The 58,671-nt window shown below is 35.1% G+C and overlaps 1 protein-coding gene and 1 pseudogene across 1 annotated transcript; both read right to left on the bottom strand.

The window, feature by feature from the left end:
- Nucleotides 1-10,259: 10,259 nt before the first annotated feature.
- LOC135275240 (uncharacterized protein C12orf50 homolog) lies at nucleotides 10,260-27,485 on the bottom strand. The gene is made up of 10 exons (XM_064376677.1): nucleotides 27,332-27,485; nucleotides 26,245-26,322; nucleotides 26,049-26,162; nucleotides 23,693-23,803; nucleotides 18,311-18,418; nucleotides 16,875-16,991; nucleotides 15,341-15,442; nucleotides 14,891-15,094; nucleotides 12,965-13,057; nucleotides 10,260-10,315 (listed from the first exon to the last, which is right to left on the bottom strand). The coding sequence occupies exons 1-10, from the start codon at nucleotides 27,483-27,485 to the stop codon at nucleotides 10,260-10,262; spliced, it is 1,137 nt and encodes a 378-aa protein (XP_064232747.1).
- Nucleotides 27,486-37,316: 9,831 nt separating this feature from the next.
- On the bottom strand, nucleotides 37,317-55,070 carry LOC135275239 (uncharacterized protein C12orf50 homolog; annotated as a pseudogene).
- Nucleotides 55,071-58,671: the final 3,601 nt, after the last annotated feature.

Here is a 58,671-nt window from a genome sequence, read left to right as displayed (position 1 = left end):
TCTTGTATTCAGTGAATACTTATTAAGTTCACTAAGCATTTTCAAGAAATATACCTTGATTGAATATATTTCTAGCTCTATATGACAGTTTAAAAGAGAATGAAGCTGAAGCAGTACTTGGGGAAATAGTTTCTCTCTCTCTCTGCCACTCTCTCTCTCTCTTTCACACACACACACACACACACACACACACACACACACACACACACTCCTTTTCAAATTGCTAAAATAACTACATTTCTCCAGTACGTAATCCTCCTCATCTCAAATTTAAAACTAGTTTGTTAGCTCCTGATAGTTTATTTACCCATGTCAGCCGCTACCTATTCTTTTTAACAAAGATCAATATATCACCAGCTTTACCCAACTCTATGTGTCTCTTTCACTCATATTCAGATATGTAAACTCTTTTAGATAGCATATTTCTGGATGTAAAAACATTTATTGATTAGAATTTGCCCCAGTTACATGATGGTTACTAAGACATTTTATTTTTGGTACCTCACTTTGGTTTTTTTACACAACTTTTTCTTTATTTTTTATTTCTTTTTTCATTTCATTTTATTCTTTCTACCAATTTAGCAGCAATATGACTTGCAGTTATCCTATAAATCGTGGCATGCAATGGTTAATTTAACACCATCAAGATTATATCTTACCCCTTTAGGCTCACTGTGTATAACTACACAGACAGCATATTGTGTTTGGATTATGGTCTATTTCCCCTCGAATACGTACAGTAAAATCCACACAACCTTGCATGTTCAACTATACAAAGAACTCAGAGTGACTTAACTCTGGTCACCCGTTTTTATAACTTCTATGTAAATGTTCTGAGCTTTTAATTCTACCTTGGTTTTTTTAAAAAAAACTGACAAGTTAGAAAGTATTATTGTTGTTTGATGCAATTATTGTTTTGCTACATTAAACCACATGTTATGTCCATTGGTAACCATTCTCCATGCCTCTCAGATTATTTTTGTAAATCATTTTTCTTTATCCAGAAGAATATTATTCAGAAGTAATGTGAGATTTCGATTTAGGGAAAAACTCTCGGTTTCGATTTTGCTAACGGGTTCTAATTTTTATCAAAGTTTTGAAAAATGACTGGACATTTTTCCAGATTGCCAATTATTTTCTTTAAGTGCATTGATTATTCCATTATTTTCTGGCTGTGTTGCTCTTGGGAGTTTAAATATCAGCATAATATTTCTTTCTTTGTAGTCAAATTCTTTTCTTTCTGCTTAAGATATTTTTGATTTACTGCAGTTTAAAGATGGAGAGTACAGTTGAGCGTTTCTTTTTGTTTCTTTTTTATTTTTTGATCCAGTGGGGATTCTATGTCTGAGGATGCTGTTTTTCAACAATTTTTACAGCTATTTTCTTTATCATAGCGCTCACATTTTCTCTAATTGTCTTACTTCATTCTCCATCTCTCTTTACCTTTCTTTTATATTTTCCATTTTTAGTCTGTGATACGTGATGCCAAATTTATTCAAATACATTCTTCAATATGTACTCTGCTCAGCAGCTTATCTAATCTTTTTACCCAATCTTTTATTATTACGCCTATGTAGTTTCTACTATGTTATTTTCACTTTGAAATGTTTTGTAGGGTTTCTTTTCAAATATTTCTGGTCAATGTTAATAGCCTTTTATCAGTTCTTCATGTTTTCAATGCATTCTTTACCCTTTAATTACTTTTCATAGGTCTCATTCTGGCATTTGCTGCTACTCTTGACTCAATGGCTACTTCTATATGTTTAATATTGGGGAGTGGGTTATACATTTATGTCACTTGGAATTTTAGCTTTGGTGATTCCTTGAGGCCTAAGTTTAAAAGCCAGAGACTACAAATTATTTACCTTTGCTTCATCCACATGCCTGGAGGCACAACCAATTTTAGAATACTTTATATTACATTTTAGGCTTGAAGTTTGTTAGGACATCCTGATCATGTGAATTAAGCTCAAAATTCACCTGAAAAAGTTAAGGTCTTTTGAAATGCTAGGAGAAGAAGACATACACTAATACTGTCTCTGTCTGCAAAGTAATGATTCATTTTCTAGTTCCCTCCTTTGTAGTTCACCCTTAATGGGTCCTGGCATTTTATGGGGTTTGCAATCCTACCCCCAACTCTGGTCATGCCCTAGACTTTGTCTCTTATTCCCCTATTCTTGACAATTGAAGTTCCAAATCTATGGCAGGGATATGCAAATACCTGAGGACAAACACCAGCTCTAATTTTTTCTTACTCTTCTGGAGTCTCTTTTTGTCATTCTAGCCTCTGAGGCAATCGTTTTTTTTCCCCCACCTGTTCTGATATATACTGAAAAAAATGCTTTTGTTTCATTTTGTTTTGTTTCTAAATATGACATATGTGGGTGTGTTGTTACAGAAAATATAAACCTCTGAATATATAGTTTACCATACTACTGGAAACTGAAGCCTCTAATTTTCGTTCTTTACAACTATTTGTTTCATAACAGCTACAAGTTGTGACATGTTACTGGATAGCTTGTTACTATGTGCCAGGCACTAAGTTCTATCTATCTATCTTTATCTCTCTGTCTCTGTCTCTCTCTCTCTCTCTCTCTCTCTCTCTCTCTCTCCCCCTCCCCCCCGTGTGTGTGTGCATGTGTCTGTTTGTGTGTGTGTGAAACAGAGAGAGAGAGAGAGAGAGAGAGACCTTACTATTATTTTTTAGATGGAGTCTTGCTCTGTCGCCAGGCTGGAGTGCAGCGGCATGATCTTGGCTCACTGCAACCTCTGCTTCCTGAGTTCAAGCGATTCTCTTTCCTCACCCTCCTGAGTAGCTGGGACTACAGGCACGTGCCACCACACCCAACTAATTTTTGTATTTTTGGCATAGATGGGGTTTCACCATATTGGCCAGGATGGTTTTGATCTCTTGACTTCGTGATCTGCCCGCCTTGGCCTTCCAAAGTACTGGGATTACAGGCGAGACCTTATTTTCACAATAAATAGTAATGTGATAAGAGGAAAGTAGCATGGAAATTATTGAGGAAAAAAAATCACTTCAGAAAATCTTATACCATCTCTAGATATAAATTATGAATCTATTCTAGATCTTAGGCTTTTTTTCTACAGATTTTCAATATTAGAGATTATAGACTAAACATGTGTGATTTACTTGTCCAAATAACTCTCTAGTTAGTAGCAAAGAACAATGGTATGCATTGCTTTTCACAGAATGGTACACAGACCTGATGGTTTTGCCCAAGGCTTCCTTGATAACCACCACAGTTTCATATAACAATAACCCCATAAATTACCTAGGATGTATAGAATAAAAACAATTAAAAATTATACTTTTGTGTGGTCCATTCTCCATGTGAAATACTCTAGAAATGTAATTAACACTGCCTTGCTCTTCAGCCTCGCTCCTTTGCTATGATGACAAATCCCTGGCAAAAAGCCAGACTCTTGTCACAGCCAGTCTTTCTCCTTCTGTCCATGGTTTGCATAATAAAGGAAACCAGAAGCAATCTATGTGAAAATCACAAGGGTTACAGAATTGATAGGAAAAAAATGATAATTAGACAGAAAATATTGCTATTTTGCCTGTGTGTGCTAAGCAGATTATTTGCAGAGCCTCAGGCAAGAGTGGATATGAAGACTTATATGCCATATACCTCAATATTTTAAAATCATAAATCAAGCTATCAAATATATCCATATAATGATATCAAAAACCAGGTTTATATTTAAAATCCTGGGACAATTCAGAGTTCTACTCTAGGAACTAGAAGCATGAAAAGCTTCAGGCTCATGGAATGAATTGCATCCTGTTTGTCTTCCCATTCCCTGCTATAATATGTCGCAAACCTCAAGAGACCCTATGCACATGTATGGACAGAACAGCCCACATTCTCCACCTCCTTCAACATCCTGCAAACAGCTTCTCCTTCCCCACCCATGTGATAGCAAGGTTTACCCTTTGAAGCACTATTTTAGGAGAGAGGCTTATATAGCATTCCATGATTTCAGGGTGTTTACTACAGAGAAATCCAGCATTCCTGGTTCCAGAGCATGCCCTAGAAGGAGGAGCACGTCTCCACGGCCCTGTGGAGTCCTTAGCCAGTGCGAGTCCCTCAGAACGCACAGCTCATGGCAATTATCCAGATTTCTAATGACTGCTCTGGTTGACTCAAGGAAAACAAACTTCAGTGACAGGTATTAGATCACTCAATAAATATTAAGCATCAATTATATGTCAGGTGCAAGGAATATAAGGAGGGAAAGATGGTGCAAGGAATATAAGGAAGGAAAGACATTGTTCTTTTCTTGAAAACACTCATAACCTAATGGGAGAATAAATAAGCTAATCCTATGCAAAGTATAATCACAAAATGGAATGCGGGTGCGTGTCCAAGTAGAAATGTTCACTCTAAAACGAATATTCTTGGTGACACTTCTCTGAGGAGCACATGTGCCCAAGTTCTCTGTTTCAAAACAGAAAGGAAGTGCTCCTCAAAATTTAACAATTCCTCCTTTATCCCACAGTAGTTCCAGTGTCCAGACAGGCCACCACCACATGCAGTACTGTAAGTCAACACAACTCCTCATATAGAGGAATGCTAGCAGCAAGAAAATGTTTAAGAAATCTTGCAAACTGTACAATGTCAAGCAAGACTGTCAGCTACAATATCTATGAAACATGCCTTTTCTTATAGCCTCATTGCACCTACTCTGTACTTCCACTATGGCACACATTACATCACAGAAATGCTTAAATCACTTGTTTGTATCGCTCATTATATTAGAAGCATTTAGAAAGACTTGATTTATCTTTGTATCTATAATATGTAGCAGAAGGCTTAATCTCAAAGGGGCTCTTTTAACATTTATTGAATGAATTTCAGTTAGGTTTACATAAAATGTATTTCACCTCAAAAGCAGTACTATAAAAAAGTCTTTTGTGGAGCATTAGTATAATTTTCTGATATAATTATATTTTCTTTCTTGTCTTGGTTGCCAGAAAACTCAAAATTAAATGTAATATTCACAAATTGCATATTTTGATATGTGCTTGAGGAACAGAAGTGGAAAGGGAAGGTAACGGGGAAGAAACCTTGATTAGGAGACTTACCACGATGGCTTCAAGACTGACATCTCTAGCCCAGGGTGACCCAGGGTGGCTTCTTCCTAGCTCATTGTTTGTTTAGGTAAAGAGAAGATTTAATTTTTTAGTGAGTTATTTTATGTAGTATCGTTTCTGCTACATAGTAACAACTATTTTTTACTATGCACATGAAAGGTAGTCATGTTAGGTGGAAAAAAGTGGCTCCCCAAAGATGTCCACGTCCTGATCCCCAGAACCTGTGGGTATGTTAAGTTATTTGGCAAAGGGTAAGTTTGCTAACCACCTGCCTACTTATAGTGGAAATATCCTGGATTATCCAGGTCCAATGTGATGGTGAATTTTATGTGCCAACTTGCCTGAGCCATGATGCCCATATATTTAGTCAAACATTATTCTGGATGTTTCTGTGAGGGTGATTTTGGATGAGATTTACATTGGGCAGTTCACCTTCCATAATGTGGGTAGGCCTCAACCAGTCAGTTGAAGACCTGATTATAATAAAAAACTTGACTTCTCCCCAGCAAGAAGGACATTTCCAGCAGACTGCCTTCAGACCTCAACTGCAACTACCCGCTAAGTCTCCAGCCTGTTGGCCTTCCCCATTGGATTTTAGATTCACGAAGCCTCCACAATTCCACAGGCCAATTTCTTAAAGTAAATCTCTTCCTATACATAGACATGCATCCTATTGGTTGCATTTCTCTGGATAATGCTGACTAATACAGATTTTCATACCATGTGTAGTTCTAGAGGAGTAAAATCCTAAGGATGGGTTTTTTGAATTGGTTCTAAGGTGTCTGGAATTGGCTCTATAATCTGATTAAACACAATAATAACTCTATTTCCAACTCTAGAGAGAAGATGAATAGTTCATGGCATAATGTGGCAATAGAAATAGGCAAAATGGAAACTCCTAATCAACCACTTACAAAAGGCAAAGATCTGTTGACACATTTATGAGACCTTTGAACAGTTTTGTCAAACTAACAAGTATAACGAGCTTTGCTGCTTGCTTCTAATACCCCTGAAGAAAGTGGAGAAAAAAAATTATGAGCCCAAGGATTTGAATTTTCAGTTCCAGTGCTGCATAAATGACCTGAAAGTTGCATACCTGCCCTGAAAGGACAGAGTTATTTCCTGTAGCCACAAGACTGAAATTGCTGAAAACCAAACTCTAGATTTCATCTTGCAAGTGTATAACTTAACAATGCAAATAGAATTCCCAGGCTTGTAAGGGGTGTCAACTAGCGAGGACATTGACTGGGAAGGAACATGATCCTGAAAGTTGGAATGGGGATATTTAGCAAGACTCTGATAAAAATGGGGACATTAAGCCCCTAAATTCTGAGTTTTCCTCACCACTAAAAATAGTAGCTCCACTCTCAGTAGAAGCAACCACTCCACCCCAACTGAGATTACTCCTAATGCTTGTCTTAAAAGATACTAATGGCCCTCAAGACCCCACTATCCTTCTTTGATATTAGACCCATAACTAGACTCAGCCCCCTAAAGATGAGGTCCAAAGTGTGATCCATGAGGAGGTACGTTACACTCCAAAAGAACTACTTAAGTTTTCTAATTTATACAGATTGGAATACAGGGAATATGTCTGGGAATGGATACTAAAGGTGTGGAATAGTGGTGGAAAGAAAATAAAATTGGATCAGACCAAATTTATTGACATAGACTCATTGTGCAAAGATTCCACATTTTATGTGGTGGCTTGGGGAGTTAGAAGGCACTCTAATTGGCTTGGCAGTGGCTCACACCTGTAATCTGAGCAGTCTGGGAGAACAAGGTGGGTAGACCTCTTGAGCCCAGAAGTTCAAGACCAGCCTGTGCAACATGTTTAAAATTTGTCTCTACAGAAAATATACAAATTAACCAGGTGTGGTGGCACATGTCTGTAGTCCCAGCTACTCAGGAGGTGGAGGTGGGAGGATCACTTGAGTCCAGAAGGTCAAGGCTGCAATGAACCGTGATCATGGCACTGCACTCCAGCCTGAGTGACAGAACAAGATGCTGTCTCAAATTTAAACCAAAAAAAAAGAAAGAAGAAAGAAGGAAGAAAGAAAGAAAGAAGAAAGAAAGAAGGAAAGAAAGAAAAGAAAGAAAGAGAAAGAAAGAAGGAAGAAAGAAAGAAAAAAGAAAGAAAAAGAAAGAAAGAGAAAGAAAGAGAGAAAGACGAAAGAGCTCTGTTTGGTTTATTGTCTTCAACATGGGCTGAAAACATGGCCAAGAGTGAATTAGCTAGAAATGCCAGATCTGCCCTTGTTTACTGTAGATGAAAGGATTTAAAGGTATAGGGAGACTGGAATGTTAAAAGTGAACTTGTCTAAGACCCTCTCTAAACTATGTCCCCCTCAAAACTCATATGTTGAAGTTCTAATCCTTGCTACCTAAGAATGTGAACTTATTTGGAGACAGGGTCTTTAAAGAGATAAGATCAAATGAAGTCATTAGGATGGCCTCTAATACAATAAAACTGGTATCTTTATGAAAAGGGGAAATTTGAACATGGGGACATATATAGGCGGCAATCATGTGAAGAGACACAAGGAAAAGACAACAATCTGCAAGCCAAGGAGAGAGACCTGGAACAAATCCTTCCCTTACAGCCCTCAGAAAAGGCCAACCCTGCTGACACCTTGATTTCAGACTTCTAGCCTCCAGAACTATGAGACAAAAAAATGTCTGTTGCTTAAGACGTTCAATTTGTTGTACTTTGTTACAGCAGTCTTAGCAAATTAATAGACTAAGCATTTAATACATGCTACTTTTATTATCATTTTTATCAATGCTGCATGTTAAAGAGTAGAGTCATGGAACTCCAGTGAAGGATATCAAAAGCTTTTAGATGTGACACAAAAGCAATTACGCACCCGCTGGCCTTGTGAAACTTAAGTTTACACGTACTATTTGCACATTCAGGAAGCAGCAAGCATAGGTTTTTGCTAGCTTACTAATTTTTTTGTTGTTCACTTATTTTGTTGTCTCCTGTATTTTCTTATTTGGGATTTGCTACCTTCTTCTTCCCTGGTTTGTAGTTTACCCCATTTAAACCAATTGCCTTTTTCCTAAATCACACATATAGAAACAGAGTTGGCTAATGCTGTCATATATGTGGTCCTTTAGACAAAACTTATCCCAAGAAAAATTTCCATTTATTCAGGAACAACATTTACAAAATCACATTCAGGCCTTCCTTCAGATTTTATTCCTCATTGATTCTTCAGCATTTAATATATAATAAACACACACGGAGAATCTGTATTTCAGGAAGGTCTTTTGAATTTTCTTCCTAGAACCTTTCCCTCTTCATAACTAGTTGAAGTTTTAGAAGGACACAGATCTGTTCATTAAATGGAATTATGTCTCCCATCAGCTTCAATCTAGACAGCCTGTCAACTCAGCTATTTTCTTACATCCCTCTCAACTCTAACTCACCAAGATATTTTTCTGGCATGGTTTTCATTTTAATTCTTGTTTGTTTGTTTGTTTTTTGGTTTTTGAGGCAGGGTCTCACTCTGTCACACAGGCTGGAGTGTAGTGGTACAATCTCGGCTCACTGCAACTTCTGCCTCCCAGACTCAAGTGATCCTCCCGCTCCAGCCTCCCAGGTAGCTAGGACCACAGGCGTGCACCAACAAGCCCAGCTAATTTTTGTATTTTTGGTAGAGACAGTGTTTCACCATGTTGCCAAAGCTGGTCTCAAACTCCTGAGCCCAAGCAATCCACCTGCCTTGGCCTCCCAAAGTGCTATGATTACAGGCATGAGCCACCGCACCCAGCCCACAGTTTTCATTTATATCTTCTCCCTTGTTAAAAAATAAATTACTATATCCCCATGTGCTTGAAAGTGTGTACACAGAGCACCATTAGAAGCCAAAAACTAGGGCTTTTTACTCCACATCATAAAAAGATGCTTTAAAATAAAATATTTCTAAGAACCTTGATTCTTTCCCCCAATAAATATTGAAAAAGATGATATCAATAACCACAAAATCCATGCAAATATAAGTATGAGATATCCTAAAATCTCAGTGATTTTCTAAGCTTTAATAAACTCAGAAGTATAAATGCTACAAACTTACAAAAACAGCATTTTAAATGTTAATGACTTATATTGCTTTCAAACGTGTTTTTAAGTTTAAAGGATGAATTTTTATGTTTTTGTTTCAGTCACTGCAGGTGGTTAATTTTGATGAAAATTTTAAAAATTCAATTAAGAAGTATTATTCAAAACACAATTCTAAAAAGGCTAAAAAGAAATCAAAATTAGTTTCTAAATGATGTCTCTCTTCACTTGTAAATATTTATGCTTCTGGAGTTACGCCTTAAAATATCACTAAGACATTTTGGGCACCAGGTTATTTATTCACTTTTTTTCTTAAATACATCCTTTTCTCCAATATAACCATATGATTTTTATTTTCATGGTAGGAAAATGTTTATTTTTTGGCTTGAATCTAGCACACCTCAGCAGATTCTGTAGTTGCCAATTAAAGCACATTGTTTAACAACTGTCTTGAATAATAAACCAATCTTCGTCTCTTTCTATCACACATTAAAGTGTATTTCTATTGGAATTCCTCTAATATATTCATCACCAAACTGTAAGCTGGGACTTCATTCAATTTATTTATACTTTATGTGTTATCATTGCTGAGGGCCCAGCTTAAAATCCAGGTAAAGAAATAAAAAGTGAGTTTCTTCCATAAGGAATATTGCAAAATAGATACCAAAGGCACAATTTTACTTCTCAATCTCTGCAATCTAGCTTGGTTTACAATTAAGGAGTGATTTTAATTGTCAAACTTTTAAATTTTATTAAAATGTTTGTAGTAATGCACCGAATGAATTCCAGACCTACATAAATACACTGGCAGCTGTTTGTAATTTGCATTTTCATCAGTTTTGAAAGAGCACAATGTACTTCCTGCATCTTATTTTCAGAATTTTTATTTTTATCATCTTTAGCTATCCAATATACAGCAGAGAGTACTTGAGTATCTCATTCTTTGAATTTTCATTTTTGATTGTAAATCAGATGATGTCTGGCACTTTTTTTTCTCATTTTTCTCTTCTCTCAACCTCCAGGTTACTTGCTCCCATTTCTTCTTAGCTTTAATAATAAAATATACAAAATATTTCAATTATTTTCTTGTTTAATGCACTGGTATTTTGTTCCTCTTTTGCTAACTAAATCTAAAGGAAAAGCAAAAGCTAATCTTATTGTTTTAATTTATACAATTTGAAGATGCTATTCAAATAGCCCACTTCTTTTCAATGCTTACTGTGTTTTTGCATTTGGATGGAGGGGTGGAAAAGGATGGAAGTGACACCATATATAAGGCTGTGCTATGGGACATGCAGAATGAACAGAACGAAGGCTCCATCATATGAAGACAAGCACCTCCACTCACACCAGCAATATCCCTATTACAAAGAACATGTGGCCTCAAGGGAAGCTTGCTGATGAGAATGACATCTCTAGTCGCCCTCAGTTTCTGCCCCTAATTCCCACAGACACGTGCATTTTCCTCTATTATTGCATTATCCCCACAGTATCCAACACATTTTCCCAAAAGGCTTCTCCTGTCCATTTACACTTCTATGGCCCTGGCTGCCAGCCCCCTAGAGGAACAGACTCATGGCAGCTTGTGTTTTCTGCCTCCTTTCCTCCAGCAGTCCATCTGTCCCCTGGGAAAGGTTGAAATTGCTGCTCTGTGACCTAGCAAGAATATGTGCAGGAAGAAACCCAAGGTAATCTCTCTCTTCCTATTCTGGTGATGACAGCAATTGGGAAGGATAACCATTTTGAGGTTATGCAGTTCCTAATCAAAAGAAAATAAGAAAACAAATGGTTTCATTATAAAATCTATTTAATTTCTGAAGTCCTCATTCTTCCTTTGCGTGTAAATTCAGTCCAATTCACTGATTTATTAGGCACCTCACTTTTAAATTTCAGTCACATTCAGATTTAAAATTCTTTCTCAGGGTTTTCTCTGTACTCCACCTCCCTGCTACTGATCCCAATTTCTGGAAGTGGAACAGGAGAGAATGGTGGTGGTTGTGAGAGAGCTAGTAAGAGAATATAATTTCAACAGTCTTGACATGGGTGGGCCCTGTGCTGAGCTCTTATTTTTCTTTAATGGTGGCCTAGATAGCCAGTCTAAGGTTTCTTGGAATTTAATGTGTATCCTAATCACCTGGGACTGTTGTTAGAATGCAAATTCTCATTCATCAGATCTGAGATGGAGATTCTACATTTCTAAAATGCTTCCAGGTGATGTCATTGCAGCTAGTCCTCAGACCATACTTTAATTAACAAAGTTTGGGTCAGTGGATGCTGGCTCAGTTTCTCCTTGACTCTCTGGCAGAAGCAATCTGTTGAGATTACAGCTAAATACCACCCCACCCCAATATGGCTCAACAAGAGCCTCTTTCTGGTGCTTATCCTTTTAATCCCAGCCAGAAGACTTCATTTCCCTCCCACAAACTCTCTCCTACTTGAGGCTCACAGGAAAGTGAGGTGACCTCCCATGCAAACTTGCACTTGAAAATCTCAAGAAGCTGTCTCCAGTCCTCTCCTATTAGACATGACTTGCCTTCCCCCTAGCCCAGATAACATTGCAAAATTTTTCCTCAAAGCTTTTCTCCCTCGATTGTATCTGGGAACTGCAATGCAGCCATACCTGGATGCATAGATTCACAGCTAGACATAGATGGTACATATATTATGTGCTGAAGTTACCCTTCCTTTCCCAAATAGCCTTCTGTAATTCTTGTTTAACTATCTGGAATGGGAGGGGAGAAGGCTACTGAAAGACAAGAGAAGTCATTAAGATGGGGATAAGGAAGGAGCACATCCTTTAATACTCCAAATATCACCTTGCCCATAAGAGGACCATGGGAGAAAAGGCTGTAGAGCTCAACAAGTTTCACTCAGGATATCCATCAACCCCTCACCTCTTTCCCCACCCCCCAAATTCAGTGCAATAACCTGTGAAAATTCACACAAAGTTAAGGGAAAGTAGAATCAATTAAATAGCACTGCAACAGAGTTCTCTTGCGCATTGTATGATTTGGGAAAGATGGGGGATACAAGGAAAACAGTTGTCCCAGTATATGAACATAGAACACAGATCCATGCCTTAAGTCACAGTTGGAGTCAGTAGGACTTCCCTAACTGGAACTTTTTTTGAAATGTTCAGTTGTCTGAGATGTAATTGAACGCATTATATCCAGTATGGATTTTCAAACCTACTGAACCAGCCCAGGACAGTCTGGAAGAAAACACCAAGCTGTTTAGCAAAAGAACAACTTGAGGTCAGGGTTACTACAAACCTCTACCCTGAGGAGGTTCCAAGGATCCCCAGTTTCCCAGAGGACAGGGTTCAACAAGGGGGAGACCACAGTCCCTCAGAAGCTACTGGCTGAGAAATTTCATCTTGGATGTCCTGTCAGCCTGTACCAGCCAATTTGTCTATGGTAGATATAGCAGAGCCTTAATGTCTTGTGTTAAGACACAGTTTAATGTATTTGCTTTGTAGCACAGCCAAAAATTCATCTAACATATTACATACTTGCTGCAATTGCTGTTTGTTGCCCAGGAGAGAACTGTATAAAAACCTTTTCTGGTAACAACGTAAAAATAGGCAAAGAGGAACACAGCAAAACAGTCGAATTAAATTACTAGTAGACATGATAACTACTAAACTCCAAGTAATTAAATGTGCATATATATCTTGACATTTTTATTTATCTTCATGTTTTCTAAAATATTCCTTGCACTTAAAAACTTATTCATTTTCAGAACTGCATAATACATTAAAACCACTTATAAATAGTTACCTGTATATATCTTCTCACGTTTTGAATAAGTTTTTGAAGAAGGAATTCGTTTTGGCCAGGCTGAACCATTATATGATGTTGATATATATTTGTCTGAGGGAAAAGAATCCAGGATTAAATATTTTAGAACTTTAAAATCATATTCCAAGGATGTTTCAAAGTTATAAACATCTCGGGGTGAAGCTATTCTCTAAGGAATTTATTTTACCATTTCAAAGCTAAGGCATCAGGGATACAAGTGAGTTTATTAAGACAATTTAAGTTATAAGTGAACATGGTTACAGATTATTAATTGGCTGTTCAGTGCTTCAAATAAAGATAAGATACAAGAGAGTATGATATCTAAACGTAATAAAAATGTTCACTGCATGGCTTAATCATAGTTTTACATAAGTTCTGCTAGTGTCTGTTTGAGCTTTTATTTAAAAACTGTGAAACTTTGAAGGTACAGCCCAAGTCCTGTGTCCTTCCATGAAGTGACTTCCATGGTTGCACTAAGTAGCATGATGAAGTAGTGAACTCACTATCCCAGACAGCCAAAGCATTTATATCCTGACCTGGTCCTTCAATACTTATTTTTCTCTGACATAGCTACATTTCTAATACTATCTAACAATGTTATATTTGTGTTTTCAAATATTACTATGCAGCTGTATTCTCAAACATGATCCACAATACCAATAATTTGCTTTTCTCTTGTGTTGACATTTGCGCTAATGGTGCAAAAGAAATACAGAGTATAAACTCTGGCACCTTCATACAAATCTAGACATCGACAACTGTTCTAGTACTCATTGTATTCTTCACAGCCATCCACTTGCTGTTTAGCAATAATAACAATAAATAAAATAATAATAATAAATAAAATTAAAAGCCAGTTTCACCTAAGAATATCCTGATTTACATATACACATTCCTATATCGTTCTAAAGAAAAGAGAAAAATAATTCAAATAATGCAAATGTCTATTTAAATTGTATAGGAAACACCTACTATGTACCCATAAACAACATGTTTATATACACCTACTATGTACCCACAAACACAAAATGTTTATGGGTACATAGTAAGTGTATATAAACATTTTGTGTGGGTACATAGTAGGTGTATATAAACATTTTGTTTGTGGGTACATAGTAGGTGTATATATTTCTTAAATTATAAAAGAAACTAAGAAAGATATAGTCTTATGCTTCCAAAAGTACAATATATTCAGAACTCCACTAATCAGACCATGAACAAGGAAAAATACAAACATGAAATCATACAGAATTGAGCAGCAGTTTGTTAAGTTGAAAGAAATGAAACTCAACTTCAAAAGAGCAAAATCCATCTGAGAAACAGGAAGAAAAAGAGATTTGGTTCTCTTCTCCCTGGTAGCCTTGTACTTCCAGACATATACTATGACTCTGCCTATTACATGATGAAATGACATAGAAGCAATCTATACATGGTGAGAGGGATGAGAGGTTGTCAAAAATATGGCAGTTAATCCCCAAACTAACCCTTTCAGAAAATAATCATGACGGCCTACAGAAATGGCAAGGCACTAGTCTGACGGTGATAACTGAACAATGTAGTTAATGGAACAAGAAAATGTCAGCCATTTAAAAACAGTCCTCCAGAGTGACATGAAGCTGTCCAGGGGGAACAAAGTGCAGTGCTCTGATAAAAGAAGAAGAAAAACCCTCTAGGGAGGTGCAATGTGAAGTCATTGCACTCACAACGTGAGTTTTCTTCCACATCCCTTAAATCACGTGCAGGAGTGCACGTGGAAGAAATCTTCTCACTAGTTTCTATGGTGGTGATGGCCAGGAAAAAGAAGAGGGGAGTAGGTAGCAGTGAAGATTAGCCAAGCCATCAGAAAATTCCATGGGAATGCCAACCACAGACAAAAGTAAACCACATCAAGAAAGGACCTCTCACCTGGACTGACGTTGGGTTTGGGTTCCTTGTTAACATGGACTTCATTGTAGGACCCCTGTGTGGGCCTGCTGCGGGGAGGTGCATTCAACGAGACACTCCTGACGGCATCTCTTTCAACGTGAACATAAGATGCGTTCTCAGTATTTCGATTTTTATTATTGCGATGGTAACTCATTTTATTTTGGGGACCTGGGGTCTGTACTGCTGTAACGAAAGGCAGGAGGGAGTGAGGAATAAAACACAGGCTGGTTTCACACCCATAAATAACATATTGCACTGTAAGTGCTTGATGGCATAATGGAAGCCAAAATAATGAAGTTTAGAGTTGAGTTGACACCTAAAGTAACATCTATGTCACATGACACTAATTTGTTTTTCAGGTAGAAGATATCTGACATTACTCTCTTTTAAAATTACAATTTAGAAATATCAAATGTATGGACACTTTACCTCTCTGCATTCCAGAGCCAGGAAAGTTCTTTGGTTCGTCATAAATCCATTTTCTTTTTTTCACACCTTTAAAATGAGGCTTCCTTGGCTGGACACCATTCACTTAGAAAAGATACAAATTTTACAGTTTCTTTAAGAGATGCTTTTATCTTTGAAATTATTGTGGGTGATAATTACATATCTGTGCATTCACATGTCAAGCAAGAGTAAAAGATAAATGTACTACCCTAATACTTTACTTTTTAGAAAAAAAGGTGATTTATTTTTAAGGGCCAAAAAAATCTATCTTGGAAGTAGACTGATGAGATGACCTTCAATAAGTAGCTTTCCTCAAAGAAAAATACTTTTCTCCAAACGAATGTGTGGATTCTTTTAACGGAACATAAAATTGCATTCAAAATATAATTATAAATATTATTATAATGCTATTATTAAGTAGTTTTAGAATCATTATTTTCAACATGAATCTTTTTGTACTTTTTAGCCAAAACTACTACTTGTTAAGAAGTTGGATTAACGTAAAATACTTTCAGTGAATTTTACCTTTTTCTTTTAAGGACTTAAGTTGGGTGTACAGAGAGTTTAGTCAAGACTAAGTAATCAGAATTTGTGAGTTCTAAGAATATTAAATTTTCACTTTTTATTTGCATATTTTCACATCAAAAATTTTATAGATATTCTCAATTTTTCAGGAATTTCTATGGTACATATCTCCAGAGAATTCTCAAACAATTTTGTAGAGGGGGCATTCTGTCGCTTCACTGTGCGGGGCTTCTGAAAATCACAAGTGACCACTGCACAGAGAAACTGATCACCAAATGTGCAGTGTAGATTATACTAGTTTTCTACAGTAGACTAATACATCTTTCTGTGCTCTCTCAGTTTAAGCTTTAAGCCCTCAATAAAGATCTGATTCACTGTCCCTTCCTCAAACATCATGGCACTGCCCTACTCCCAGGCTGCCAGTCCAATGATTTGGAATCCATATTTTTAACAAGAGCTACTAAACTGGGCTTCTTGGAGGCAAATCACAATTATTCCTATCAGTGTCAGGCTGCGATCCAAGAATATTTTAGGTGTTCAATACATAAAATAAGGAACAAAAGAGAGAAGGGAAGGGATCAGGAAGATTCACAAGTCTTAACTGTATCAAGAGAAGTAGTTCATTGAACTGAATGTCAAGGAGAAGCCAAACTAATAAAAAACAATCCAAAACATAATAAAAAGCTGTCAATGCATTATTCCACCATGGGTGAAATTTAAAATGTTATGCTAGTGAATCTTCCAAAAAGGTAGTATATTATTAATTTTAAGACCCAAATTTAAACTAGTGGGAAAGCATATAATGCACTAGGAACTACATCACAGTTCATTGTCAGTTAGTAGAGGATATTGTATCTTTAATTCTTAGTACTGAATAATTTTGAAACCTTTTTTTCCTTTCTTTTTAAAAATTCTGTTTCAAATAACCAATACAAATCCATGGCAAGACAAATATACCTAAGGCCAAAAAGTGATAGAGCTAATGTCTTACTTGAAGAGGGATCCTCTCTGCACTTCATATTGATATTCTCAGTAGCATTTAATACATGCGTTGTAAGTACTAGTCGGGTAGTTAGGGAATGCTTTGGATGAGCACTGTCCTTGTTATCTTTTAAAGGAAATTAAGAAAATAAAACGTCAATATTAGTTTTAAAAACAATTTCAGTTAGTATTTCACTATTCAAACATTACATGATGGGAACAGTTCTTAAAAATGATATATATGTTTATTAATTGTGAGGAAAGCATCATTAACATTCCCTAGTTGCCACATGGATTTCCAAATGTCATCAGTAACAAAATAAAACTCTGAAAGTATAGCCATTATTTTCAATATGTAAATAAAAAAATGTGGCAATATTTTTAATATCTCCATACAAAAGTTTTAAAAGGTTTTAAATTTTTATGTTGAATGGTCCCATTTAAGTTGGGGTTCTGAACATATTTTAAATGTAACAACTTTAACTTGTCATATGCTTTGAAGCAGAACTAACTTCTTGTTACATGCTTTGGAGCAGAACTCCTTGGTAGGGCTTTCCACAATGATGAAAATGTTCTAAATCTGTGCTGTTCAATATGGCAGCCATTAGCCTCCTGTGACTACTGAGTACATGGAATGTGGCTAGTGCCAATGAAAAACTGATTTTTTATTTTATTCAACTTTAACTTAAACAGTCATACCTAGCTGGCAGCTACTGTATTAGTATAGCTTTAAGAGTTTCTTTGATGGATTGGGCAAAACCTTTCCATCTTTATGTGATAAAATGAGAGAAAGATTTACAATTTTCCGCAGAAATAATTGGATCACTAGTTCCCTTTCTTATGCTTGAGAATATTTAATGGTAGAGATAGTAGATAAAATGGGTTTGCATTTTGATTGAGGGTATGCGAAGCTCCCTAATTACAGGACAGCTGTATTTTTAGTCTGTGACTGAGGGGCACTCAGCAGAGAGACACCACATGGTGGATTCTAAGCACAGTTAAAGGTAGTGTAAAACTATAGTGGATATATTTTATCACATGTCTTGATTATTCACAGACTAGGGTTAGCAACAAGTATAAAATATACAAGTCTTTTCAAGATTAAACTCTTTAAAATTTTCAAAATATTTTCTAAGAAAATTCATTTACACTGATATTATATATTAAAGGACTTGGTATTACCATTTAAGAGAGCCAGTAACTTTAGAACTAGCAATACTCCTAGAAATGATACAGTTCAACAGGCTATTTTTCAGATAAGGAAAAATTGTCATGGTCATACAATTATGGACAGAGCCAGGACTGGAACCTTAGAGCTCTTGATTCCTATTCAGTGTATATGTGGATTTATTACCATTCCTCTTATACTGGTTTTTATAACAAGCAACCTTATCTTTAACTCGTCTAGCCAAATTACAAATGAATCAAAATTATAGAATTCATTACCTTTAGCATTTGAACATTTTGATATGGTGATTTCTTTGTCTTTCATGAAAGCTTCCTTTTTCTTCCTTCCAAGAAACATGTTCCTCTGTGGAACGTAACAGTCACCTCCTATGACAAAACCTTTCTGTCAGTGGCAATGATGGCAGAAAGTGATACAAACTACCTTTCAATACAGGAATATTTTCTACAACACCCCGTTTGTCCACCTTTGTTTGGACACTTCTCTGTGATACCATACCTGTCTCCATACATTTATATGTTTAGATTAATATATGTGGATCTATATATATGTATATGAATACACAGTATGTAAACTTACATATAAATAATTGCAAGAAAATTCACAGAGTCAACAAAGTTTTCCTTAATTTATAATCATCTTTAGTCCCACCCTTTAGAGATACTCAAAGTAAATGTAATTTATCTTCCATATAAAATCTTCAGAACTCTTAAAGCAGTTTTCATGTTTCCCCAAGGTCTTCTATTTTCCAGGATAAATATTCATAGTTGCTTTAAATATTACATACAAAATTCCAAATTCCTTTACCGTACAAGTGACCTTTTCTTAGCATAAAATTTTATGTCAGCCAGACGCGGTGGCTCACGCCAGTAATCCCAGCACTTTGGGAAGTCGAGGAGGGTGGATCATGAGGTCAAGAGATTGAGACCATCCTGGTCAACATGGTGAAACCCCGTCTCTACTATAAATACAAAAAATTAGCTGGGCATGGTGGCGCGTGCCTGTAATCCCAGCTACTCAGGAGGCTGAGGCAGGAGAATTGCCTGAACCCAGGAGGCGGAGGTTGCGGTGAGCCGAGATCGTGCCATTGCACTCCAGCCTGGGTAACAAGAGCGAAACTCCATCTCAAAAGGAAAAAAAAAAAAAAAAAAGTGTATATATATATATGTGTGTGTGTGTGTGTGTGTGTGTGTGTGTGTGTCAAATAACCTTATTTAAAAATGACACCCAAATGTGAACTAAGTTGTGGAGAAATCAGCGAAACTAGTATAATAATAGTTGCCATTCATGGAGTAATTTTCTAGGTATCAGACCCGCTACTGAGAACTTTAAATCTCATTTAATTATCTTTCCATACTACTTCTAATAATCCAATGTGAGTTTACCGTCTAGTGAAAACTCCTAAATTGTTGTGAAACATTTGGCCAAAACACCCACTATATCTTCCCCTCACAAACTCCATCATGTTGGGTTTCCCCAACTCAAAGAAAAGCCACCATTTAATGTTGTGTAACTAAATGTAAGAAGGTATGCTTCTTATTGTTTGAGATTACACTGTAAGATATGGTTAATTGTTCCAAGAAATTAACTTTCAATTAACTGTAAATTTTATAAATATGTCTACATTCACCCAGTCATTCAATGCATTTAAACATATCATCATTTATTCTGCAAGTATTTACTGAGTACACATAATGTGCCAGGCATTCTACTACAGATATTTATCTATAGCGATTGATTATACACAGTTCCTGGCCTCAAGGAGCTTACACAAAACCAGTGATGAAAACGTTAAAAAAAAAAATTTGGTTTCTGCCATGACAAAAATGGCTTTTATCAGAATAACTTTCATCCCAAAATCAATTATGAATTGCCAAAACACATTGATTGGAAAACAACCCAACGCATGCTCGTGTCATCCCTGAGAGCAATGGAGGGACACAGAGTCAATTGTACGTTCACATTCACCCTGGTTTTCTTCCCTGAAGGCGTTACACTCCACACTCACTACAGATTTCTCACTGAAAGCATGTCTAGTTCATCATGTAAGGAAAGAACAAGCAGAAAGTGACACCAAGGAGGTAAGAAAGAGCCAAAAGTCTGGGACTGACTAATTGGCTTGAACTTGAGGGGGGAAATGAAAAAGGAAGAACAACAAAGAAGTTCCCCTGAAATAGGCATAAAACTAAAACTCCCTTTAGGTCATTACCCGACTCCCACATTTTTCATGCACAGAATGGAACCCTAGGAATTAAGCAAAACAGCATCTGGGAGGTTAAAAACTGGTCAGAGATTTCAGCATCTACATACAGCTCGGGAGGTAAAATTTGGCACAGAAGCCTCACCAGAGTAGAGATATCTTGGTGAACACCCCATGTCTCAGTTGATAACCCAGTAAAGCAATGCTGTAGGGGTGAGGGTCATATCCTAGGAATGAGGACTATACCTTCAAAGAAATGAAAATTAATGTATCACCCCTAATAAGGCCCAAAACCAGTCCTTCACAGAATTAAGGTGGCCAGCTGATAGTCTAGCTGCCTGCCAGAAGGAAAGTTTCTTTCTTAAAAAACAACATCATTCATACACCATGTAATTTTTATCTATAATGTTCAGTAGCAAAAAAAATATCAGAAGGGCATAGTAAGACAGAACAAATGAGCAAAAACCTGAGGAAAATGAGAGATATCCCAGTGTTATCAAACAAGAAGTTGGAAAAAATAACAGACACATTATCAAAATAGAGAACTGATAGAGAATTTAAGTAGAAAATCAATAAAAAGGTCAAACAAATTTAGAATTTAAAATATGGATTGAAGAGTAGAGAGGAAGAGAATTAGTGAACAGGACAGTAGGTTGGCAGAAAGTATCCAGATTTACCTAGAGAAATCAATAAGAGAAAAAACACATTTAAGATGGACTAGAGACTTAAAAACGCACCAGACAAAAGAGAAAGTCAAAATGGCCAATGAGTTTATGAAAAGGTGCTCAACATTATGAGTCATCAGGGAAATACAAATTAAAACTACAAAGATGTGCCACTAGCCCCCCACCAGAAAGGCTAAAGTTAAAGGACTGAAAATTCTCATTGTGGGTTAGGATACAGAGCAAGCTTATCTCAAAGAAAAGGAGGGCTTATGGCCTTTAGAAGACATGTGCAAGAAAGAATGTTAACAATAGTTCCACACTGGAAATATTGTTCATCATAATCTCAGTATCGATACTCATGGTGCTTTCGTGTGTTGTTTTTTGTTTGTTTATTTGTTTACAAACGTATAAAGAGTGGTGAAAACTTTGAGTTGTTAGACCCACACATTTCTAGCTGAGGTCTAACAATGCTCATTTCAGTTCATACAGAGATGACCAGAGAATGGCTGGAGACAGGAGAGGGCAGCACAGCACAGTGCAAGAAGCTCTGACTCTGGGGAGAGGTGGAAGGGATCTGAATCCAAGTTCTGAGGCTTGTCGGTGGGGTAACCTCAGGAGAGTCACTTAACACTTCTTAACTTTGTTTTCTCTTTTGTAATATAAAGAAAACAATATACCAGGATGAGTAATTTCTACGATTTAAGATTATAATCTCTGTGAGATGTATGTATATGTGTGTGTGTACGTATTTCCCCAAGGAGCAATGATTCAGTGTTTGCTAATTCAGGGTTCATGTCAGCTTTATGGAACGTAGCTACCAGGAATAACAAGAATCAATCGTGTGTGGGTTTTTGTGTGTATCAACTGTGTGTATATGTATAGACTATATACAGAGAAGAAATGCCCATGTTTTCATATATACATACATATATATAGTATACATCTTATATATAGATATGTGTGTATATATGTGGCATATATCTATCTGTCTGTAGATATTTACAGCAATATAAAAAGGCTACTGCTACAATCAACAGCATGGTCAGTCTCATAAAAAGAGCATTAAGTAAAAGAATCCAAACTAAAAGAGTTCAAACTGCATAATTCCAGTTATATAAATGCCAAAAAGTGCAAAATTAGCCTATAGTAAGAGTGAGCAGAGTAGTGGTTACCATTGGGAGAAGACTACTGACTTGGAGGGAAGGAGCCATCTGGAGTACCATAAATGTGGTTATATTGATACATACACACGTAAAATTTTAACAAGCTATTCACTCCAGATCTGTGAACTTTATTAAAGTGTATAACACATTAAAATAATACTAAGACAATACCTCAAGTATTTTTCTTGAAATTGAACACTAACTCATTAATTATAATTTCAATTTTTGATCACCTTCATTTCAAAGATGTCTTATGAATACAGGGGTCTGAATATGTTTAGATATATCTATCATATACATATACCCAGAAGATTCTTTTATCTAGTGACACAGAGAACATTATGATGCCTGGAAAATCAATAAGCCTAACTATGCCAGAATCGAGAATGCCAGATGATGGAATTCTTGTAACATCCTTTTGGTATGGTTGTTCAACCAGTTTATGATAGTAATTTATAACAATATTACAGTAATAAACTGGTTGAACAACCACACCAAAAGGATGGTAGATAGACTAATGACTGTATAATGACATGCTCACATTTTCTAACACCCAACAAAGTAGGGAATATATTACTAATGTCACAATGTGAAGGAAAGTTTACTTTTATATGAAGTCATTAGTTTATCAATGGTTGAAAATAACTTTTGATTAACCAGAAGGCAATTGGATTTAATAATATTTCAACAAAATGTTCAATTAGAATTGCTCAGGTTAAGTGGATCCCACTTATACAGGTTATATAGACAGTGGGAACTCCGATGGGAGAAACTAGCAGTGTTTCTAATTTGCAGCTAAACTGATTACTTCAAGGCAACTAAACAATGCCAGCTAGACTAAAATGCTGCAGATATAAGAAGAAAGAATCAAATTACTTTAGCACCAGAAGAAAAAAGAAAAAAGCATACACAGAAGAAAATGGCTGACACCAGGACAGCAGAAAGTATCACCAATATGCCTAAGATATACTGGTCCTTACTGACACCTGCTCTCAACTCCCTTCCTGATCTTCATGCACATTGTTCCCACCAGCCACACCTTTCAATCTCCCCACAAACTCTCTCTATATTTTTAAAACAAATGCCTGGAATTTTCAGTCAAAGGATTGATTTTCCAACATGTTTATGCTAAAAAGCAGTTCCAAAATATTTAAGCTATAATACACAGTTAGAATGTGATGTGTTGGCACACATGATATATATTTGAATACAGCTGCTTTAAAGCAGACTTACTCAAATGACTTATTAAGTGCCTCTTTCATTTACAGCTCTGTTATAGTATATTACAGCACATACATGACACCTAAATTCATTACAGTCTGGAGTCGAGCCTACACACACACACACACACACACACACACACACACAGGCACACACACATCAGGTTTCTCATTAAAATATGGAAAATGGAATGTCTTACACACTGAACACAAATTCACGCAAGGTATTTGGTAGACATTTTAGTCTCTGAAAGCATCTGATTTTGTAATGTACCTCCAACTCCCTGTGTTAACCATGACATGGTCAAAAAAAGAAAAATTAGTTGTAAAAGATAAAATTCAGACATTTATTATGTGGTGATAGATTCAGTCAATCAGTAATAAATTAACTCACCTCCATTTTCAGAAGCAGCAATGTCAGTCCCTGGTTTCCTTTGCAATGATGTTTTTATTTCATCTTGTCTTTCATATTGGCTAAATTTTGTCGGAACTGTAAGACTATCTCCTAGAAATAAGAAGAAGAAAAAGTCACTCCAGAAATTATTAGATGCTTAAATAAGAAATTTATGGTAGAATTCATGATGAAAGTAAAAAAGCTTTCAAGTTAATGCGAGTGTTGTTTGAACAGTGATCTAATAAACAATAAATTAATAAATATATGAGTTTTAAATTCTGTAATTGTCAACAAAGAAGTGAGTATAGGCCGGGCGCGGTGGCTCAAGCCTGTAATCCCAGCACTTTGGGAGGCCGAGGCGGGTGGATCACGAGGTCAAGAGATCAAGACCATCCTGGTCAACATGGTGAAACCCCGTCTCTACTAAAAATACAAAAATTAGCTGGGCACGGTGGCGCGTGCCTGTAATCCCAGCTACTCAGGAGGCTGAGGCAGGAGAATTCCCTGAACCCAGGAGGCGGAGGTTGCGGTGAGCCGAGATCGCGCCATTGCACTCCAGCCTGGGTAACAAGAGCGAAACTCCGTCTCAAAAAAAAAAAAAAAAAAAAAAAAAAAAAAAAAAAAGAAGTGAGTATATTCTCCTATTTGGATTATTTATTCAATGGCAATTAAAAAATTTAAGCTATCTAACACTATTGTATGTATTTAGTCAACACTAAACATATGGATATGTTTCTCATATACTGAATTTTGTAATATTCCTTTTGATTTTATCTGTTCACCATGAACAATCAGATAAAATGTATTAACACTACAAAATGCTAATTACACTGATAAATAATACTCTCGGCTTTCCTCATGCACTTCTAGATAATTTTATTCTAAAATAAACAGAAGCAGAATAAAAGAGACATGACAACCTAATGCAATGTGTGATTATGGATTGAATCCTAGACCAGGGGATAACATTAATTTTACTATAAAGAACATTAATGGTATAATTGGTAAAATTTATGGGAAAAGAAGGTTGTGAATGATATTGTTTTCAGTGGTAATTTTCTGATTTTTATATTTATACTACAGTTATGTAAAAGCAAAGCGATATCATTTCTATAACTTATTCTCTTAAACAGTTCAGAAAATTATAATTGTATATTTAGAGAGAGTGAAAATTGAAATATGGTAAAATGCTAATATTTGAAGGAAATCTAGGTGAAGGGTATATAGGAATTAACTGAAGCTATTTAAAAATAAAAGCCTTGAAAGCATAATACAAAGCAAAAGTACATACAATAGTCTTCATAATATGCCATCTTTTTTTTTTTTTTTTTTTTTGAGACAGAGTTTCGCTCTTGTTACCCAGGCTGGAGTGCAATGGCGGGATCTCGGCTCACCGCAACCTCCGCCTCCTGGGTTCAGGCAATTCTCCTGCCTCAGCCTCCTGAGTAGCTGGGATTACAGGCACGGGCCACTATGCCCAGCTAATTTTTTGTATTTTTAGTAGAGACGGGGTTTCACCATGTTGACCAGGATGGTCTTGATCTCTTGACCTCGTGGTCCACCCGCCTCGGCCTCCCAAAGTGCTGGGATTACAGGCTTGAGCCACTGCGCCCGGTCAATATGCCATCTTTAATGTTCATTGTTAACTTATTTTTTTCTTTTGTTTTTATTTCCTTCTGTTTTTTCTCCTCTGAGTAGTGCAGCCTTGCAATCTGTCCTTCCCTATATGGCTCCCAAGTCTTGCAGACTCTTCTCCAACTGATGGTGTGTTGCTGCCACCTACCGCCGCACGTTTGAATAGTTCGCTACAAACAGACTTGCACAGCATCTTGTGGATGTTCATCCACAATAAATCAGATTCTCCAAAAGTAAGCGCCATAAAACACAGAGACGTTGATTTTTCCTCCAGCACGGACCCTGAAATAGCCTTGTCCACAGAAGACTCTCATTCAATGACCAAATAATCTTTGTCCTGCCGCTAGCGTCATTCTGTGATCTCTTCTTCTTGGGCTAGGCTTACTTTTCTATTCAGAAAAAAAAATCTAGACCTCTTTCACAGGGGTGATTTATCTCAAAGACAAATAAAATGGTAAAAGCAAATTATTTACAGGATTACCCCATGGAGTGTGTAGTGTCATTGTGTGTTATGAAGTCTATTCATTCTGTCATTTCTCTAGGATAACATAACCCCATTAATAGCAGCTTTGGGTCATCCAATACAAACACTTTTTTCTAGCTCTCAATTACAATGTATTATTTATCACTTTATTCTTCTGTACATCATACTAAATAATTCAGTCTATCACACCAAGTATCTCTTATATATCACTATGAATGCTGCGTTTTCATTTCTTACCGTTTTGCAATTCACTGCCACTTTCCAACGTCTTTTCTGACTCTTTCTCTGATATACGGGCCACACTTTTCGAGGATGAAATACCTGGAGGAGTATGAAATCCGTAGTCTTCTCCTAATCGACCATAAGAAAAGTAATAGTTACTATATTGATCACATCAAGTATTATAAAATACAAAAAATGTTTGATTTCTTACCAGATTTATGACACATCTCCACAATTGCTCTTTTTTCTTCAATTTCTTCAGGAGTCCTTGTCCATATACTAGAAGCATCTATAGGATACATTTTTAAAATTAAATTTTCCCAAAGCCAAATAATCTGAAAATTTATAAACTAGAAAGAAAAACCCCAAATACTGTTTTCATGGATAGATTATGTTTTTATATGTTTAAAGTCAATAATTTTACATACTAGTAATAGTTTCAAGTTGCTACATTTTAAGTATTAAAGAGGATCAGTCAAGAGAAAAGAAAGGACTATGTATTATGTACTTTGAAATGAGATGCTGAATGTATAGACTCAATGTTGAGATGGTGTATGTTTATTTGGAGGTTGATGTAGGCATGAGAGACATGGAGCTGCAGCACACAGAAACAGTAATAAGTAGCTCTGTGTATTCCTAAGCACAGAAACTATGGTGGCCTGTGACCCACAGAAGGACACATTCCAGCACAAAGACAGAGTGAGAGTTTATTTTTCTTCATGTTTATCTTGTATATACATACCTTCTGGCACCACTGTGCTGGGTGGACATGGGAGGCAGAGGATGAACAAAACTGCAAAAACCTGGATTCTAAACTTGTTCATACTCTTGTGAGGATGACCTAGAATAATGCAGATGACAGTGCTTTATAGATTATTAACTATTACATAGACCTCTGCAACTCAAGGATTAAATGTGAAGCTAATATATTATTAATACATATGTATATAAATAGAAACATGTGCATCAATGTGGTTTAGAAACAATTTATATAAAAAATGGAACTTATTAGTATCTCTCTATATATACTAATATATACATCTGTATATATTTAAGCATCAGATATGTCTCCCAACCATCACACAACAAAAATTTCCAATCCAAATGAACATAAATATGTTAGACATAGAACAAATTAGAACATAACGAATTAAATTTGTTTAATACAATTCAAGTAATGTTCTCAGCAAAATCTGCCTTACATATTTCATCATAAACCTCTATACTTAAACATATATGTAGAAAATGTCGCGAGGTTTCTGAATGCGCATTATAAACCTGAGAAAAGGTCTACTAACCATTTTGTTTATCTATTTCCTCTTCTTCCTCAAAATTGGTTTTTAAAACTAAAGGACCGTGGATGGGTCGTGATATATTGTCCTGAGGTTTCAAAGGTTTCTGATTCTGGGTCTGGAGTGGAATTCCTTCCAGACTTTCTTTCTGTAGTGTCATATCTGCAGAGAAAATGCAACATTTTAGTCCATTAAAGATAAATGTGATGATAAGTATATTCAATAATCAATCATTGCCCTCCTAATTAACTATATATTATTTTACAACATGTATAATAATAATGCATTAATAGATTGTGTTTCTACGCATTAGCAATGAACAAACTGAAAATGAAATGAAAAATAATCCCACTTACAATAGCATCAAAGAGGAAAAATATTTAGGAATTAATTTTAAGATGTGCAAAATTTATATTCTGAAAAGATTGTTGAAAGAAGAAAAAAATGTTGTTGAAGGAAGTTCCAGAAATGTTGAAATGGAAAAATATCCTTGTGTATGGATTGATTTGTTGTTGGTATGGCAATATTTTCCAAATTAATCTATGGGTTCAATACAACCCTTATCAAAATCCCAACAGACTTCTTTGCAAAAATTGACAAGCTGATTCTAAAATTTATATGGACATTACTACAAAACTAAAGTAATCAAGACTATCCGAACTAGCATAAAAACAAAAATAGATCTACGTATCATTGGAATAGAATTGCAAGACCAGCAATAAACCTTTATATGAATCAATTTATGCTCAATTGGTTTTCATCAAGGGTACATAGACCATTCAATGGAGAAAGAATAGTATTTTCAACAAATGGTGCTGGGACAACTACATAGCCACATGCAAAGTAATTAAGGTGCACAACTTCATCACATTATAAACAAAAATTAATGCAAAGTAGATCTAAGAACAAAATCCAGGAGCTGAAGCTATAAAACTCTTGGAAGAATCCTTAGGTTATACAAAGCTTTCTTAGATATGACATCAAAAGGATAAGCAATCATTGAAAAATAGCCAGCCCCCTGGCACATGGAGGTGAGCCACGAGAGCACCTGTCAACAAGGCCTAGATTTTGCTGAAAAGCAGAAAAGCAGTTCCCAGCCCTCTCAGCCAGAGAGTGAAGAGACACTCAGAACCCCAAGGTGATGCAGAAAGAATGAGTAAGATCCAGCCTGGGCAACATGGCAAAACCCTATCTCTACAAAAAATACAAAAGTTAGTCAGGTGTGATGGTGCACACCTGTAGTCCCAACCACTCAGAAGGCTGAGGTGGAAGCATCACTTGAACCCCAGAGGTTGAAGTTGCACTTAGCCAAGATCATCCCACTGCACTCTAGCCTGAGCAACAGAGCAAGACTCTGTTTCAAAACAAAACCAAAACCAAATGAGATATCACTTCATACTACAGTGATTGCAATTATTACTTTTTTTTAATTAAAAAGACAATAACAAGTGTTGACAAGGATGTGAAGAAACTGGAATCTTCATACATTGCAGTTGGGAATGTAAAATGTTGCAACTACGTTAGAAAACAATTTGACAGTTCCTCAAAAGGCTGAACATGGAGTCATCATAAGTCCCATCTATTCCATTTTCAGCTACATACAAAGGGGTGTAAAAATATATGTCCATATTGTACAAATGTTCATTTGTACACAAATGTTTATATCAACGTTATTTATAACAGTCAAAAAGTGGAAACAACCTAAATTTCCATTCTCTGATAAATGGATAGATAAAATGTGGCATATTCAGACAATGGAGTGCTATTAGGCTATAAAAAGTAATAGAGTACTGCTGCATGTGAGAGCATGGATGAATTTTGAAAACACACTAAGTGAAAGAAGTAATTCACAAAACAATAATGTATGATTCCATTTATATAACATAACAAAAATCTATTTGTAGAAACAAGAAGGAAATTAGTGACCGTGTAGGTTTCAGGAGTTGGGAAGAAATGAGGAGTAACTCTTAACGGGTGTGGATTTCTTTTTTGGAGTGATCCAATGTTCCAAAATGGAATATTGTTCTCTGATCCATTTTGAGTTAATTTTTGTAATGTGATGCAGTTGTGCTACTTAATTACTTTGCATGTAGCTATCTAGTTGTCTTCGCACCATTTGTTGAAAATACTATTATTTTCCCCATTGAATGGCCTATGTACTCCTGTTGGAAATCAATTGAACATAAACTGATTCATATAAAAGTTTATTTCTTGTCTTATAATCCTGTCCCAATGGCATATAGATCCATTTTTATGCCAGTGAAAATAGTCTTGATTACTTCAGTTTTGTGGTAACTTGTAGATTTTGAAATCAGGAAGTGTAAGTCCTCCAAATTTGGTTTCCATTTTCATCATTTTTTTCACTATTCTGGACCCCTTAAATTTCCATATAAATTTTAGAATCAGCTTCTCAGTTTCTGAAAATAAGTCCATTGGGATTTTGATAAGGTCTGCATTGAACCTATGGATCAATTTGGAGAACACTGGCATATCGACTACAAAGTCAATCTATGAACAAGCATAGCTCCATTTTTCAAGGTTTTCTTTAATTTCTTTCAACAATCTTTTGTAGTTTTCAGAATACGAACTTTGCACATCTTATGTTAAGTTAATTTATCAGTATTTTTTCCTTTTCGAAGCTATTATAAGTGGGATTTTTTCATTTTATTTTCAGTTTGTCCATTGCTACTGTAAAGAGACACAATCCATTATTGTATATTATTATTGCACCCTGCAAAGTTGCTAAACTTATTTTTAATAATTTTTAGATTTGCAGAATTTTTAAATAAAAGATCATGCTGTATCCAAATAGAGACAATGTTGCATCTTTCTTTCCAATCCGGAAGCCTTTTAACTGATTATATTGCAACAATTCCCTGTCTTGACTATAAATGATAATGATGAGCATCCTTGTCTTTTTCCCGATCTTAGGGGTAAGCTTTCAGTATTTCAGCGAGTACGAAGTCAGCTGTGGATTTTAAGTTTTTTTCTGTTTCTAGTTTGTGGAATATTTTGTGTAATGTATGTGTGTCAACTTTTATCAACTGCTTTTTATTCATCTGTTAAGATGATCGTGTGTCTTTTACTCTTTATTATATTATCATGGTTTATTATTATTATTATTATTAAGGAAATTTATTTTGGGAAGTTAAATTAACCTTGTTTCTGGGTTAATCTCACTTGGTTATGGAATATAATCCCATTTTAAAGCTGTCAGATTTAGTGTAATTGAATTTTGTTGAGTATTTTTCAGTGACTGTATTCATAGAAAAAGCTGGGTCGGTAGTTTTCTTGTAATGTCTACGAATATCTCGTAGACATGAGTTGGAAAGCATTCCTTCATCTTTTGCATTTTTGAAAGAATTTGTGACAAATTGGTACTAATTCTTCTTTAAATTTTTGTTATAATTCAATATTGAAGCCATCTGAGCCCGATTTTAATTGTGGCAATGTTTTTAAATACTTAATCAATCTCTTTATTCCTATAGAGGTATTCAAATATTTTCCTTTTTTCTAGAGTCAGTGTTGGTAGTTTGTGTCTTCTAGAAAGGTTTCTATTTTATCTAAGTTATCTAATTTGTTGAAATATAGTTGTCCACAGTATTGCCTTTTAATTCTTTTTATTTTCATAGTATTAGGAGTGATGTCTCATCTTTCATTCCTGATTTTAGTCATTTCAGCCTATCTCTCCTTTTCTTGGTCAGTCAAGTTAAAGATTTTTAATTTTCCTGATTTTATCAAAGAACCAACTTTTGCTTTCCCTGACTTTCTCTATTGGTTTTCTTTATTTATATTCTCTAGTTCATTAATTTCTGCTTTAGTTTTTATTATATGCTTCATTCTATTTGCTTTGGGTTTAATTTGCTCTTCTTTTCCAGTGTCTTAAGGTATAAGGCTAGGTTATCGATTTGAGATTTTTTTTAAATATATAGGAATTTACAACTTATAAATATTCTCCTAAGCACTGCTTTACTTACCTGCCATGAGTTTTGGTATGCTTTGTTTTACTTTTATTAAACACAAAGTATTGACTAATTGCCCTTGTAATTTTTTTGTGATATCTTGGTTATTTACATGTGTATTATTTAATTTCCACATATTGATGATTTTCGCAATTTTTTTCTCTCTACATTTGAAACCATTATATTCAGAAAACATACACTGCACAATTTCCATCATTTTAAATTTATCTGGGTTTCTCTTATCACCTAGACTGTGATCTATACTGGAAAATATTTCTAGTGCACTAGAGAAAAACATCTATTTCACAACTGTTAAATGGAATGTTTTGCTGAAGTATCTTAGGTCTAGTTCCTTTACAGTTGTCCAAATCTTTTATTTTCTTGTTTACAATTGTTTGCATGGTATATATTTTCTATTCTTTTAGTTTCAGCTAATTGTTTCTGTTGAATTTAAAAGAGTGTTTTCTGTAGACAGCATATAGTTTTATCTTCATTTTTATTCTCACAATCTCTGCCTTTTGATTACATTTTTTAATCCATTCACAATTAATGTTATTGATATAGTTGGATTCAGGTACACGATTTTACCTTGTTTTCTATATGTCTAATGTCTTTGTTGTTCTGCTGTTTCTCTTTCTTTTACACTGATGAATATTTTCTAGTATAATATTTACTTCCTTTAATCATTCCTCATTTTTCATAGTATTTTTTCATTTGCTCTATGGCTTACTAAATATTTCTGAACATCAAAATCTATTTCATATTTATACTAATTGAATTCCAGTGATATATAAGAGGTTTCTCCTATATAGGTCTATTCCCACTTCCTCCTTTCTGTGCTATTATTGTTACATACGTCACATTTCTATGCATGACAAACCCAATAACACATTGTTATATTTATTAATTAAGATAATTGTATGTCTTTAAGGAGATGAGAGGGAAAAAGGTAAAGTATGTTTCTATAGTTTGTTCTATAAATAGAGACTAATCATATTTTTATTTATAATTTCTAATTCTTTTCACCTGTTCCTATGGATTTGTGTTACTATCTGGTGTCATTTCTTTGCCATCATACAGTTTTGCTTCCATCTGCCTCCTTTGTGTGACTATTGTTGAATATATTACATTTCTAAGTATTACTGGCTTAAAAAATATAATTTTATATATTGTTTTACAAACTTTTAAAACAGAGTATAGAAGGAAGAGAAATAGGCCCTTATGATAGTTTTATAGTTACACAACTACCTTGATCAGCATACTTTGTTTCTTCATGTGGATTTGAAATACTGACTCAGGTCACTTGCTTTCCACCTGAAAATTCTACTTTAGTATTTAAGGTATGCATACTGGCAACAACAAATTCTCTGTTTTTGTTTTCTGGAAATGTTTTCATTTTGCCTTTAATTTTGAAATACAGCATTTAAAACTAGTTTTCTGGACAAAGATTCTTGGTTGACCCTTTTTTTTCTTTTGGCCTACAGTGAAAACTGCCTATATTGTTTCTGACGATAAGGTAGCTGTTAATCATACTGTGGTTCTATTTTATGTAACAAAACATTTTTATCTTGTTGTTTTCCAGAATTTGCCTTTATCACTGGTATTTATCATATTTAACATGATGTGTCTGGATGCAGATATATTTGTGTATATCCAACTTAGAGTTTGTTGAGCTTCTTGTATATGCACATTAACTTTTAACCAAATTTGAGGAATTTCAGCCATTAGTTTTTCCTTCCTTACATTTTGGTAAAATGCCTCATATTTCTCTTAGGCTCTGTTCATCTTTCTTTCATTTTCTCTTGGTTTTTCGGATTGCATAATTTCTGTTAATTTATATTCAAATTTACTGGTTCTTTCTCTTGCAGTTCTCAAATCTACCCTTGAGCCCTTATACTATATTTTTCCATTTCAGTTATTGTGTGCTCAACGCCAAAATTTCAGTTCGTTAGGGTTTTTTCATGGTTTTTACCCATTGATAGTCTCTACTTGTTAAAATGTTCAATGAGCATTGTCTGCTCATGAACGCTTTTCAAAGAAGACATATACACAGGCAACAAGCATATGAAAACATGCTCAACATCACTAATCATTAGAGAAATGCAACGCAAAGCCACAATGAGATACTATCTCACACTAATCAGAATGGCTACTATTAAAAACCAAAAAATAACAGATGCTGGCAAGGCTGCAGAAAAAAGGCAATGTTTATACACTACTGGTCAGAATGTAAATCAGTTCAGCCATTGTGGAGAGCAGTTTGGCAATTTCTCGAAGAACTTAAAACAGAAATACAATTTGACCCAGCAATTCCATTATTGGGTATATACAGTCTACTGTGAAGACACATGCATGCGTATGTTCATCAAAGTGCTATTCACAATAGCAAAGACACAGAGTCAACCTAAAGGCCCATCGATGGTAGGCCGGATAAAGAAAATGAGGCATATATCCACTATGAAATACTACACAACCATAAAAAAGAATGAGATCATGTCCTTGGCAGCAACACGAATGGAGCTGGAGGCCATTTTCCTAAGGGAACTGACACAGGAATCGAAAACCAACATTGCACCTTCTCACTTACAAGTAGGAGCTAAACATTGAGTACACATGGACACAAAGAAGGGAAGAACGGCCACTGGAGCCTACTCAAGTGCGGAAGATGAGAGGAGGGTAAAGATTGAAAACTACCTATCAAGTACTATGCTTATGACCTAGGTGACAAAATAATACATACATCAAACCCCAGGACATGCAGTTTATCTTTGGAACAAACCTGTATAAACAAACCTGTACCCCTGAAGCCAATATAAATGTTGAAAAAAAAATCGATGCACAGTTGAACATCACATTCCTCTCACAGGAGGCATTCTATTGCCTTCTGTGTTTCTATAAGTGAATTATACATTTCTGTTTTTTTGCATGTATCATAATCTTTTACTGAAAACTCAACATTTGTGACAATGATCTCTCGCCTTAACCTGAAGCTTGTTGCTGTTTGCTTTTTAATTTTTGAGTGACTTTGTTGAAATACTTGAGTAAAATCTATTTTCTCCCACAATATGCAGCCTCTGTTGTCATTCCTCAGAGGATGTAGCCTTGGCATGTCCACAGTAAACAGGGATAACAAGGGCTTTAGCAGGGTTCATTTTGCCCCTTTCCCTATTTTCTCCGCTAAGTTGTCCACCTCTACTGGTATCACACTGAGATATTAGCTTCCATACATTGCTAGCTTAATGCTCTGTTGTGTCATCAATGTATAGGGCATAAATTGCTCCACGGTTTAACCTGAGCAAATTCTGACTCCTTCAGAGAGCTAAGCTTGGAGGCCAATCTTCCAAGTTTGTTCCGATCCCAAAAGAGCTATTTTTAATTGTCTCTTTACCAGGTTGTCTTTGGTAAACTTCTAGCTGGTTTGCAGTTTAGTTTGCTCCTCTCTCAGAGAGACTAGCCTCCTCTTAATTACTTATCTCGAATCACCACTGTTTTCAGAGCATCCATAATTTTAAACTTCCCCACACTATGTTCTATTTCAAATAAATTTGGTTTTTCTTTGGAGCGCTTCAGAGTTTTCTACTCTCTACCTGCACAAAATCTCAGTGCTAATGCTAAGAGCAGGGATAGTCACTAAATTCTTTTGGAGTGACACCCCTGTTTTACAATTGGGGCGTGAAGCAGAGGTGCTAATTTCTGGTCTTTATGACTTGTGCCTCCTGGCATGGGACCTCCACCCATGCTCCATCTGAGGCAAAGGTAATTGGGGTCCAATGATTCCTAGTCTGCTGCATGTGAGATAGAACTTTTGCTTTATGCATGGGGCTGGTGAAAACAAGATTCAAATCTCTTGGAACTTTTGCTTTATCAAGGGGCTTAATGAAAACAAGATTCAGGCCTGAAAAATAGAGCTCTAGCAACATGGAGTTGGGAACTGGGGAGGATAAGAAACGTTAGCAGCTTTCTTCCCCCCCAGACACATACTATAGTTCTTGACTAGAATCTAGACATAGAAAGAGCTCTATGTTCTTGGCTCCATCCATTCAGAGTAGAGCTTCTGTCACACTAAACTGAGAGGTGGTGAAAGGAGTGGGTCGTGGTTCCAATACAACAGACTTATCATTTCTACTGGCTTTAATTAAGATTATCGTTCTTGTATTTTTAAAGTAGATGATAAGTATCAAATAATTATAAGATGTCATTAGACAAATTCATAATAAGAATGAGAAAACTTTTACCTTTAACGTCAGTATTGAAACAATGTTGAAAATTACACCCTTTGCAACTATTTAAACTTATCATTTGAAAGTTTAATGAAAAACGTCTTAGTGGATATTTCCTCACAAATAAAGACCATTGTTCATCACACCTTTCTATTACATGTGTTTAAATACACATCAGAGAGAGAAAGAGATACGATGGGAAAGAGCACATTTAGTTAACAGAAACTACACAATTAGAAATATGGAATAAATCATTCAAGTAACCAAGTAATGCAGTAAAACTTCAGACACTGGTAAGTTTACCTCTCTGCAATGATTAAAACAAAAGTGTGCTGAATTTGACAGATAATATTATATCTTTGTTAATTAGAGTAAATTTCCTATGAGATCACAAATACCAATGGTCTTTGCATTTTAAGAAACTACTATAATGCACTTTCCATGAATTTATACATAGATAATTTTTGTCACCTTGATTTTTCTACCCAAAGCATAGCTTCATGTCACTAAGATCAACTTTGATGTGATCACATGTATTTCACATAACTCTTTTGAAAACTATATTTTTAAAAAATATTGTATAGTAATTATTATTTTGGCTTGTTCTTTAACATATATTTTTTGCTCTCATTTTAGGTCAAGTATATCAGGGCATTTTTTAGGGAATCACCTTTTTCCCATTTTCAATCTACTTAATGTGAGTAACGATGACCCCCGGGACCCAAAGATTAGCTAATCCCCTAGCTTGAACAACTATTAAGGATGAGCATGTTTTCTACATCGTTAGATGAGATTCAATACTCAGGCTTTAGCTGAATGAGAAAGACTTATTTCTTCTGATGTTAATTGAGAATGATGATGCTAATGAAAAGACTGATTACTCACTCTTTGCCAAGAATTCTAAACTATTGAGTATTTATCTGTTAAACGTCTAAAACCCAGTGACAGATACTATTACTATCTCTACCATACAGATGAAGAAATTGGCCCACAGAGATATTAAGTTGTCCATGTTTGCAGTGGCAAACATGTGGTAGGTTGATGTTTCAAGCTAATCTGAGCTAGAGCTACTATTCTTAATCTAAGCCAATTCTGCTCCAAAACCTAGGTCTGGAGCTTCTGGAGTAACTGCAGTATATAGAGAGGGAGAGAGGGACAACTGGCTAAGAGCCAAGAGTTGGTGAAGGAAATATGGATCCAGCCAGGTCTGGGGTCAGCTCTGTCCCTAATCTCTTCAATTATATTAGCCAAGAATTCCAGTTTTCCCATGAATAAAATTGAGTTGGGTTTCTCTCCTTAAAACCAGTAATGTACTGGAGTGGGCTCAGATAAGCATGTGAGAACTGAGAAATTTTCAGGAATTTTGCAAGTGTACTGATGTCACATTTATAGCTTGAAATTGGCTGTAGAGAAACTATTTGCTTTACGCTAATTGTCAAATGTGAAAAACCAGAGCGATTTTGTTTTGGATTTTTTCCAGTTGGTTTTTCTGGGGGAGGGGAGCGAGGTGGGGAAAAGAGCCAGTTGCTAAAACATTTAGCACTACTCCATCGTTTATGACCAAGACAGTCTCTACAAGTACTTACAATAGACTATCATATCACATCATATCATGCCAGGGCATTTCATTCATGAACATCTACTTTACATGCTTTCTCAATTTTCAAAACAATTTCTGTTTTTTAAAAACAGATGTCATAAACATTATCATCATAATGCAGTATTTCCTACTCCTATAAATACTTCCATAGCTAGAACACACATGCAATACAAAACAAGTAGGTTAAAAGAAACTTTTGTATAAACAAATTATTTATAACCAAACAAGTTGTTTTTATTTAGATTCACTCGGAATTGGGCACTGTCCTTCTCTTGTCCTTCAAAGAGTACAAGAAATGCTAACTTTTGTAAAATTCACAGAGCGGAGGTTCTTCACAAAGCATTTTTCTTCCCCTTTCACTAGTTCTTTAAGGGCACCCGCATGGAATTGTTTGCTTAGGGCATTAGGGCAAATCTATACAATGCTTGTGTAGATTTTAAAATAACTAATTGATCTTTGTAGTATTTTTGCAAAAAAAAAATATTTTAATCTAAACGTAATTAGGAGGAAACAAATGAACAAATCACCTTAGAAGATATCCTACAAAACAACTGGCTTGAACTCTTAAAGTTTATATGACATGGGGCATGTGCAGTGGTTCATGCCTGTAATCCTAGCACTTTAGGAGGCCAAGGTGAGAGAATTGCTTGATCCCAGGAGTTTGAGACCAGCCTAGATAACATGGTGAGATCCCATCTCTACCAAAAATTACAAAATTAGTTGGTCATTGTGGCATGAGCCTGTGGTCCCAGTTACTCAGGAGGCTGAGGTGAGAGGGTCACCTGGGCCCAGGATGTCAAGGATGCAGTAAGCTGTGTTCACACCACTGCACTCCAGCCTGGGCAACAGAGCAAGATTCTGTCTCTAAAAAGACACATGTATAGGACAAGGAAGGAAAAAAAATCCTGGGAAATTTTTAAAGAGATATAAGATTTTTAAAAAGAGATTAAATAGAGACATGACAACCAATTGCAATGAATGATGCTTAATTGGAAATTGGATGAGAAAAAAAACCAACAATTTTACGGCTGTTGTACCCAACGTTTGGTCCCAAGAACCTACGAGCTTATTTTAAATTCAGAACCTCAGCCTCCAACCCATATATACCGAATTAGACTACAATTTAAACAACATTGTCAGGTGATTTTTGTGCATACTACATTTTGTGGAAACATTGCTATTACAAGCATTATCAGACAAGTAGAAAATTTTGATACAGATTGAATATTAGACATGGTTGATTCTATCAATTCTATCAACATTGATAGAATTCTCTATATATGATAGTCTTGTGTGATTATATCGGAGAATGCCCTTGAACTTAGAAGGTACATGCTGAAGTATTTAGCAATGAAGTGTGAGAATATTGGCAACTAACTCCCAAATGGTTCCAAAAAACAAAAATAAAGAAATACGTATTTTTACATTTTATGCAGATATATAAATACAATCAAGGAAAAAGAGAAAGTAAACGTGACAAAATGTTAATTGGTGAATATAGGTGAAGAACGCATGGCTGTTCACTGAACTATTCTTGTAAATTAAAGAATAGTAAACTATCTTGTAAGTTAAAAAATGTCTCAGAAAGTTGGGGAGGAAACAAAAGTATAATGAAGCATCAGTTTCACTGGTGGTCTAAGTGGTGACTGAGAACTGTTTTGGTTTTTGGTGGTTGTTGTTTTAAGCTCACCAGTTAATTCTAATGTGGAGCCAGAATCGAGAGCATGGGGGTGAGACAAACATCAGATGGGGTACCTGGGCTTCTGAGCTTCATGTAATGTAAGGGAACATGTTTCAGAAAAGAGGGAAATATATATTGAGAAAGAGAAAAGAAACCTTATTTAATGGAAGTACACATAACTCAGAAGTGCTATAATATCTCACTCTATACTGTAAATTAAAAGGGAAAGGGAGTCTTCTACTAAATATGAAGAACTTTAATAGCTTTGAAAAGAAGTCTATGGGGTAGGATGGGATAGAATTAGCCCCTCAGAGGGCAGAAGCCAGATCAGGAGGTCTGATGCATGGTCATTCAAATGACAAAAAGCACTGGAGTATACTTTAAATGTCATGTCTAATTTTTTTGTGAGTCGCTTTTAGAGTCAGACAGAACTATGTTTAAAGTCAGAAACTGCCACTTATGAGAAGTTTTATATTGCCTAAGATATTTGGCCTCTACACCTCATTTTCTTTATCTGTTAAGCCAGGAGACTATACCTATTTGGCCAGTTTTTATGATGATTAAATAAAATTAGGCATGAAAAGTGCTCAGTATAGCACTGCCATATGGAGCACACTTAACAGATTATTCTAGCCCTAACACTGGGTATGTGATTTTCTGATTTCTTATACCTCCACTTCGTTTTTTAAAAGCCATAATGAAACTGCAAGTTTACACGGTCCTATAAAGCAAGTTGTGGAGGTCTTAAACATGACTGACAAATGTTAAGCCTGAAGAACGAATATTTGAGTTCCTGCTTTTATTTTTTTGTAGGTTTGGATACTCTTTGGTCCTTGGATGAGAATGGATGCAGTATGTAGTCAGGATAAAGAATCTCCCAACCAACACAAATTATCCCAGGGGCTACCATTCGGTGTGCTGTGGCATTTCCTTAAGCCCTCTCTTTCTTCCCCAGAGAGGAAAGAACTAAGTTGAAGAACTTTTACCCTTATAACCATTATAAATTGTCTTCTTCTTTTCTGAAATATACACGCACGCAAATTAGCCTGTGTGTACTGACTCAAATATTCAAGTAAAATATTTATTAAACTATTTAAAAACAATTTATTAGCAAGTGGCTTTTCAAGACTTCACATAAAAGGCAGGTCATAAATACATAGGCTAGACATTCTAAAGAAAGCTGACCAAAGTTTCGTTTAAAGTGGCCAAATCAGTTGTCAGAGGCATCACTGGACACTGACTGAGAATAAATAATTATCAAATGATTCCATTCAATTGTTCACTACAGAATAAAATGGCAACTAGCCAAGAAAAGATGAGCAATTTCCATGTTCAAGCTAGCTACTGTGTTTGGAACAAAATTTTCTTCAGCAAATTTAAGAACAAATAAAAAACAGTTTGTCTAAGAGAGTACACTAACCTCTAATGTATACCATAGGAGAAAGAAGAAGTGCTTACCAGGCTTGCAAAGAAAACATGGATTGTACTCAGAAAATGTCTAGGGAATTCTTATGGTAAATATAAACAAAATTATGTTTTCTTAGCATTCTCAATTGGTTTAGCAGCTGTTGGCTTTTAAACTTAGAGATAATAACCAGAGGGATTATGTTGTCTTTTAAAATTCCATGGTTTAGAAACATGTAAAGAAAATATCTTGGATGTCCTGTCAGCCTGTACCAGCCAATTTGTCTATGGTAGATATAGCAGAGCCTTAATGTCTTGTGTTAAGACACAGTTTAATGTATTTGCTTTGTAGCACAGCCAAAAATTCATCTAACATATTACATACTTGCTGCAATTGCTGTTTGTTGCCCAGGAGAGAACTGTATAAAAACCTTTTCTGGTAACAACGTAAAAATAGGCAAAGAGGAACACAGCAAAACAGTCGAATTAAATTACTAGTAGACATGATAACTACTAAACTCCAAGTAATTAAATGTGCATATATATCTTGACATTTTTATTTATCTTCATGTTTTCTAAAATATTCCTTGCACTTAAAAACTTATTCATTTTCAGAATTGCATAATACATTAAAACCACTTATAAATAGTTACCTGGATATATCTTCTCACTTTTTGAATATATTTTTGAAGAAGGAATTCGTTTTGGCCAGGCTGAACCATTATATGATGTTGATATATATTTGTCTGAGGGAAAAGAATCCAGGATTAAATATTTTAGAACTTTAAAATCATATTCCAAGGGTGTTTCAAAGTTATAAACATCTCGGGGTGAAGCTATTCTCTAAGGAATTTATTTTACCATTTCAAAGCTAAGGCATCAGGGATACAAGTGAGTTTATTAAGACAATTTAAGTTATAAGTGAACATGGTTACAGATTATTAATTGGCTGTTCAGTGCTTCAAATAAAGATAAGATACAAGAGAGTATGATATCTAAACGTAATAAAAATGTTCACTGCATGGCTTAATCATAGTTTTACATAAGTTCTGCTAGTGTCTGTTTGAGCTTTTATTTAAAAACTGTGAAACTTTGAAGGTACAGCCCAAGTCCTGTGTCCTTCCATGAAGTGACTTCCATGGTTGCACTAAGTAGCATGATGAAGTAGTGAACTCACTATCCCAGACAGCCAAAGCATTTATATCCTGACCTGGTCCTTCAATACTTATTTTTCTCTGACATAGCTACATTTCTAATACTATCTAACAATGTTATATTTGTGTTTTCAAATATTACTATGCAGCTGTATTCTCAAACATGATCCACAAGACCAATAATTTGCTTTTCTCTTGTGTTGACATTTGCGCTAATGGTGCAAAAGCAATACAGAGTATAAACTCTGGCACCTTCATACAAATCTAGACATCGACAACTGTTCTAGTACTCATTGTATTCTTCACAGCCATCCACTTGCAGTTTAGCAATAATAACAATAAATAAAATAATAATAATAAATAAAATTAAAAGCCAGTTTCACCTAAGAATATCCTGATTTACATATACACATTCCTATATCGTTCTAAAGAAAAGAGAAAAATAACTCAAATAATGCAAATGTCTATTTAAATTGTATAAGAAACACCTACTATGTACCCATAAACAACATGTTTATATACACCTACTACGTACCCAGAAACACAAAATGTTTATGGGTACGTAGTAAGTGTATATAAACATTTTGTGTGGGTACATAGTAGGTGTATATAAACATTTTGTTTGTGGGTACATAGTAGGTGTATATATTTCTTAAATTATAAAAGAAACTAAGAAAGATATAGTCTTATGCTTCCAAAAGCACAAAATATTCAGAACTCCACTAATCAGACCATGAACAAGGAAAAATACAAACATGAAATCATACAGAATTGAGCAGCAGTTTGTTAAGTTGAAAGAAATGAAACTCAACTTCAAAAGAGCAAAATCCATCTGAGAAACAGGAAGAAAAAGAGATTTGGTTCTCTTCTCCCTGGTAGCCTTGTACTTCCAGACATATACTATGACTCTGCCTATTACATGATGAAATGACTTAGAAGCAATCTATACATGGTGAGAGGGATAAGAGGTTGTCAAAAATATGGCAGATAATCCCCAAACTAACCCTTTCAGAAAATAATCATGAAGGCCTACAGAAATGGCAAGGCACTAGTCTGACAGTGATAACTGAACAATGTAGTTAATGGAACAAGAAAATGTCAGCCATTTAAAAACAATCCTCCAGAGTGGCATGAAGCTGTCCAGGGGGAACAAAGTGCAGTGCTCTGATAAAAGAAGAAGAAAAACCCTCTAGGGAGGTGCAATGTGAAGTCATTGCACTCACAACGTGAGTTTTCTTCCACATCCCTTAAATCACGTGCAGGAGTGCACGTGGAAGAAATCTTCTCACTAGTTTCTATGGTGGTGATGGCCAGGAAAAAGAAGAGGGGAGTAGGTAGCAGTGAAGATTAGCCAAGCCATCAGAAAATTCCATGGGAATGCCAACCACAGACAAAAGTAAACCACATCAAGAAAGGACCTCTCACCTGGACTGACGTTGGGTTTGGGTGCCTTGTTAACATGGACTTCATTGTAGGATCCCTGTGTGGGCCTGCTGCGGGGAGGTGCATTCAACGAGACACTCCTGACGGCATCTCTTTCAACGTGAACATAAGATGCGTTCTCAGTATTTCGATTTTTATTATTGCGATGGTAACTCATTTTATTTTGGGGACCTGGGGTCTGTACTGCTGTAACGAAAGGCAGGAGGGAGTGAGGAATGAAACACAGGCTGGTTTCACACCCATAAATAACATATTGCACTGTAAGTGCTTGATGGCATAATGGAAGCCAAAATAATGAAGTTTAGAGTTGAGTTGACACCTAAAGTAACATCTATGTCACATGACACTAATTTGTTTTTCAGGTAGAAGATATTTGATATTTACTCCCTTTTAAAATTACAATTTAGAAATATCAAATGTATGGACACTTTACCTCTCTGCATTCCAGAGCCAGGAAAGTTCTTTGGTTCGTCATAAATCCATTTTGTTTTTTTCACACCTTTAAAATGAGGGTTCCTCGGCTGGACATCGTTCACTTAGAAAAGATACAAATTTTACAGTTTTTTTAAAAGATGCTTTTATCTTTGAAATTACTGTGGGTGATAATTACATATCTGTGCATTCACATGTCAAGCAAGAGTAAAAAATAAATGGACTACCCTAATACTTTACTTTTTAGAAAAAAAGGTGATTTATTTTTAAGTGCCAAAAAAATCTATCTTGGAAGTAGATTGATGAGATAACCTTCAATAAGTAGCTTTCCTCAAAGAAAAATACTTTTCTCCAAACGAATGTGTGGATTCTTTTAAAGGAACATAAAATTGCATTCAAAATATAATTATAAATATCATTATAATGCTATTATTAAGTAGTTTTAGAATCATTACTTTCAACATGAATCTTTTTGTACTTTTTAGCCAAAACTACTACTTCTTAAGAAGTTGGATTAACGTAAAATACTTTCAGTGAATTTTACCTTATTCTTTTAAGGTCTTAAGTTGGGTGTACAGAGAGTTTGGTCACGATTAAGTAATCAGAATTTGTAAGTTCTAAGAATATTAAATTTTCACTTTTTATTTGCATATTTTCACATCCAAAATTTTATATGTATTCTCAGTTTTTCAGGAATTTCTATGGTACATATTTCCAGAGAATTCTCAAACAATTTTGTAGAGGGGGCATTCTCTCACTTCACTGTGCGGGGCTTCTGAAAAATCACAAGTGACCACTGCACAGAGAAACTGATCACCAAATGTGCAGTGTAGATTATACTAGTTTTCTACAGTAGACTAATACATCTTTCTGTGCTCTCTCAGTTTAAGCTTTAAGCCCTCAATAAAGATCTGATTCACTGTCCCTTCCTCAAACATCATGGCCCTGCCCTACTCCCAAGCTGCCAGTCCAATGATTTGGAATCCATATTTTTAACAAGTGCTACTAAACTGGGCTTCTTGGAGGCAAATCACAATTATTCCTATCAGTGTCAGGCTGCGATCCAAGAATATTTTAGGGGTTCAATACATAAAATAAGGAACAAAAGAAAGAAGGGAAGGGATCAGGAAGATTCACAAGTCTTCACTGTATCAAGAGAAGTAGTTCATTGAACTGAATGTCAAGGAGAAGCCAAACTAATAAAAAATAATCCAAAACATAACAAAAAGCTGTCAATGCATTATTCCACTATGGGTGAAATTTAAAATGTTATGCTAGTGAATCTTCCAAAAAGGTAGTATATTATTAATTTTAAGACCCAAATTTAAACTAGTGGGAAAGCATATAATGCACGAGGACCTACATCACAGTTCATTGTCAGTTAGTAGAGGATATTGTGTCTTTAATTCTTACTTCTGAATAATTTTGAAACTTTTTTTTCCTTTCTTTTTAAAAATTCTGTTTTAAATAACCAATACAAATCCATGGCAAGACAAATATATATAAGGCCAAAAAGTGATAGAGCTAATGTCTTACTTGAAGAGGGATCCTCTCTGCACTTCATACTGATATTCTCAGTAGCATTTAATACATGCGTTGTAGGTACTGGTCGGGTAGTTAGGGAATGCTTTGGATGAGCACTGTCCTTGTTATCTTTTAAAGGAAATTAAGAAAATAAAACGTCAATATTAGTTTTTAAAAAAATTTCAGTTGGTATTTCACTATTCAAACATTACATGATGGGAACAGTTCTTTAAAATGATATATATGTTTATTAATTGTGAGGAAAGCATCATTAACATTCCCTAGTTGCCACATGGATTTCCAAATGTCATCAGTAACAAAACAAAACTCTGAAACTATAGCCATTATTTTCAATATGTAAATTTAAAAATGTGGCAATATTTTTAATATCTCCATACAAAAGTTTTAAAAGGTTTTAAATTTTTATGTTGAATGGTCCCATTTAAGTTGGGGTTCTGAACATATTTTAAATGTAACAACTTTAACTTGTCATATGCTTTGAAGCAGAACTAACTTCTTGTTACATGCTTTGAAGCAGAACTCCTTGGTAGGGCTTTCCACAATGATGAAAATGTTCTAAATCTGTGCTGTTCAATATGGCAGCCATTAGCCTCCTGTGACTACTGAGTACATGGAATGTGGCTAGTGCCAATGAAAAACTGATTTTTTATTTCATTCAACTTTAACTTAAACAGTCATACATAGCTGGCAGCTACTATATTAGTATAGCTTTAAGAGTTTCTTTGATGGATTGGGCAAAACCTTTCCATCTTTGAGTGATAAAATGAGAGAAAGATTTACAATTTTCCGCAGAAATAATTGGATCACTAGTTCCCTTTCTTATGCTTGAGAATATTTAATGGTAGAGATAGTAGATAAAATGGGTTTGCATTTTGATTGAGGGTATGTGAAGCTCCCTAATTACAGGACAGCTGTATTTTTGGTCTGTGACTGAGGGGCACTCAGCAGAGAGACACCACATGGTGGATTCTAAGCACAGTTAAAGGTAGTGTAAAACTATAGTGGATATATTTTATCACATGTCTTGATTATTCACAGACTAGGGTTAGCAACAAGTATAAAATATACAAGTCTTTTCAAGATTAAACTCTTTAAAATTTTCACAATATTTTCTAAGAAAATTCATTTACACTGATATTATACATTAAAGGAATTGGTATTACCATTTAAGAGAGCCAGTAACTTTAGAACTAGCAATACTCCTAGAAATGATACAGTTCAACAGGCTATTTTTCAGATAAGGAAAAATTGTCATGGTCATACAATTATGGACAGAGCCAGGACTGGAACCTTAGAGCTCTTGATTCCTATTCAGTGTATATGTGGATTTATTACCATTCCTCTTATACTGGTTTTTATAACGAGCAACCTTATCTTTAACTCGTCTAGCCAAATTACAAATGAATCAAAATTATATAATAATTCATTACCTTTAGTATTTGAACATTTTGATATGGTGATTTCTTTGTCTTTCATGAAAGCTTCCTTTTTCTTCCTTCCAAGAAACATGTTCCTCTGTGGAACATAACAGTCACCTCCTATGACAAAACCTTACTGTCAGTGGCAATGATGGCAGAAAGTGATACAAACTACCTTTCAATACAGGAATATTTTCTACAACACCCCTTTTGTCCACCTTTGTTTGGACACTTCTCAGTGATACCATACCTGTCTCCATACATTTATATGTTTAGATTAATATATGTGTATCAATATATATGTATATGAATACACAGTATGTAAACTTACATATAAATAATTGCAAGAAAATTCACAGAGTCAACAAAATTTTCCTTAATTTATAATAATCGTTAGTCCCACCCTTTAGAGATACTTAAAGTAAATGTAATTTATCTTCCATATAAAATCTTCAGATATCTTAAAGCAGTTTTCATGTTTCCCCAAGGTCTTCTATTTTCCAGGATAAATATTCATAGTTGCTTTAAATATTACATACAAAATTCCAAATTCCTTTACCGTAAAAGTTACCATTTCTTAGCATAAAATATTTATGTCAGCCGGACGCAGTGGCTCACGCCAATAATCCCAGCACTTTGGGAGGCCAAGGCGGGTAGATCAGGAGGTCAAGAGATCGAGACCATCCTGGTCAACATGGTGAAACCCCGTCTCTACTAAAAATACAAAAAATTAACTGGGCATGGTGGCGCGTGCCTGTAATCCCAGCAACTCAGGAGGCTGAGGCAGGAGAATTGCCTGAACCCAGGAGGCCGAGGTTGCGGTGAGCCGAGATCGCGCCATTGCAGTCCAGCCTGGGTAACAAGAGCGAAACTCCATCTCAAAAAAATATATATATATATATAAATGTAAATATATATGTATATAAATAAATATATATATATATATATTTATGTCAAATAACCTTATTTAAAAATGACACCCAAATGTGAACTAAGTTGTGGAGAAATCAGCGAAACTAGTATAATAATATTTGCCATTCATGGAGTAATTTTCTAGGTATCAGACCCGCTACTGAGTACTTTAAATCTCATTTAATTATCTTTCCATACTACTTCTAATAATCCAATGTGAGTTTACCGTCTAGTGAAAACTCCTAAATTGTTGTGAAACATTTGGCCAAAAAACCCACTATATCTTCCCCTCACAAACTCCATCATGTTGGGTTTCCCCAACTCAAAGAAAAGCCACCATTTAATGTTGTGTAACTAAATGTAAGAAGGTATGCTTCTTATTGTTTGAGGTTACCCTGTAAGATATGGTTAATTGTTCCAACAAATTAACTTCCAATTAACTGTAAATTTTATAAATATGTCTACATTCACCCAGTCATTCAATGCATTTAAACATATCATCATTTATTCTACAAGTATTTACTGAGTACACATAATGTGCCAGGCATTCTACTACAGATATTTATCTATAGCGATTGATTATACACAGTTCCTGGCCTCAAGGAGCTTACACAAAACCAGTGATGAAAACGTTAAAAAAAAAAATTTGGTTTCTGCCATGACAAAAATGGCTTTTATCAGAATAACTTTCATCCCAAAATCAATTATGAAATGCCAAAACACACTGATTGGAAAACAACCCAACGCATGCTCGTGTCGTCCCTGAGAGCAATGGAGGGACACAGAGTCAATTGTACGTTCACATTCACCCTGGTTTTCTTCCCTGAAGGCGTTACACTCCACACTCACTACAGATTTCTCACTGAAAGCATGTCTAGTTCATCATGTAAGGAAATAACAGGCAGAAAGTGACACCAAGGAGGTAAAAAACAGCCAAAAGTCTGGGACTGTCTAATTGGCTTGAACTTGAGGGGAGAAATGAAAAAGGAAAAACAACAAAGAAGTTTCCCTGAAATAGGCATAAAACTAAAACTCCCTTTAGGTCATTACCCGACTCCCACATTTTTCATGCACAGAATGGAACCCTAGGAATTAAGCAAAACAGCATCTGGGAGGTTAAAACCTGGTCAGAGATTTCAGCATCTACATACAGCTCGGGAGGTAAAATTTGGCACAGAAGCCTCACCAGAGTAGAGATATCTTGGTGAACACCCCATGTCTCAGTTGATAACCCAGTAAAGCAATGCTGTAGGGGTGAGGGTCATATCCTAGGAATGAGGACTATACCTTCAAAGAAATGAAAAATAATGTATCATCCCTAATAAAGCCCAAAACCAGTCCTTCACACAATTAAGGTGGCCAGCTGATAGTCTAGCTGCCTGCCAGAAGGAAAGTTTCTTTCTTAAAAAACAACATCATTCATACACCATGTAATTTTTATCTATAATGTTCAGTAGCAAAAAAAATATCAGAAGGGCATAGTAAGACAGAACAAATGAGCAAAAACCTGAGGAAAATGAGAGATATCCCAGTGTTATCAAACAAGAAGTTGGAAAAAATAACAGGCACATTGTCAAAATAGAGAACTGATAGAGAATTTAAGTAGAAAATCAATAAAAAGGTCAAACAAATTTAGAATTTAAAATATGGATTGAAGAGTAGAGAGGAAGAGAATTAGTGAACAGGACAGTAGGTTGGCAGAAAGTATCCAGATTTACCTAGAGAAATCAATAAGAAAAAAAAAAACATTTAAGATGGACTAGAGACATAAAAACGCACCAGACAAAAGAGAAAGTCAAAATGGCCAATGAGTTTATGAAAAGGTGCTCAACATTATGAGTCATCAGGGAAATACAAATTAAAACTACAAAGATGTGCCGCTAGCCCCCCACCAGAAAGGCTAAAGTTAAAGGACTGAAAATTCTCATTGTGGGTTAGGATACAGAGCAAGCTTATCTCAAAGAAAAAGAGTGCTTATGGCCTTTAGAAGACATGTGCAAGAAGGAATGTTAACAATAGTCCCACACTGGAAATATTGTTCATCATAATCCCAGTATCGATACTCATGGTGCTTTCGTGTGTTGTTTTTTGTTTGTTTATTTGTTTACAAACGTATAAAGAGCGGTGAAAAGTTTGAGTTGTTAGACCCACACATTTCTAGCTGAGGTCTAACAATGGCAATGCTCAGCATTCTCATTTCAGTTCATACAGAGATGACCAGAGAACGGCTGGAGACAGGAGTGGGCAGCACAGCACCGTGCAAGAAGCTCTGACTCTGGGGAGAGGTGGAAGGGATCTGAATCCAAGTTCTGAGGCTTGTCGGTGGGGGAACCTCAGGAGAGTCACTTAACACTTCTAAACTTTGTTTTCTCTTTTGTAAAATAAAGAAAACAGAATATAGCAGGATGAGTAATTTCTACGATTTAAGATTATAATCTCTGTGAGATGTATGTATATGTGTGTGTGTACGTATTTGCCCAAGGAGCAATGATTCAGTGTTTGCTAATTCAGGGTTCTTGTCAGCTTTATGGAACATAGCTACCAGGAATAACAAGAATCAATCGTGTGTGGGTTTGTGTGTGTATCAACTGTGTGTATATGTATAGACTATATACAGAGAAGAAATGCCCATGTTTTCATATATACATACATATATATAGTATACATCTTATATATAGAAATGTGTGTATATATGTGGCATATATCTATCTATCTGTAGATATTTACAGCAATATAAAAAGGCTACTGCTACAATCAACAGAATGGATCAGTCTCATAAAAACAGCATTAAGTAAAAGAATCCAAACTAAAAGAGTTCAAACTGTATACTTCCAGTTATATAAATGCCAAAAAGTGCAAAATTAGCCTATAGTAAGAGTGAGCAGGGTAGTGGTTACCATTGGGAGAAGACTACTGACTTGGAGGGAAGGAGCCATCTGGAGTACCATAAATGTGGTTATAGTGATACATACACACGTAAAATTTTAACAAGCTATTCACTCCAGATCTGTGAACTTTATTAAAGTGTATAACACATTAAAATAATACTAAGACAATACCTCAAGTATTTTTCTTGAAATTGAACACTAACTCATTAATTATAATTTCAATTTTTGATCACCTTCATTTCAAAGATGTCTTATGAATACAGGGGTCTGAATATGTTTAGATATATCTATCATATACATATACCCAGAAGATTCTTTTATCTAGTGACACAGAGAACAGTATGATGCCTGGAAAATCAATAAGCCTAACTATGCCAGAATCTAGAATGCCAGATGATGGAATTCTTGTAACATCCTTTTGGTATGGTTGTTCAACCAGTTTATGATAGTAATTTATAACAATATTACAGTAATAAACTGGTTGAACAACCACACCAAAAGGATGGTAGATAGACTAATGACTGTATAATGACATTCTCACATTTTCTAACACCCAACAAAGTAGGGAATATATTACTAATGTCACAATGTGAAGGAAAGTTTACTTTTATATGAAATCATTAGTTTATCAATTGTTGAAAATAACTTTTGATTAACCAAAAGGCAATTGGATTTGATAATATTTCAACAAAATGTTCAATTAGAATTGCTCAGGTTACGTGGATCCCACTTATACAGGTTATATAGACAGTGGGAACTCCGATGGGAGAAACTAGCAGTGTTTCTAATTTGCAGCTAAACTGATTACTTCAAGGCAACTAAACAATGCCAGCTAGACTAAAATGCTGCAGATATAAGAAGAAAGAATCAAATTACTTTAGCACCAGAAGAAAAAAGAAAAAAGCATACACAGAAGAAAATGGCTGACACCAGGACAGCAGAAAGTATCACCAATATGCCTAAGATATACTGGTCCTTACTGACACCTGCTCTCAACTCCCTTCCTGATCTTCATGCACATTGTTCCCACCAGCCACACCTTTCAATCTCCCCACAAACTCTCTCTATATTTTTAAAACAAATGCCTGGAATTTTCAGTCAAAGGATTGATTTTCCAACATGTTTATGCTAAAAAGCAGTTCCAAAATATTTAAGCTATAATACACAGTTAGAATGTGATGTGGTGGCACACATGATATATATTTGAATACAGCTGCTTTAAAGCAGACTTACTCAAATGACTTATTAAGTGCCTCTTTCATTTACAGCTCTGGTACAGTATATTACAGCACATACATGACACCTAAATTCATTACAGTCTGGAGTCGAGCCCACACACACACACACACACAAACACACACACACACAGGCACACACACACACCAGGTTTCTCATTGAAATATGGAAAATGGAATGTCTTACACACTGAACACAAATTCACACAAGGTATTTCGTAGAGATTTTAGTCTCTGAAAGCATCTGATTTTGTAACGTACCTCCAACTCCCTCTGTTAAACATGACATGGTCAAAAAAAGAAAAATTAGTTGTAAAAGATAAAATTCAGACATTTATTATGTGGTGATAGATTCAGTCAATCAGTAATAAATTAACTCACCTCCATTTTCAGAAGCAGCAATGTCAGTCCCTAGTTTCCTATGCAATGATGCTTTTATTTCACCTTGTCTTTCATATTGGTTAAATTTTTTCGGAACTGTAAGACTATCTCCTAGAAATAAGAAGAAGAAAAAGTCACTCCAGAAATTATTAGATGCTTAAATAAGAAATTTATGGTAGAATTCATGATGAAAGTAAAAAAGCTTTCAAGTTAATGCGAGTGTTGTTTGAACAGTGATCTAATAAACAATAAATTAATAAATATATGAGTTTTAAATTCTGTAATTGTCAACAAAGAAGTAAGCGAGTATATTCTCCTATTTGGATTATTTATTCAATGGCAATTAAAAAATTTAAGCTATCTAACACTATTGTATGTATTTAGTCAACACTAAACATATGGATATGTTTCTCATATACTGAATTTTGTAATATTGCTTTTGATTTTATCTGTTCACCATGAACAATCAGATAAAATGTATTAACACTACAAAATGATAATTACACTGATAATTAAATAACACTCTCGCCTTTCCTCATGTACTTCTAGATAATTTTCTTCTAAAATAAACAAAAGCAGAATAAAAGAGAGATGACAACCTAATGCAATGTGTGATTATAGATTGAATCCTAGACCAGGGGAAATAAATAATTTTACTATAAAGAACATTAATGGTATAATTGGTAAAATGTATGGGAAAAGAAGGTTGTAAATGATATTGTTATCAGTGGTAATTTTGTGATTTTATATTCATACTACAGTTATGTAAAAGCAAAGCGATATCATTTCTATAACTTATTCTCTTAAACAGTTCAGAAAATTATAATTGTATATTTAGAGAGAGTGAAAATTCAAATATGGTAAAATGCTAACATTTGAAGGAAATCTAGGTGAAGGCTATATAGGAATTAACTGAAGCTATTTAAAAATAAAAGCCTTGAAAGCATAATACAAAGCAAAAGTACATACAATAGTCTTCATAATATGCCATCTTTTTTTTTTTTTTTTTTTTTTTGAGACAGAGTTTCGCTCTTGTTACCCAGGCTGGAGTGCAATGGCACGATCTCGGCTCACCGCAACCTCCGTCTTCTGGGTTCAGGCAATTCTCCTGCCTCAGCCTCCTGAGTAGCTGGGACTACAGGCACGCGCCACTATGCCCAGCTAATTTTTTGTATTTTTAGTAGAGACGGGGTTTCACCATGTTGACCAGGATGGTCTTGATCTCTTGACCTCGTGGTCCACCCGCCTCGGCCTCCCAAAGTGCTGGGATTACAGGCTTGAGCCACTGCGCCCGGTCAATATGCCATCTTTAATGTTCATTGTTAACTTATTTTTTTCTTTTGTTTTTATTTCCTTCTGTTTTTTCTCCTCTGAGTAGTGCAGCCTTGCAATCTGTCCTTCCCTATATGGCTCCCAAGTCTTGCAGACTCTTCTCCAACTGATGGTGTGTTGCTGCCACCTACCGCCGCACGTTTGAATAGTTCGCTACAAACAGACTTGCACAGCATCTTGTGGATGTTCATCCACAATAAATCAGATTCTCCAAAAGTAAGCGCCATAAAACACAGAGACGTTGATTTGTCCTCCAGCACAGACCCTGAAATAGTCTTGTCCACAGAAGACTCTCATTCAATGACCAAATAATCTTTGTCCTGCCGCTAGCGTCATTCTGTGATCTCTTCTTCTTGGGCTAGGCTTACTTTTCTATTCAGAAAGAAAAATCTAGACCTCTTTCACAGGGGTGATTTATCTCAAAGACAAATAAAATGGTAAAAGCAAATTATTTACAGGATTACCCCATGGAGTGTGTAGTGTCATTGTGTGTTATGAAGTCTATTCATTCTGTCATTTCTCTAGGATAACATAACCCCATTAATAGCAGCTTTGGGTCATCCAATACAAACACTTTTTTCTAGCTCTCAATTACAATGTATTATTTATCACTTTATTCTTCTGTACATCATACTAAATAATTCAGTCTATCACACCAAGTATCTCTTATATATCACTATGAATGCTACCTTTTCATTTCTTACCGTTTTGCAATTCACTGCCATTTTCCAACGTCTTTTCTGACTCTTTCTCTGATATACGGGCCACACTTTTCGAGGATGAAATACCTGGAGAAGTATGAAATCTGTATTATTCTCCTAATCGACCATAACAAAAGTAATAGTATATTGATCACATCAAGTATTATAAAGTACAAAAAATGTTTGATTTCTTAGCAGATTTATGACACATCTCCACAATTGCTCTTATTTCTTCAATTTCTTCAGGAGTCCTTGTCCATAAACTAGAAGCATCTATAGGATACATTTTTCTAGTTAAATTTTCCCCAAGCCAAATAAGCTGAAAATTTATAAACTAGAAAGAAAAACCCCAAATACTGTTTTCATGGATAGATTATGTTTTTATATGTTTAAAGTCAATAATTTTACATACTAGTAATAGTTTCAAGTTGCTACATTTTAAGTATTAAAGAGGATGAGTCAAGAGAAAAGAAAGGACTATGTATTATGTACTTTGAAATGAGATGCTGAATGTATAGACTCAATGTTGAGATGGTGTATGTTTATTTGGAGGTTGATGTAGGCATGAGAGACATGGAGCTGCAGCACACAGAAACAGTAATAAGTAGCTCTGTGTATTCCTAAGCACAGAAACTATGGTGGCCTGTGACCCACAGAAGGACACATTCCAGCACAAAGACAGAGTGAGAGTTTATTTTTCTTCATGTTTATCTTGTATATACACACTTTCTGGCACCACTGTTCTGGGTTGATATGGGAGGCAAAGGATGAACTAAACTGCAAAAACCTGGGTTCTAAACCTGTTCATACTCTTGTGAAGATGACCTAGAATAATGCAGATGACAGTGCTTTATAGATTATTAACTATTACATAGATCTCTGCAACTCAAGGATTAAATGTGAAGCTAATATATTATTAATACATATGTATATAAATAGAAACATGTGCATCAATGTGTTTTAGAAACAATTTATATAAAAAATGGAACTTATTAGTATCTCTCTCTATATACTAATATATACACCTGTATATATTTAAGCATCAGATATGTCTCCCAACCATCACACAACAAAAAATTTCCAACCCAAATGTTCTTAAATATGTTAGAGATAGAACAAATTAGAACATAACGAATTAAATTTGTTTAATACAATTCAAGTAATGTTCTCAGCAAAATCTGCCTTATATATTTCATCATAAATCTCTATACTTAAACATATATGTAGAAAATGTCGCGAGGTTTCTGAATGCGCATTATAAACCTGAGAAAAGGTCTACTAACCATTTTGTTTATCTATTTCCTCTTCTTCCTCAAAATTGGTTTTTAAAACTAAAGGACCGTGGATGGGTCGTGATATATTGTCCTGAGGTTTCAAAGGTTTCTGATTCTGGGTCTGGAGTGGAATTCCTTCCAGACTTTCTTTCTGTAGTGTCATATCTGCACAGAAAATGCAACATTTTAGTCCATTAAAGATAAATGTGATGATAAGTATATTCAATAATCAATCATTGCCCTCCTAATTAACTATATATTATTTTACAACATGTATAATAATAATGCATTAATAGATTGTGTTTCTACGCATTAGCAATGAACAAACTGAAAATGAAATGAAAAATAATCCCACTTACAATAGCATCAAAGAGGAAAAATATTTAGGAATTAATTTTAAGATGTGCAAAATTTATATTCTGAAAAGACTGTTGAAAGAAGAAAAAAATGTTGTTGAAGGAAGTTCCAGAAATGTTGAAATGGAAAAATATCCTTGTGTATGGATTGATTTGTTGTTGGTATGGCAATATTTTCCAAATTAATCTATGGGTTCAATACAACCCTTATCAAAATCCCAACAGAATTCTTTGCAAAAATTGACAAGCTGATTCTAAAATTTATATGGACATTACTACAAAACTAAAGTAATCAAGACTATCCGAACTAGCATAAAAACAAAAATAGATCTACGTATCATTGGAATAGAATTGCAAGACCAGCAATAAACCTTTATATGAATCAATTTATGCTCAATTGGTTTTCATCAAGGGTACATAGACCATTCAATGGAGAAAGAATAGTATTTTCAACAAATGGTGCTGGGACAACTACATAGCCACATGCAAAGTAATTAAGTTGCACAACTTCATCACATTATAAACAAAAATTAATGCAAAGTGGATCTAAGAACAAAATCCAGGAGCTGAAGCTATAAAACTCTTGGAAGAATCCTTAGGTTATACAAAGCTTTCTTAGATATGACATCAAAAGGATAAGCAATCATTGAAAAATAGCCAGCCCCCTGGCACATGGAGGTGAGCCACGAGAGCACCTGTCAACAAGGCCTAGATTTTGCTGAAAAGCAGAAAAGCAGTTCCCAGCCCTCTCAGCCAGAGAGTGAAGAGACACTCAGAACCCCAAGGTGATGCAGAAAGAATGAGTAAGATCCAGCCTGGGCAACATGGCAAAACCCTATCTCTACAAAAAATACAAAAGTTAGTCAGGTGTGATGGTGCACACCTGTAGTCCCAACCACTCAGAAGGCTGAGGTGGAAGCATCACTTGAACCCCAGAGGTTGAAGTTGCACTTAGCCAAGATCATCCCACTGCACTCTAGCCTGAGCAACAGAGCAAGACTCTGTTTCAAAACAAAACCAAAACCAAATGAGATATCACTTCATACTACAGTGATTGCAATTATTACTTTTTTTTAATTAAAAAGACAATAACAAGTGTTGACAAGGATGTGAAGAAACTGGAATCTTCATACATTGCAGTTGGGAATGTAAAATGTTGCAACTACTTTAGAAAACAATTTGACAGTTCCTCAAAAGGCTGAACATGGAGTCATCATAAGTCCCATCTATTCCATTTTCAGCTACATACAAAGGGGTGTAAAAATATATGTCCATATTGTACAAATGTTCATTTGTACACAAATGTTTATATCAACGTTATTTATAACAGTCAAAAAGTGGAAACAACCTAAATTTCCATTCTCTGATAAATGGATAGATAAAATGTGGCATATTCAGACAATGGAGTGCTATTAGGCTATAAAAAGTAATAGAGTACTGCTGCATGTGAGAGCATGGATGAATTTTGAAAACACACTAAGTGAAAGAAGTAATTCACAAAACAATAATGTATGATTCCATTTATATAACATAACAAAAATCTATTTGTAGAAACAAGAAGGAAATTAGTGACCGTGTAGGTTTCAGGAGTTGGGAAGAAATGAGGAGTAACTCTTAACGGGTGTGGATTTCTTTTTTGGAGTGATCCAATGTTCCAAAATGGAATATTGTTCTCTGATCCATTTTGAGTTAATTTTTGTAATGTGATGCAGTTGTGCTACTTAATTACTTTGCATGTAGCTATCTAGTTGTCTTCGCACCATTTGTTGAAAATACTATTATTTTCCCCATTGAATGGCCTATGTACTCCTGTTGGAAATCAATTGAACATAAACTGATTCATATAAAAGTTTATTTCTTGTCTTATAATCCTGTCCCAATGGCATATAGATCCATTTTTATGCCAGTGAAAATAGTCTTGATTACTTCAGTTTTGTGGTAACTTGTAGATTTTGAAATCAGGAAGTGTAAGTCCTCCAAATTTGGTTTCCATTTTCATCATTTTTTTCACTATTCTGGACCCCTTAAATTTCCATATAAATTTTAGAATCAGCTTCTCAGTTTCTGAAAATAAGTCCATTGGGATTTTGATAAGGTCTGCATTGAACCTATGGATCAATTTGGAGAACACTGGCATATCGACTACAAAGTCAATCTATGAACAAGCATAGCTCCATTTTTCAAGGTTTTCTTTAATTTCTTTCAACAATCTTTTGTAGTTTTCAGAATACGAACTTTGCACATCTTATGTTAAGTTAATTTATCAGTATTTTTTCCTTTTCGAAGCTATTATAAGTGGGATTTTTTCATTTTATTTTCAGTTTGTCCATTGCTACTGTAAAGAGACACAATCCATTATTGTATATTATTATTGCACCCTGCAAAGTTGCTAAACTTATTTTTAATAATTTTTAGATTTGCAGAATTTTTAAATAAAAGATCATGCTGTATCCAAATAGAGACAATGTTGCATCTTTCTTTCCAATCCGGAAGCCTTTTAACTGATTATATTGCAACAATTCCCTGTCTTGACTATAAATGATAATGATGAGCATCCTTGTCTTTTTCCCGATCTTAGGGGTAAGCTTTCAGTATTTCAGCGAGTACGATGTCAGCTGTGGATTTTAAGTTTTTTTCTGTTTCTAGTTTGTGGAATATTTTGTGTAATGTATGTGTGTCAACTTTTATCAACTGCTTTTTATTCATCTGTTAAGATGATCGTGTGTCTTTTACTCTTTATTATATTATCATGGTTTATTATTATTATTATTATTAAGGAAATTTATTTTGGGAAGTTAAATTAACCTTGTTTCTGGGTTAATCTCACTTGGTTATGGAATATAATCCCATTTTAAAGCTGTCAGATTTAGTGTAATTGAATTTTGTTGAGTATTTTTCAGTGACTGTATTCATAGAAAAAGCTGGGTCGGTAGTTTTCTTGTAATGTCTACGAACATCTCGTAGACATGAGTTGGAAAGCATTCCTTCATCTTTTGCATTTTTGAAAGAATTTGTGACAAATTGGTACTAATTCTTCTTTAAATTTTTGTTATAATTCAATATTGAAGCCATCTGAGCCCGATTTTAATTGTGGCAATGTTTTTAAATACTTAATCAATCTCTTTATTCCTATAGAGGTATTCAAATATTTTCCTTTTTTCTAGAGTCAGTGTTGGTAGTTTGTGTCTTCTAGAAAGGTTTCTATTTTATCTAAGTTATCTAATTTGTTGAAATATAGTTGTCCACAGTATTGCCTTTTAATTCTTTTTATTTTCATAGTATTAGGAGTGATGTCTCATCTTTTATTCCTGATTTTAGTCATTTCAGCCTATCTCTCCTTTTCTTGGTCAGTCAAGTTAAAGATTTTTAATTTTCCTGATTTTATCAAAGAACCAACTTTTGCTTTCC

Source organism: Aotus nancymaae, unplaced genomic scaffold, assembly GCF_030222135.1.
Source record: "Aotus nancymaae isolate 86718 unplaced genomic scaffold, 86718_ANA_hifiasm-v0.15.2.pri h1tg000016l, whole genome shotgun sequence".
In the NCBI taxonomy this organism is placed as follows: Eukaryota; Metazoa; Chordata; class Mammalia; order Primates; family Aotidae; genus Aotus; species Aotus nancymaae.
This window is presented reverse-complemented; position numbering and strand designations above follow the sequence as displayed.

What these genes read in the sequence shown, in the direction of transcription:
- LOC135275240 (XM_064376677.1), bottom strand. Translation starts at nt 27,485, where the DNA reads ATGACACTACAGAAAGAAAGTCTGGAAGGAATTCCACTCCAGACCCAG. An exon ending in GGAAATAGATAAACAAAATG is followed by an intron (nt 26,323 to 27,331) that starts GTTAGTAGACCT and finishes TGTATCCTATAG; the next exon opens with ATGCTTCTAGTATATGGACA. An exon ending in TGCTGCTTCTGAAAATGGAG is followed by an intron (nt 18,419 to 23,692) that starts GTGAGTTAATTT and finishes GTTTTGTCATAG; the next exon opens with GAGGTGACTGTTACGTTCCA.